This window comes from Perissodus microlepis, chromosome 12 (assembly GCF_051167445.1).
Source record: "Perissodus microlepis isolate ML-2025 ecotype Zambia chromosome 12, ASM5116744v1, whole genome shotgun sequence".
In the NCBI taxonomy this organism is placed as follows: Eukaryota; Metazoa; Chordata; class Actinopteri; order Cichliformes; family Cichlidae; genus Perissodus; species Perissodus microlepis.
In genome coordinates, this window is record NC_140472.1 from 25,497,570 (window position 1) to 25,569,188 (window position 71,619).

The following is a 71,619-nucleotide window of genomic DNA, read 5'->3' on the forward strand; positions in this document are numbered from 1 at the left end:
GAGGGGCGGCCATCTGCTGTGATCTACTTAATACATTTTTGCAGCCTTAGTATAATTATAAAGTTAGCGAGGCTTTAAATTAATGGGCTCCACACTGCTTCCCCTGGTGGATACACATGACATTATCAGTGCTGTAAGTAGACGTTGCTTCTCATGGTTGCATAGGCCACGTCACAGACAATGTTACAGTCAAGGGCCGAAGACCCCAGCTAAATGACAAGCAGCCAGTCTGAGCTCAACCTGTTCAGGTGTGCTGCATTTCTACCCAGGTTTTTTGAATCCACTAATTTCCTGGATGTTCACAGTGTTGTGAACAAGTATTTCCTCCCTTACTACTTTTTTATTTTGTGTTTGCATGCATCACTCTGACATGTCTTAGAGATAAAACACCTACAACTAAAAACTGTTATCCAACTCTTGCATTTAGGACAAATTTATGAGGGGATTTCCCTAATGTTGAGTTCCTGTTGAAGTATACAAAGAAGTACTTTAAGTTTGTTTCCTTTTATTTTGTTTAAAAACAAATGCATCACACAGCAGCCTACCTGTGCTCTGAGCCCCCATTGACTGTAGTAAAATTAAATAAACCAAAAGATTCTGCCATATTCCCAAACACAGTTCAGAGTATTCAAAAAATATGCAAATATATGTTCTGTTTGCATGTTTATTTACTTTGGAAAACATTACATTCACGCAATACAGTATTTGGATAGGTCAAACCCTGAACTTTTTTGAATGATACATGAAAATATCAGTGACAGTCCTATTTCATATCAGGCACTTCAAAGTTGTTTATTTCTGCTCTACATATATAAAATAGAATCTGAAGTGCAGCAGGGAAACAACATCATTCCACAGCCTCAGAAAAGAAATTTGAGGATGGCTGAAGATACCAGCCCCAGGATGGCACTGGGACCAGTTGAAATAGTGCTGTTACACAGGTCCCCTTCACTGCAAGATATAGAGCCAACACATGTTGCACTGTTTTGGCAGTGAAGCTACGTTAAAATGTGTAAGACATGAGGAAGAAAACGCTCAGAAAACGTCGCAAAACATGATGTGACTAAGAGCCAGCAGACATTCAGCATTTATGTTATTTTATAACATAGTTATTTTTACAATAAAATAGAATTTTATTGTATTAAAAAAAATATGTTTAATATCAGTATAAGTTCTCATATACAAAAAAGAAAACTGCCTAGAGTTGAATATGAAGGCTCTGATCTGAGTCTCATTAACTCATTAACTTATGTAAGGGAACTACTCTTTTGTGTTGCTGCTGATAGACTCACAGTAGTTTATGTTAGCTAACTAGTGACAGAAGAGATAGCTCAGTGGAGAAAAGTGGGTGGGGGACTTAAAGGCAGTATAAGGGGGGCACATTTGTATAGCTCCTAGCTGCAACAATAAGTTTTATATTAAAAAACTAAATAAAAAGAGAGCTTGAATGAGTCACTGACTGTCTGATTACACCCTAAAATTAGAAGAATTATTCAGCAAGTTGTAATTGTCAAATAGAGTGATGATTCAGCTTATAAGTTTCAAATTATTGAAAATAAAATTGTAAACAAGGAAACCAAGAATCTTCCGTTTGTAACAGCTCTATTTAACGTGTACTATTTAAAAGATATAAATTAAGGCTCCAGCTATAGATTATTTTAGTAATCAAGTGTTCTATCAATTAATCGGGGAATCAGATAACGAATACTTTTCTCTTATTGGGGAGAAATACATATTCAAAAGAGAGAGAAAAAACAACGGCCTTTCAATACTAAACTGGTCTTTTGATTTCTATTTTACAAGTTTCTGCCTTTCTGACATTTGTAGAATTGATAGTATCGTATCACGTAGATGACATAGATTTGGTATGCGTTCATGTGTATGTGTTTTTGTGCATGTCTGCGTATTCAAGTGTGCTAGAGAGTGAGTGAATTTGTGTCTGCCAACTTTAGAGCATGTGGTGGACGCAATACAGAAAAGCAAACAAGTCAGGATTCTGTCATGCTTGTCACAGTCAGCGGATGGAGACTGTGTGGAGTGGAGAATAGAGGACCCAAATGCAGATAAAACAAAGTGTGGAAACAAACTTAATATTAACTGAGAGCGAGCCGTTTATTATGGCTGATGGAGAAATACAACGCAATGCACAAGGCAAACTGAGACAAGAATAAACAATAACCTAAACTGGGAAAACTAAAAATAAACACAAAAAACCCTAAATGTGAAACTTGGACAAATGGTGGATAAATACATGCCTAGACCATAAAGACTTTTCAAAAAAGTGTTTTGCTTTTCTTTCACAAATGTGGGGATTAAATTGTGTTAAAATGTACAAAACAGTGATGTCATGTTTTGTGATGAGGACCCAGGCACAGAGAGACTTGATGAATTTAAGAATCTTATGATTTAATAAAGACATTTGCAGACTTGCACAGAGAGGGTACAATTATGATGACTGATAAAGGAGACAAAGACAAAAGACGATGAGGACAGGGAGGATGCAGGGGTTTAAATGCACCAAGAAAACAGTCAGAGAGAACTCGGGACAACATTTAAGGATGCAGGGACCGACAGAGACAGGTTTATCTTGCCTGGCTGGGCAGCTCTCTGGGTGCTCAGCAACCCCCAAGCTCTGATCCTAGAATCGCCCCTGCTTAGAGATAAAACACCTACAACTAAAAACTGTGATCCAACTCTTGCATTTAGGACAAATTTATGAGGGGATTTCCCTAATGTTGAGTTCCTGTTGAAGTATACAAAGAAGTACTTTAAGTTTGTTTCCTTTTATTTTGTTTAAAATGCATCACACAGCAGCCTACCTGTGCTCTGAGCCCCCATTGACTGTAGTAAAATTAAATAAACTAAATGATTCTGCCATATTCCCAAATACAGTTCTAAGTATTATAAAAAAAAATATGCTGACATTCAGGATTTATGTTATTTTATAACATAAAGTTATTTTCACAATAAAAATATCATTTTTCAACGTATTTTTTTCTAAATATGTTTAATATCAGTATAAGTTCTCATATACAAAAAAGAAAACTGCTTAGAGTTGAATGTGAAGGCTCTGATCTGAGTCTCATTAACTCATTAACTTATGTAAGGGAACTACTCTTTTGTGTTGCTGCTGATAGACTCACAGTAGTTTATGTTAGCTAACTAGTGACAGAAGAGATAGCTCAGTGGAGAAAAAAAAGGGAGGGGGGGGGGGTTGGGGCTTAAAAGCAGTCTAAGGGGGGCACATTTGTATAGCTCCTGGCTGCAACAATAAGTTTTATATTAAAAAACTAAATAAAAAGAGAGCTTGAATGAGTCACTAACTGTCTGATTACACCCTAAAATTAGAAGAATTATATGGCAAGTTGTAATTGTCAAATAGAGTGATGATTCAGCTTATAAGTTTCAAATTATTGAAAATAAAATTGTAAACAAGGAAACCAAGAATCTTCAATTTGTTACAGATCTATTCAATGTGTACTATTTAAAAATATATCAGAGATAACATAAATACAGCAAAAAATCTGAACCTTCAGTATAAAAAAGTAGTACTCTGTAAATTGGCATAAAGTTTTTACCTTTAAAAAAACAAACAAAAAAAACAGCTGGTTACATTACAGAGCAAACTACCTGTGCTGTGTTAGATCTCATTGGCTGTAGTAAAATTAAATAAACAAAAAGATTTTGGCATATTCCCAAACTCAGTTCAGAGCATTCAAAAAATCTGCAAATATATTTTCTGTATTTTTATTTGCTTTAGGAAAACATTACATTCACCAATACAGTATTTTGATAGGTCAAACCCACAACTTCCCTGAATGACAGATGAAAAAACAATGACAGTTTTCTTTCAGGCACTTCAAATTTGTTTAATTCTTCCCTACTGATACAAAATAGAATCAGAAAACAGTGCAGCAGGGAAACAACATCATTCCTCAGCCTCAGAAAAGAAATTTGAGGATGGCTGAAGATACCAGCAGAATGATGGCACTGGGACCAGTTGGAATAGCGCTGTTACACAGGTCCCCTTCACAGCAAGTGACAGGCCCAACACATGTTGCACTGGGCACGCAGCCCTTACTTACATTAAGAGCTGTAAGACATGAGGGGAAAATTCTCAAAAAGAACTTCACAAAACATGATGTGACCAAGAGCCAGCAGACATTCAGCATTTGTGTTTATTTTTAGATAGAGCTTCTGATATGAGATAAAAACTCACCGTTTACTCTAAAAGTGGCACAACGGTCCAAGCCAGAAGCACAAGCTGTGGTGTTTGTGCAGGATTTAGGATCTGAATTTTCGCATGTGTAGCATCTTAAACCACATGCTATAGAAACAAAAAGAACACAATTTTACACACATTAGAAATTATTGAGAGTTTTTTATGCCCTTTGAGAGAGTTGCCAGAAATTGGGTCATATATAACAAGTGAAATCTTAAGAAGTCCTCTCAGTCTGGAAGATATTTCCTCTACTGACCACAAAATAATTAAATATGTTTGTATTTTTTTAAGCCTGTTTTCTTAACCAGGAAATGACTCTTTTAAAGTCTGATGTATTCCACATATCTTTAAAACCACAAACGCTTATTTTTAAAATTAAAGTCTCAATGATTAAATAAAAAATATATAAAGTGTTCATTTCTGTTTCATCACAGGCTGTTTATGTAACTCAGTATTGAATTGCTAAACTATTTAACTTTTTACCTTTAAACATCAGTACATTTTTTCTTACCTGCAGACAGAGTCACACACAGGATCAGAGCTGCATAAAGCTGCATCATGAACTCAAATTGCTGATCAGTCTCGTGAGAGAAAAAGCTGCTGCTAATCTTTTCTTTCTCAGCTCAACTTTCGTGTTTGCTTTCAGAACCTGAGCTTTTGTATCTCTTCAAAGAGCCTCCTACCAAGTGATCCATATAACCACGCCCCCTGAAGTGACAATATGGTCAGTTATTATAGCCAAAGGACAGAAGAGTTTCTCATATAATTTAATAACAATAAATAATAACTTAAATTTATATAGCGCTTTTCAAGGGAACCCAAAATTGTTTTGCATTTAAAAACTGATTCATGGAAGCTTTAAAACTGCACAGTAGCATAAGTGTGAAGTTTATGCATTCTCCACAAGAACCAATTTTTGATTCCTATATTTCCGAGTGCTGAGCCTTTCTTTCTTAGCTCAACTTCCTAATCTTCTTTCAGAACCTGAGCATTTGCATCTCTTCAAAAAGCCTCCTAGCAAGTGCCCAAATAACCACACCCTGCTAAATGTCAGCACTGTCAGACTATCCATTTATAAAAAGGAAGACAAGAACTAAGGTTATGCATTAGATTCTTGCCAAATAATCATATTAAGTAAAAAAAAAAGATGTGTGCAAATAAATTGATAACAAAACTTTAGATGAGAAGTTACGTTGTATTCATAATAAGACATTTTTTATCATGCTTCTTTCTGAAAGTCTGTTTGATTGGAGTATAACATTGCCTCAAATATAATTATATCAGATTTTTATGGTCCTTTATATTTCATAAGGTCAATAAGTTGTATAATAAAGAAGATCTGTAATGACACATCTGTGCTTCCTGGTTGTTTGGTAGCTAATCTATGCTTTACATTACTTCCCCTTTCCCATGATGTCAAGCTCATTGCTGACATCACTGGTCTAGTTTAGTCATCTTTCTGCCTGCCTTTGGCCAATTAGCCTTCACTCTGGCTATTTTAAACTGCTAATCTGTCATTCTTCCTTGCACACACCTTTGTGCAACCTATATCTCAAAACACAAGTTGAGGTTTACTTCTTCTTGACCTCACCGATCCTTTTGATATCCCAGCTGGAGAAAAAGGGTCAAATGAGGCTGGAGTATTTTTCATCAAAGCTTTATTACCAGTTGGCATTGGGAGATCACACTACATGCAGCCACAGCAAGCACCAAGTGGATCTGAGGATCGTTCCTCATACACATACCTATAAAGAGTAAGTGGGGGGGGGGCTGCCCTGTGTCACCCCTCTTCAGTACTTTTGCGCTAATTCCATTGTTCAATCTGGGGGGGGTTGCCCTCCCCTAGACAAGTACAGTTGTGGTCAAAAGTTTACATACACTTGTAAAGAACATAATATAATGGCTCTATTGAGTATCCCGTTATTTCTGCAACTCTGATTTTTCTCTGACAGAGTGAATGGAACAGATACTTCTTTGTCACAAAAAACATTCATCACGTTTGGTTCTTTGATAACTTTATCATGGGTTAACATCTGCTGAGTCAAAAATATACATACAGCAGTGCTAATATTTGGTTACATGTCCCTTAGCCATTTTCATGTCAATTAGGCGCTTTTGGTAGCCATCCACAAGCTTCTGGCAAGTTTCTGTTTGAATCTTTGACCACTCCTCTTGACAGAATTGTTGCAGTTCAGTTAAATTTGATGGCTTTCTGACATGGACTTGTTTCTTCAGCATTGTCCACATGAACTCTGATGGACGTGTCTTTTAATCTTGTCAAAAAGACTGCGGTACCAGATCTCCTTTGAAAAATACATACTCACGAGACAAAGTAAAAGCAGAGCCCTCACAGCTGGTAGTACAAAACACAGTGACAACTTGTGTATTAGATACCCTCACTCCAAAAGCATATATCTATATATATGGAATCTCCAAGAATGTCATCCTAAAATGGCATTCAGTGGGTTGTTACAGTAAAAAAAATTTTTTTTTTAATAGCAGTAAAATTTTCATCTGAAAATGTTGAATTTTAGTAAAAACAATGCTTTGTAGCTTGATACTGTCATTACAGGCAAAGTGGATGTTTATAAGTCTTTTGTATGAAGCATTTGAAATGCAATATATCTCCTTATCAGCTGGAAATATTAAAGCCAGAACTTACTACACAATACTGTATGGACTTTATTTACAGTGTGTCAGTAAAGGCCGACATGCACTTCTGGCCCCTGTGTTGAATGAGCCCATGTTGGGTTTGTGAATTTGACACCTTAAGGTTTTGAAGGTGGGGATACATGCTCCTGGTGATGTCTGATAACAGCTTGGCATCTCAGTTATAAATGGAATTCAAAATGTTTTTGGAAGTATGACTAATGTATAATCTGACTTCTACGGTATGCACAACAAGGCCTAGGAGACAAGGGGGTAGTTTACTTCGTGCTATAAAAACACAAACCTTAATCTTTGATCTTCCAACTTTATCTTTCTGTTCTGGTTTTAGAGTCTCTGTTTATTAAGTCGTACTTTGGGAATCACCCTGTTGTGAGACAAGGGTACGCTGGGAGAGAATATGGCATTATACAGAGATCTAAGAAATACACCTGGTATTGGTTTTTAAAAAGAGTTAGCTATGGTGAAGGTTTAATTTATAATTTTTGCATGAACTGTTCAAGAATTACAGACAGCTTTATGCTGGTAGTGCAGGCATTTTTTACTTAAGTAGAAGTATAGCTGCTAGTGTCAGAAATACTCGAGTAAAAGTTTGATAATGTATGGGCTCAGAAATGTGCTCAAAGTAAAGTCAAAGTAGTAAACTAGCTGAATATTGTGCTATAACAACATAACATTAGCAGGTGAGACTACAAACTTAGTCTGGTGGTTGCGCCTGATAAAAAACAAAACAAACAAAAAGCCTATAAACTAACCCCCTTGTTTAGAGGTGATTGTCAGTTTGCTGGGTTTTTAGAGACACTGAGAGTGAGAGAGGTCATGTTCTACATTACTTTAAAAGTGATTTTCAGAGCTGTTGATGTATGAAACAGTGTCCATAGAGACATGGATCAACTCTGTTTATGGCATTGAGTGTTAAATTGTGACAGTTTCAATAAAGCCTGCAAAATTCTTGCATTTATACTGGGGAGCAAAGAAAAGTTAGACGTTAGTTGTACTATTGAAAATCAGTTTCATAAAAAAATCAATTAAACAGATATGAAGAAGAATGTGTTTGTAAAACTAGCGGTAAAGTATGGGAACTATAAGACAGACTGTTTCTGCTATTAAAACAGTTTGTGTTGTAAATCCTGAATGATTCTTGGTCACAACATTTTACTCCACACACATTTGGAAAATCGCATAGTTCGACAATAAATATCCCAGTAAAGACGCTTTATTTCTTAACAAAATAATAGAGGTTGTGTAAGTAAGGGGTGGCTTGCCCTTCTCGCCCGCGTGTGACAAACCATCTGTTGGATCATGGATTTCACACCTCAGCATTGTGAAAATGGGGAAACATACTCCTGGCTGAGCATAAGATTTCTGCTTACAACTTAGAATCTCAGTTCTAAATGAAATTAAAAATATTTTTTGTAAGTATGGCTAATGTATACTTTGACTTCTAAGGCATTCACACACACACACAAGAACAACATCAACACAGAGAAGAAGAACAGGGGGTAGTTTACTACGCAACATAAAAACAAACAAACAAAAAACGCAATCATTAATCTTCCAACCGTACATTTCTGTTCTGAATTTAGAGACCTTGTTCGTTTACTGAGCCGTACTTTGGGAGTCATACTGTTGTGATACTGGGAAGAAAAGGGTAAGGTGTGAGAGACTAAACCATTACACACAATATTTCAAAAATCTAAAGAGAATGTGAGACTGCTAGCTGTATTGTCCAGCAATAAACTTATCTACAATGTGTTAGTAAAGAGCAACTTGTACTTCTGTCCCATTAAGCAATGGTTTAACAAATTTCACTGCACACTATAAAAGGAATCTGGATTTAAATAGAACATAGTAGTGTTGGATTAAGTGTAGGAAACACTAGTGTAAGGTGTCTATGGAACAAATCTCCTTCAACATTCATAATGACCAAAGTGAGGACTACAAGCGTTTCTCTCAGTCAGCTGATTGTGTTTAGGGTAAAAGCATCTATATACACTGAGATTGCTCCACATTTTAGTGAGTTAACTCTGGATGTCTGTGGGTTTTGTCAACTTGGGGTGAACAAAAGCAGAAAAATGATAAAAGATTCAGACATTAAAAGTCTGGTTTATTTCATGAATACAATGAAACATTTTACAGTCCACACAGCAAAGTAGCATACATGACAATGGATACTACAACATAACATGGACAGTGAGAAGTAAAACTAATAGTCTTACCAGCTGTTATATTCTTTAAACTTAAAATAAACCTTTGAAATTAGAGTTTAGTGTTATAAGTCATCTATTTAAAAAATAAAAAATGAGTCAACACTTGTTTCTCTCAGCAGCATTACTGAAGTGAGACTTTAACGATGCTTCATATCACAGTCTTTATGATGAAAAAACATGTTCTCTCATTAGCAGATGTAGCAGAATACATTTATTGCAGTGTATGAGCTACACTTCTTTGGAAATGCATTATAAAAAAAAAGCTCCTGCCTTGACATTCCTTCGACGCATGCACACACACACACACATACCTGCCTATACAGAAATATGGACACAGGTCGGAGTGACCCAGGACCCTGACAGAGGTATACTTTATGCACTTATCAGCATACAGTTTAAAGGCTTGCATTAGAGTGCAGTGGTGCACAACTGGGCATCTTTTATGGTTATACCACTATGAATTTTGCTATATAATATGTTTGACATCCAGCTAAAAATTCAAAAATATATTTTTTATTTAGAGTTTAGGGGAATGTTTTTGTCTTTTCAGGTTGTAGTATTACACATTTTCAGATCCAATAGAAATAAAATAAGTGCTTCATAATTTATTCAATTTATTGTCTTTATTTATACCTGGCATTATTGTTTCATTTTATTATAGAATCTAACAAGAAAGAGGCAAAATTGTGTTCCATTGTGCTTTATTAGCTGCTTTGGTAAAAAAAAAACAAATCCACACTGCAAAAAAAAAAAAAAAAAACACTTCAAAACAACATACTGGAAAACATTTATTCATCACTTGATTGCTTCAATACAACACTTGGGCACATATTTGTGAGCACACATGAAACAGCGACTATCTTATCCGGCAAAGTCATGCTTTTACCCTCACACGTCACCACTAAACCTAGACGTGTCATTCAGTATGGTGTACTTTGACCGTAGACAGCCTATAACTCGTTCAACATGGATCCTGACGTGAGCAAGTTTTTGTGTCTCTTCCACATCTTTTGATTGTAGCTGACTACGACGGATTTTTAAAGTGGCACCCATTAAGGCAACACTTTCCTTAATATCAAAACCCCGGTCTGCAAGCACTCTGTCTCCAGGTGATAGCTTCTGTAGAAAGCCAGATGTTTCAGCTATATGTTTGTCACTGGTATGCCCTTCCCCATCCTTTAGAAATGAAAGAGATGGTCCCTTGGGGTGTGATGCCTATGAGACATTTCATTGTGTGACTACTTTTGTATGTGGAATATGTCTCTGCCTTAGCGCGTAAATTTTGAGCTCTCTCTATTAAAAGTTTGAAACAGTCAATAACTGTCACACGATCACCAAACATCTCAGCATACTGGTGTTGCATACTGACCTGTATGCAACGTCTTTAAGGCCAGTGCACCAATGGGCTGAGGTGAGCGTACAGTACATTTACAGTAATGTTAAACAAAGTGGATGTAGTTGTCTGGCCAATATCAAAGAGGTGTGCAACATGTTCAAATGGTAAGTTAAGTCTTAAATGCATGCGAGTCAACAAGGAACCTACCCGAGGGATTAATAAAGTTTTATCTAATCTCTCTAATCTAAGAGCATCTGAAAATTTTTCTGTCGGTATCTGGTAGGCTAGGGCTAATTTGTTGTAGCACCGCCATTAGTAAAGCAAAAGAGGGTATCCCTGTGTAGAACTTCACTTTAGAGTTGTTGTCTTTCAGGAAGTCCTTGTCTAATTTCTTTTTGGACCGTTCTTGTTTCAATTTTTGGTTTTCATCCTGCAAATACACCAACAGATTTTACACTCCTGCTGATCTTCATGCTTGTGCTGTGGTTGGGTCTCTGCTGCAATTTCAGTAGTGACTGGTGCTGAAAAACACACATACATACACAAAAAGACGTTTATTTCAGGTGCAAAAACAAGATGAAGTACTACAACACCACCAGACTTGGCACAACACACTCGTTAGATAACATTTGATTTACAGAATTTGACTTTTAAACAAAGTAATCAAACAGGCACATTTCTATTTTGGCATTTAAAACTTGACTTAGCCCTGTGACCCATACAATTTTAAAATAATTACTTTTAAAACAAATGATGAAAAATCTAAGTACAACATAGACAGCAAAAACAGTAAGTGACTTGTAACTTTGAAGTGAACTATCCACAGCGAAAGAGCAAAATAGCTAAGCTAAACACAGGTAAACACAGTGGGAAAAGTAGAATATTTTTATGTAAAATAACAATTTTACCTGCATAGATCTCGCCTGGATTATCCGTCTCTGGCCCAGAGGAATGTGGGACTTTTCGTGGCTGTTTTCATCTGGCTCTCCCTCTTTAACCAATCAAATCTCACCGTGGTAGCAGCTTAAAACTCGGTATGACCCAGGTTGATAGAGGGTGCCCAGCCTGGATCTCATTCCAGCATTTTGTAGGCTGGTTTGTAGGCTAGCGCAAAGAATTCAATTAAAATCAATGTAAGACTTATTTGTAACCTACAACAAGAATGAGTAAACCTCAACAATTATGTTATGATAAATTACTTATTAACTACAACAAAAAAATACCTTTGTGAGTGGACTTACAAAGGTAAGTCCACTTACAAACTGGACTACTGTAATTCATTATTATCAGGATGCCCTAAAAACTCCCTGAAAAGCCTTCAGTTAATCCATAATGCTGCAGCAAGAGTACTGACAAGGACTAGAAAGAGAGAGCATATTTCTGCTGTATTGGCTTCCCTTCATTGGCTTCCTGTTAAATCCAGAACTGAATTCAAAATCCTGCTCCTCACATACAAGGTCTTAAATAATCAGGTCCCATCTTATCTTAATGACCTGATAGTACCATATCACCCTATAAGAGCACTTCGCTCTCGCTCTGCAGGCCTACTTGTTGTTCCTAGAGTATTTAAAAGTAGAATGGGAGGCAGAGCCTTCAGTTTTCAGGCCCCTCTTCTGTGGAACCAGCTTCCAGCTTAGATTCAGGACAGACACTATCTCTACTTTTAAGATTAGGCTTAAAACTTTCCTTTTTGCTAAAGCATATAGTTAGGGCTGGACCAGGTGACCCTGAATCCTCCCTTAGTTATGCTGCAATAGATGTAGGCTGCCGGGGAACTCCCATGATGTATTGAGCTTTTCCTTTCCAGTCACCTTTCTCACTCACTATGTGTTAATAGACCTCTCTGCATTGAATCATATCTGTTATTAATATCTGTCTCTCTTACACAGCATGTCTTTGTCCTGCTTTCCTTCTCTTACCCCAACCGGTCGCAGCAGATGGCCCTGAGCCTGGTTCTGCTGGAGGTTTCTTCCTGTTAAAAGGGAGTTTTTGCTTCCCACTGTCGCCAAAGTGTTTGCTTATAGGGGGTCATATGATTATTGGGGTTTTCTTTGTATCTATTATTGTACGGATCTACTTTGCAATATAAAGCGCCCTGAGGCGACTGTTGTTGTGATTTGGTGCTATATAAATCAAATTGAATTGAATTAAATTGAACCTTTGTTGAAATGCTTGGAAAAGACTAACATTTGAGCTGGAGTGTTCTGGAACGTTACACAGTATTTGGTCTTCTAATAGCTGCAATCCAGGCCATCCACCGCCTCTTCGTGACTTTGGAAACATGACTTGAACAATTTTTCTTCCACGACGGAATCCGATAAAAACCGATCTCTTTACCCGTCGGCTTCCCGTGGCTGTCATGCGACTGGCTATAGCAGTTAATAATACAACAGCTTCTTGCCATTCTTTGTGTCTCTGTTTATCTCTGTGTGACTGTTGTCTTGTAATAGCCCGTGCGCGCTAGTACCACTTGCACCTACAATCCTTTGCGGTTTTACCCCGGAAATTACTTCACATTTTCGATCTCTATAGAGCCCAGCACAAGCCCACTTACCCATACAAGCTCCAGTATGATAGCTTGGGAGGGTTAGGGAGCACCAGTCCAATGGGGTCTGGTCATAATTGTTGTCTGGTTGTGCAGTGCCAACAGTTAGATTGAAACAAGTGTAGTTGTCTTATTTAGGGGTGAATGGGCCTACTTTAGTGGTGTTAGCGATTGGCCGGAACAAGCTAGCTAGGGTTATATAATTTGCTGGTGTTGCAGCTTGAGTAATTTGCAGCATGCGATTGAATCCCCAGGTGTCATTAGGATAGCGTAGAGCTGGTTCAGTGAAAAGATGGGGCCTGGCTGTAGCACAAGCTATGCAGTCTCCCACCTCTTGTTCTCTGGAATTCAGGATAATTCAGTCTACCCAGAAATGGCTATCTTTATAACCTGTGGCTTTCTCTATCACATCTAATAGCAGCTATTGCAAGTAATCTGCAGTCAGCACACTAATCTTTCTGGACTTAGGCAGCGGTGTTAGACTGAAGTGTTAGTAACATTTGCTGCAGCTGTTACTGGTGGGTCTTGGAAGTTCACCACTATTCCATTATAATATGCTCTACAAGTGTCAGTCCCAACATAACCACACTAATCCAGCCTAAGCAAGCTAAGCGTTTTTGCTCTCCCACAAAACCATCTTCACTGGTGTCTCTTTCTTCTCTCTGTTCTGAAACTAGAACCTCTGTTTGAGGAGCTTCTGGCCTTCTTTAAGTCACGCCAACCTGTGTTGGGTGATTCTTTGCGTTCTTCCTCCTCTTCTTACTTCAATCTCAGGGGTAGACTACCCTGAGATCTGTTGTTCCACAGACCAGGGGATTATTCTGCCCCTGCGGTTGAGTTCTGGGATTTTTCTGACTTAGCTGAGTCCGGGCCTGGGTCCTGCCTGGTCAGGTCCTTCTGGATCTCTGCAATGCTTCTTCCAGGCTCCTCAGCTGCTGTGCACTGGCTGCAATGGTACCACGTCTCCTCTTCCTTTCAGCTGGACCACATGAGACGTTCTCTCCACTACCTCGAAGGGTCCTGTCCACCTCGGCTTCGATCGCTTCTTTTTCAGCACTTTGAGATGGACCCACCGAGCCTCTGGCTGCGTGCTTCCCTCTGCGAGCCTTGTTCTTTCTCCAACTTGTTTGATAAAACTTAAGACAAGAGCTTTATATTCATTGAGTTATGCAGGAGTTGTTTTCTTTTCATCTCTATCATTCAATTCTTTGATTCCTGCACTATGACCTGGAAACTGTCGCTCTGTCATTAACCCATAGGGGACATCCACCCTTTTAACTGCTAAGGGTGAATTAGGCTTAGAAGTGAGGGATCCTAAAACAGGTGCAGTCTTTAATCCCAACTACAAGTCAGTCAAAACTTCAGTCCACATCATCAGTCCGTCACAGTCCAGTCACATGTGTTCATACCTGTTATTGCTGATAGTGGAAACGTGCGCAATGTATTGAAGTATCCACTAACAGCAATATGACGTCATCAAAAAAAGGAAAAGAAGAATTTAAATAGGATTACCATTGCTGCACGTGCTGTTGGTCTGCCAATTAATAAAAGGACAAATGTACTCAGTTTTCCTTTCAAATTCAAATAAATTCAAATTTTATTTGTCACATACACAGTCATACACAGTACGATATGCAGTGAAATGCTTACACAACTGCTCGTGACCTAAAGAAAAAAAGAAAAGGCTATGAATAAGATGAGAAATAAATATGAAAATTAAAAAGGGTAAATTTAACCAGGAAGGAATAAAATAAAATAAAAATTAAATATAAAAATTAAAGTTAAAAATGAAATAACTGTACAACACAAGTTAGAATGAAGGGGAAATTTAACTTAATTTAACCTTTTTTTGTTCTCGTGATTCATACAAGAGCCTGCAGACATTAAATTAAGGCTTTCAAGTGAAGCTCAAGACCTTCAAGACATTCTGATGCTCCTTATGAGCTAATCGCTGGAATAACTGAAACTGATGCTGTTAACTTTTCTGAAGCTAACTTGTGTCTTTACCTGTTTCGAGTTGCATAAATAACAGAATATATTTCTGTTTTCCAATAAAAATATGGTCTTTATGTGTCTATAAGAGTATTTTTCTACTAAGTTCTGGTGGATGAGTCCAAAACAAGTCCAAAACAAAGTAATTGTGTTGATCTCACAAGAAGCCAGCCTACCAATGAGAAAAGGGAAAACTTTAAAGATAAGATAAGATAAGATAAGATAACCTTTATTAGTCCCACACATGGGAAATTTGTTTTGTCACAGCAGGAAGTGGACAGTGCAAAAGTTATGAGGCAAAAATTAGGATACAATAAGAATAAATACAATACACAACTGTACAGAATAGAATAAAATAAAATACTATATACAGTAGAATAAAATAAATATACAATAAGATAAAAATAGAATACAAATGCTATATACAACTGAGTAAAAATACAACGATGACAGAAAAGATTATTGCACTTAGTGTTATTGCACATGTGTGGATGTGTGTGTGTTTGATCAGTTAAAGTCTTTATTGTGGAGTCTGACAGCAGTGGGGAGGAAAGACCTGCGAAATCTCTCCGTCCCACACCGTGGGTGCCGCAGTCTCCCACTGAAGGAGCTGCTCAGTGCTGTCACAGTCTGCTGCATGGGGTGGGAGATGTTGTCCAACAGTGATGACAGCTTAGCCACCATTCTCCTGTCACTCACCACCTCCACTGGGTCCAGAGGGCATCCTAGAACAGAGCTTGCCCTTCGGATCAGCCTGTTCAGTCTCTTCCTGTCCCCGGCAGAGATGCTGCCGCCCCAGCAGACCACACCATAAAAGATAGCAGAAGCCACCACAGAGTCATAGAAGGTCTTCAGGAGTGGGCCCTCCACTCCAAACGACCTGAGTCTCCGCAGCAGGTACAGCCTGCTCTGCCCTTTCCTGTAGAGGGCGTCTGAGTTATGAGTCCAGTCCAGTCTGTTGTTCAGATGAACACCAAGGTACCTGTAGCTGTCCACAGCCTCAATGTCCATACCTTGGATGTTCAGTGGTTGCAGTGGAGAATGCTTGTGCCTGCGGAAGTCTACCACCAGCACTTGTTTAAACTGATTACAACCACCAAAGCCTCATGTTAGTTATACACACACAAAAAACATTAAAAAACACATTACGGAACTTGATGTTTTAAACGACAGAACTGGAGGAAGAATTTTAAATATGTGTAGGCAGGTGTGTAACTGCTGTCTTTTTCTTTTAATAAAACTAGTGATATAAAATGACCAGTTATTGGGACAGACAGTCTATGATCTTTTAAAATACAGAAGGCTTGGCTGGATCCTGTTTAGCCCTGCAGTGAAATCCAGAGTGCTGAGAACCAAGCCGACATTGATTTCCTCATCCAGACTGAGCCTGAGGAGTTTCAAATAAAACAACCGTCTGCCTGCCCGGGGAAACCTAAACCTAATTCTGCAAAATGAAATACACCAAACTCACAAACAGATACAGCTTTGTAAACACATATGCTCAGCGCTTAAGTACATTTTAGTAATAAATTGGTATATATTGCCCTCTAGTGTCTTCCCAGCATATTACCTTGCATTAGTAATGCTGTGCAGGAGTCTCTCGGTTTGCTCTGAGAGGTCGGAGGGCACCAGGATTTCGACAGGGTTGATTTTAAGGACACGGCATTCCAGCTCAGAGCGAGAGGGACCGTCAGGAAAACAGTCCAGAAGCACGTCGCCTGTGCTGGGCTGAACCGCCTGCAGACACAAACACATGCTGTGAATCAGATGATGTCAAAGATGTGCAGCTACAGCTCCAAGTTGACAGTTATACACTGTATAAACTGAAAAATGGCAAAGCATGTTCAAATTTTATTAAAGTAACTTTTTGTCTTAAGTAAGCTATTAATCAACATTTCATTTCTTTATAATTTCTTCTTCACTACAAGTGAGTGTGTGCTGTTATTACACTTATTGCAAAGAAACTGAACAGTGAACATTAAATTATTTTAAAATAATACACAACAGTCCCCTAATATGTGTTGAACAAAAAGCCAAGGGGTAACCCTACTTTTAAATAAAATTTTTGATTTTCAGCTCTTATACACAGAATAACTGAAGAACAATCAGCCTAATGGCCAGGTGGGATTTATGTATTGACTTATGAAACTCACCACAAGGCCTACAGTGAGCTGCTTCTTCAGTTTGTCCCAATTCTCACTAATACAAAGCAGGAAACTTTCTGTCTTCTAGAGCACGTAAAAAGTAAATATATTTCAAAAGGTGCTATTGACAAGAAATTCCCACCAGATGTCAGTAACAACCCATCCAATCCACGCACCCAAAGAAATCAAACCCTAGATATTTACCCTAGATATTTTACTGTATTTTCCCCACAAAAACAATGTACACAGTGTTCATCCCAAGCAGGGCAAATATTGCCTAGCATGGCGAATCAGGCCATGAATAGTATCAACTGCAGTATCTCCACATGCCTCTTCCATAGCTTGGGGAAAGGGTATATGTGTGTGTGGATTTTGGTCATACACTTTCCATCTCCAGGCAGAAAAATATTTGTTATAATGGGATTGAGGAATGGAGAATAGGAAGGGAGATTGGACAGTGAACCAGTAACGGACTCTGAAACACACATGATAAGCAATACAGACTTGGAGTGGTCACTATTGTGAAGCATAATCAGACTATGATTACTGTATAGTACTGTAATTTATACAGTGTTGAGAGTATGCATCAATTGTGGGATTGTATGGGACTTACTTGCACATAGTTGTATTGCAATTCTTTGACTCTTTTTGAATTGCATTCAAATGGCACCCCGCAGAGCTGCTTCATCTTCAGATTATTTCTGTGCAAGACATGTTCTAAGCTGACCCTATCAATATTTTGAAATATGTTGTTGTCTTCTATTACTTTTCTTTGTATTTGCTGTACTGTTATGGCGTTATTTTCTAGAACCATGTTTATGATTTCAGTCTCCTGTTCAGGAGACAGAAGACATTCTCGACCACCTCGCTTTCAGCTCTGCAATACAAATAGTATACTGTAAAATACTGTTAATAGGCCTACTATGTAGGAATACAAAGTACGAATACATTTTCCAAATACGTGAAACATACGTCACAGTATTTTCACAGTCTACAGAACAGTGCACAGGCAATACTGTGCTACACTAATGTACAGTAAGATTTCTTACCTATTCTCGTTTTGGAAAGTCCAGAAAGTCAGGAGGATGGATGCTACAGTGTACCGGCTCACATTTGGCTGTATTCTTTGCCCAGCCTTCCTCATAGTTGGCCGCATGGTCAGCCAAAGTGGCTTTGATCTCATCAGAGATTTCGTTCCTTGGCCTTCGTCGTCCTCGTCCTCAGCGTCCTCCTCCTCTTACTCTCACTCCTCTGGCTCTGCCTCTTTTTCCAGTGTTTGCATCCACTGCTCCAAAACAGAAGAGCTCACCTGTTGCCCTTTTATAAAGCTCTGATTTCTTAATTGCAATTATGTGTGAAAGGTGTTTACCCATGTGATGAGTTAGTATGTAAAGTAGGGCAACTGAGTTTACAGTTTTGAATGACAGTGTGTTTCTTGTGCAAACGAGATTTTCTTCATGAAAATTGAACCAAATGCAGAAAATTGTGTGTAGTGTTTTGAAAAATGTGTGTTTTAAAACTGTAATTTGAGTGTAAAGTTGAAATTGTGCTTGGTTCAGGGGTTGGTGCATTAGTTACATGTTGTAGTCACTGTGTCTGAAGTACAAATAATTGTGTGTAAACTGTAATGTCTACAGTCTCAGATCAACACAGCCCTGCCCTCCAGCACTATGAGGATCACTACCTCCAAATCTGAGGCCATGGTTCTCAGCCGGAAAAGGGTGGAGTGCCCACTCCGGGTCAGGGACGAGATCCTGCCCCAAGTGGAGGAGTTCAAGTATCTCGGGATCTTGTTCATGAGTGATGGGAAAGGGGAGCGGGAGATCGACAGGTGGATTGGTGCTGCGGCTGCAGTGATGCGGACGCTGCACCAGTTCGTCATGGTAAAGAGGGAGCTGAGTGTAAAAGTGAATCTCTCACGTCCCTACCCTCACCTATAGTCACGAGCTGTGGGTAGTGACCGAAAGAAAGGATTGCGGATACAAGCGGCTGAAATGAGCTTCCTCCGAAGGGTGGCTGGCCTCCCAGTTCAGCCATCCGGGAGGGACTCAGAGTAGAGCCGCTGCTCCTCTACATCGAAAGGAGCCATTTGAGGTGGTTCAGGCATCTGACAAGGATGCCTCCTGGGCGAGGTTTTCCGGGCATGTCCCACCGGGAGGAGGCCCCGGGGCAGACCCGGGACACGCTGGAGAGATTATATCTCTCGGCTGGCCTGGGAACGCCTTGGTGTTCCCCCGGATAAGCTGGAGGAGGTGGCTGGGGAGAGGGAGGTCTGGGCTTCTCTGCTTAGGCTGCTGCCCCCGCGACCCGGCCCCGGATAAAGCGAAAGAGGATGGATGGATGTTTTACTTGCATCTATTTGAAAGAGTGAGTGTAAATGCAAAAAATATTTATCTTATATGCTGGAATATGCAGAAAATAGGTCAACAATTTCTTCAAGTCAAAGACTGTTGTATATAATTTATTTGCTTGATGCAATTTGCATAAAGTTAAAAGATTAAAACTAATAAAACAAAAATTGAAAAGAGACTTTTTCATTCGATTACATTTTATATGATGGATTATGCATAGAAAATAGAATTGGGCTAAAGGTCTATAGCTTTACTACCTATTCAGGTTGTGTATCATGTTTTTAAAAACTAACTAAGTAACTAATTACTTTTAAAAAATAAGTAATCAGTAAAGTAAAGGGATTACTTTTTGGGAAAAGCAATCAGTAATTAATTACTAATTATTTTTTTCAAGTAACTTGACCAACACTGGTCCTGTGCTTTTCTTTTTTTTAGTGAATGGACAATGCGCCAGTGTCCCTGGGACCGTAGGTGGTGAGTCGTTTCCACACACTTCTTTTATTTGTGCAGCGCTGGGTGTCTAGGCTGTGGTGATTTTCCCATGTGATTTTGTCAAAGACAATGCTACATTCAGTGTTTTCTATTGTTTTTTATTCCTTGTTTAGCCCCCTGACTATAAATACAATTGTATTAATATTGAGCCAACTGTGTGCATCCTTGAACTTGTGTGAGCCCTCTTTATTTGTTTCTATCTCTTTTTAATATATATTTTCTGGGGGTGAAGTTCCCCTGGGTGGCGTTTTTATTTAAACCCTCAGACCACTTTAGACTACTGTCATCAGTCATTTTGTTTAAAAACTGGGGCCTGCCTGAGCTTAATGTTGAAGTTCACACATGCTCCTAGATAAGTTTCTACTACAGATCTATTTTTAGTCGCAAATGTTGTGTTTATGTGGTGATGACAAAGTGCTACAGAAGAACTGCAGCAAAAAAAAATAAAATCATCAAGTTACCTGATGTACTTATTACATTTTTGCAGCCTTAGTATAATTATAAAGTTAGCGAGGCTTTAAATTAATGGGCTCCACACTGCTTCCCCTGGTGGATACACATGACATTATCAGTGCTGTAAATAAACTTTGCCACTCATGGTTGCATAGGCCACATCACAGACAACGTTACAGTCAAGGGCTGAAGACCCCAGCTAAATGACAAGCAGCCAGTCTGAGCTCAACCTGTTCAAGTGTGCTGCATTTCTACCCAGGTTACTTCAGTCCACTAATTTCCTGGATGAAGCATACAGTGCTGTGAACAAGTATTTCCTCCCTTACTATTTTTTATTTTGTGTTTGCATGCATCACTCTGACATGTCTTAGAGATAAAACACCTACAACTAAAAACTGTTATCCGACTCTTGCATTTAGGATATATTTATGAGGTGATTACCCTAATATTGAGCTCCTTTTGAAGTATACAAAGAAGTACTTTAAGTTTGTTTCCTTTTATTTTGTTTAAAATGCATCACACAGCAGCCTACCTGTGCTCTGAGCCCCCATTGATTGTGGTAAAATTAAATAAACCAAAAGATTCTGCCATATTCCCAAACACAGTTCAGAGTATTCAAAACATATGCAAATATATGTTCTGTTTGCATGTTTATTTGCTTTGGAAAACATTACATTCACGCAATACAGTATTTGGATAGGTCAAACCCTGAACTTTTTTGAATGATACATGAAAATATCAGTGACAGTCCTATTTCATATCAGGCACTTCAAAGTTGTTTATTTCTGCTCTACTGATATAAAATAGAATCTGAAGTGCAGCAGGGAAACAACATCATTCCACAGCCTCAGAAAAGAAATTTGAGGATGGCTGAAGATACCAGCCCCAGGATGGCACTGGGACCAGTTGAAATAGTGCTGTTACACAGGTCCCCTTCACTGCAAGATATAGAGCCAACACATGTTGCACTGTTTTGGCAGTGAAGCTACGCGTTAAAATGTGTAAGACATGAGGAGAAAACGCTCAGAAAACGTCGCAAAACATGATGTGACTAAGAGCCAGCAGACATTCAGCATTTATGTTATTTTATAACATAGTTATTTTTACAATAAAATAGAATTTTATTGTATTAAAAAATATGTTTAATATCAGTATAAGTTCTCATATACAAAAAAGAAAACTGCCTAGAGTTGAATGTGAAGGCTCTGATCTGAGTCTCATTAACTCATTAACTTATGTAAGGGAACTACTCTTTTGTGTTGCTGCTGATAGACTTACAGTAGTTTATGTTAGCTAACTAGTGACAGAAGAGATAGCTCAGTGGAGAAAAGGGGGCTGGGGACTTAAAGGCAATATAAGGGGGGCACATTTGTATAGCTCCTGGCTGCAACAATAAGTTTTATATTAAAAAAACAAAATAAAAAGAGAGCTTGAATGAGTCACTGACTGTCTGATTACACCCTAAAATTAGAGGAATTATATGGCAAGTTGTAATTGTCAAATAGAGTGATGATTCAGCTTATAAGTTTCAAATGATTGAAAATAAAATTGTAAACAAAGAAACCAAGAATCTTCAGTTTGTAACAGCTCTATTTAATGTGTATGTACAGCAAAAAATCTGAACCTTCAATGTTTAGGAAGTCAGGACTTCCTTGTGTTAAGTTCCTCTTAAAGTATAAAAAAGAAGTACTCTGTAAATTAGCATAAAGTTTTTACTTTTTTTTTTTTTTTAAACCAGCTGGTTACATTACAGAGCAAACTACCTGTGCTCGGAGCCCTCATTGGCTGTAGTAAAATTAAATAAACAAAAATATTTTGGCATAATCCCAAACACAGTTCAGAGTATTCAAAAAATATGCAAACATATTTTCTGTATTTTTATTTGCTTTAGGAAAACATTACATTCACCAATACAGTATTTTGATAAGTCAAACCCACAACTTTCCTGAATGACAGATAAAAAGAGCAATGGCAGTTTTATTTCAGTTTTCTTCCCTACTTGTCACGATCTGAGGAGACAGACTGTGCGGTGGTGTGTGTGGTGGACCCAGGTGCGAACACAAGAGAGTAGACCGGAGTAAACTTAAACTGAAAGCGAGTCTTTATTATGGCTGATGACAGGTCTCACACAAAGCAGAAACACCGTGACTAAACTGAACTTAACTAAACTGGGAAACAGATATTGATAAACTAAGAAGACTCAGAGGACCATGATGATGATTGTAAAGCCTGGCCGTGAGGACATGGAGGGTGGGAACACAAACGACGTGACACAGACTGTATGAAACACAGAGACTAAATACACATGAGGGATGATCAGGGGAAGTGGCCACACATGGGAGCACAGCTGACACACATGAACCTAAAGACAGGACAGGAAAAGTGAAACTAAATACACTGACATTGAATACAGACTTTCAAAGTAAAACAGGAAGCATGGAGATTAGACATGACATGAACTAAACATAATCCCGCAGACATGACGCATGACAGGTAGACGCACGAACCAGGGAGACTGAGTACAGGGAGATGACATAAACAACTAAGAAACAAAGGGCTAAACAGCACCCTAGAAATTAACTAGACGAACTAAGCTAAAGCATAAATGAATACAAAAGATACATAAAACTCCTCAACACTGGGTCACACGACCCAGGACTATGACACTACTGATACAAAATAGAGTCAGAAAACAGTGCAGCAAGGAAACATCATTCCACAGCCTCAGAAAAAAAAATTGAGGATGGCTGAAGATACCAGCAGCAGGATGGCACTGGGACCAACTGGAATAGTGCTGTTACACAGGTCCCCTTCACAGCAAGACATAGGCCCAACACATAATGCACTGGTTTGGCAGCCCTTTGTAACTACAGTAAGACCTGTAAGACATGAGGGGAAAATTCTCAGACAGAAACTTTACAAAGCATGATGTGACCAAGAGCCAGCAGACATTCAGCATTTAGTTTTAGACAGAGCTTGTGATATGTGATAACATCTCACCTACTACTTTGAGAGAGTAACAACGGTTGAAGGCGAAAGCACAAGCTTTGGTGTCTATGCAGGATTTAGGATCGGCAGCTATGCATGTGTAGCATCTTAATCCACATACTATAGAAATAAAAACACAATTTCACACACATTAGAAATTATTGAGAGTTTTTTATGCCCTTTGAGAGAGTTGCCAGAAATTGGGTCATATATAAGAAGTGAAATCTTAAGAAGTCTTCTCAGTCTATAAAATATTCCTCTACTGACCACAAAATAAGTAAATATGCTTGTATTTTTAAGCCTGTTTTCTATGCCCCAATATTTACCAAGAAATGACTCCTTTAAAGTCTGCTGTATTCTACATATCTTTAAAACCACAAACAGTTGGGTTTTTTAACTTAAGTTTCAATTATTAAACAAAAAATATATAAAGTGTTCATTTCAGTTTCCTTACCAGCTGGTTATAAAACTCATAATTGAACTGTTAAACAATTTCTTTAACTTTTTACCTTTAAACATCAGTACACATCTAATCCTATTGTATATTTTTAACTTTTGCCCTGTCCACTTCCTGCTGTGACAAAACAAATTTCACACGTGTGGGACTAATAAAGCTTATCTTATCTTATCTTATCTTATCTTATCTTATTTTGTCTTACCTGCAGACAGAGTCACACTCAGGATCAGAGCTCCATAAAGCTGCATCATGAATTCAAATTGCTGATCAGTCTCGTGAGAGAAAAAGCTACTGCTAATCTTTTCTTTCTCAGCTCAACTTTCGTGTTTGCTTTCAGAACCTGAGCTTTTTGATCCATATAACCACGCCCCCTCACTGTCAGTCACTGTGAGTCATAGCCAAAGGACAGGAAAGCTGTTTTTATTTAATAACAATAAATAAAAACTTATATTTAGATACCCCTTTTGAGATAACCCAATATTGTTTTACATTTAAAAACTGATTCATGGAAGCTTTAAAACAGGACAGTAGCGTAAGTGTGAAGTTTATGCATTCTCCACAAGAACAGATTCTCGATTCCTATACTTCCGAGTGCTGAGCCTTTCTTTCTTAGCTCAACTTCCTAATTTCTTTTCAGAACCTGAGCATTTGCATCTCTTCAAAAAGCCTCCTAGCAAGTGCCCAAATAACCACACCCTGTTAAATGTCAGCACTGTCAGACTATCAATTTATGGAAGGGAAGACAAGAACTAAGGTTATGCATCAGATTCTTGCCAAATACTTTAAATCATCCATCCATCCATCCATCTTCATCCGCTTTATCCGGGGCCGGGTCGCGGGGGCAGCAGCCTAAGCAGAGAAGCCCAGACCTCCCTCTCCCCAGCCACCTCCTCCAGCTTATCCGGGGGAACACCAAGGCGTTCCCAGGCCAGCCGAGAGATATAATCTCTCCAGCGTGTCCCGGGTCTGCCCCGGGGCCTCCTCCCGGTGGGACATGCCCGGAACACCTCAGCCAGGAGGCGCCCAGGGGACATCCTTGTCAGATGCCCGAACCACCTCAGCTGGCTCCTTTCAATGTGGAGGAGCAGCGGCTCTACTCTGAGCCCCTCGCAGGTGGCCGAACTTCTCACCCTATCTCTAAGGGAGAGGCCACCCAGCCACCCTTCGGAGGAAGCTCATTTCAGCCACTTGTATCCGCGATCCTTTCTTTCAGTCACTACCCACAGCTTGTGACTATAGGTGAGGGTAGGAGCGTAGATCGACTGGTAAATTGAGAGCTTCACTTTTACACTTAGCTCCCTCTTCACCACGACGGACCGGTGCAGCGTCCGCATCACTGCAGCCGCAGCACCAATCCATCTGTCGATCTCCCGCTCCCTTCTCCCATCACTTGCGAACAAGACCCCGAGATATTTGAACTCCTCCACTTGGGGCAGGAACTCATCCCCGACCCGGAGTGGGCACTCCACCCTTCTCTGGCTGAGAACCATGGCCTTAGATTTGGATGTGCTGATCCTCATTCCCGCTCCAATGAAATTTATACATCCTTTCTTTCCTGTAAAATACTTGAAGCTATTCACTAATGAACAAATACTAACACTTTTATGTTAACACTTCAATTTTGTTTCTCGTTTCCCTTAAATCTGCAGTTGTTAAACTCTTGATCAACTGCATTTGCATTTCAAGTATTATAAGGAACTGTTAAGTATTGTTAGGTACTGATACAGAGAATCAGAAAAAATTAATACTCCCTAAGGAAAATATGTCCCCTTAATTTAGAAGAATTGCATAGTGTTGGAAAATGACACCATAAATCTTATGAGAAGCTATCAACTCTAAAGTTACAATTTTTGTTACACGTTTCTATTTAAATGCATTTCTTTTACAACTGAAGTTGAGGTAGAGTTCACTTTTTAAGCTTCAAATACATAAATAAAGCTGGAAACAAGACGCTTGAAACTTCAACTTGAATCAGATCAACTTTATATAAAAATGAAAGCTAAAAACTGTTATTTGAAGCTTTGTGTTTAGGAAATATTTAAGTGGTGACTTTCTCATGTCGAGTTCCTCTTACTGACCTAAAATTCACCCTTTTCTCCACTCCTACTTTGATTCCTTCTTTGCTTAAGTAAAATGAAATAAACAAAAGAAATCCTGCCTTCTTCTCAATCCCAGTTCAAACTACTGAAATAAACATTCAAATATATTTTCTGTTTGCATTTTCATTTGCTTTAAGAAAAACATTGCATTCAAGCAACACATAATTTGAATTCCTCAAAGTCTGAACTTCTCTAAGTGACGGATGAAAATAGCAGTGACAGTTTTTGTTTCATTTTATATCATTTCACTCCAAAGCTGTTTATTTAATCCTTAGTTCTACAAAATAAAATCAGAAAAAAGTGCAGCATGGAAAGATCATTCCAAAAGCCTCAGAAAAGGAATTTGTTTTAGACAAAGCTTCCAAAACGAGTGGACTACTCACTGCCAATTCTGACAGAGTAACAACGGTTGGAGATGACAGGACAAGATGTGGTGTTTGTGCAGGGTTTAGGGTCCGCAACTGCACCTATAGCACATTAATCCGCGTGCTGTAGAATGAAGCAGAACGCAATGTCAGACAATTTCATACATTTATAATAACTGGAAATATGTTTCTTTCGTTTTCATTTTGATTTGCTTTTTTTTATTTGTTTTCCTTTTTTTCACTTTAAAATCTGGGATCAATGTAACACTCGTAAAACTATAAACAGTTGTTGTTTGCTGTTCGCTTAAGCTAGTATTATAACTCAGTATTGGCCTGCTAACTTTGTGTTTACTTAACCTTTTAGTTTCCTTCAAGCTTTTAAGATCATCTTTAAACCCCACTACATTTGTTTATCTGTCAAAGCACGCATGACCATCATGAAATATTTTTCTTATCGACAGAGTCACACACAGGATCAGAGCTCCATAAAGCTGCATCATGAACTCAGATTGATGATCAGTCTTGTGAAAGAAAAATCTGCTACTCCCTTTCTTTCTTAGCTCAGTTTCCTGTTTAGTTGTCAGTACCTGAGCATTTGCATCTATTCAAAAAGCTTCCTACCAAGTAACCTAACCATGCCCCTGTACGTGAAATCACTGCACACACCCACTGTTTTTCATAATGAAGACATGGAGTAAGATAATGCTATAGAAGGTTACTGAATAAAATATCATAGGAAACTTGGAAATCGCAAAGAAAAGGAAATGTGATGTCACAAGTTTTTTTCATAGTAAAATATAAATTTCATCGCTTTTTTCCACAAGCTGTGTTTAATTTACATACATTTATACAAATACAGTTTAATTTGATCAGATCAGATTTTTGTTCATTATGCTTTGGAATGAAAAGTTGTTTTTCAGTCTGTTGGGATTTTTTTGTATCAGCTAGGCTAAAGTATCTTTTTTTTGTCATGGTTGGGGGTGTTTCCAGGGCAAACTCTGGCAGCTAAGTTCTGAATTGCTGTCGCTTTTCCAGGGTTTTATTAGGCAGAATAAACAGTACATCACTGCAGGTCGTGATGAAGGCCTAAATGAGGGTTTCAGCTGCAGAGTCTGTGAGTAATGGCTGGAATTTGAAGTTCTTTAGGTTGTAGAAGGCAGATTTAGAGATGGATTTGATATGTGATGAGACTGACAGGGTGGAGTCCAGGTTGAAATTAGGAGTGCCCTACATCAGTGAGGCCAGCATAGTTAGCTTGGTGGTCAAAGAAGTTAAAATGGGAGAATGTTTCAAAAGCTGCTGAAAGTGCCAGAAAAACGAGGACGCTGATGTGGTCTGATTTCTAATCTTGATGAGAGAAGTTTTGGTGCCGTTCAAAAGGTTCATGAAGAGGCACGCTTTGCTGGAGTTGGGCAATGACTGCTTTTTTCCAGGATTTTAGTGATGAATGTAAGGTTTCAAATTGGGCAGAGGTTACTGTGGTCTTCAGGGTCCACACCAGGTGTTTTGAGAATGGGGAGACAGCAGCTATTTTATTTAACAGAAACTCTCTTTATATGGAGCTACTGCTGATGTCAACTATGATGGGCCACAGGGTGGTTAGGCAAGACTTGACTATGGTTTTTGGCAGATGGAAGACTTGACTTTGGCTGTATCCCAATTCAGGGTCTGCAGCCTTAAAGGCTGATTACGTCACAGCGACGCGACGAAGGCTGTCCCAATTCGAAGGCTGCTCGAAATGCGGCCCTCAAAGGCATCCTTCATTTCCCTGAATTTTAAGGATGTCGCAGTGTAGACTTCATGGCCCAACATATCCCAGACTTCATAGCGCGGCGCTGGGTGTGGATAATTTTGCCAGAAAAAAACGGTGGAAGTGGAGCGGCCGAAGAGTAAACTTTCAAAAGTAAGTACTGAATATTATGTAACTTATTTATGTGCAAATGTTTAATAATGAAGAACATTAAAACATTACTGTTGGCCACATGTCGGCAAAGTTATGTGACATTAGCGATGTTTGTACGTTTTAAAGCCTTTACTTTAAAATATACGCCGTTCAATAGCTGACCTTAATCTTACAGAGAATGTGATGATTTTATGGATAATTAAAGTCAGTCATATATCCACAAACACAGCAAGCTGAAAGTCAGTGATGCTGCTCGGTTTGCAGTCCTGAATATCACGGCACAAGCAGGATTCACTGCACTGTTAATGTTAGCTGTGTTATATTGCTGCCTCTGTTCGGTGGTGTCGAGCCAAACGGACTTTAACGTGTGTTTGAACGAGCTGACGGTTCACTCGTTAAGCTGAAAGAAAGATGCTTTAATCACAGGAGTCACACATGTGTCCACTGTAGCATCTGGGAACTCTTCTTGTTTAGCACTCGTAATAACACAAACACTAAATCCTCCTTCTCGTGTGCTATTTTGTAGCAGTATATACACCTGAGACTGTCACCTGTCTGTCTGTCCTGCACTCTCTCTCCTTTTCTTTCTCTCTGATTGTGGAATAAAAGTATGAACATGTACTTATAAGTTACACTTGTGTTTGAATCCTGCAGCTTATCACACATTTGATTTCCATGTGTGACAACTGCAAGTGTCCAGAGTGAGGACAGACTGAGGGACCCACTGCTGCACATCATCTGAGGCTTTGCAGCCCTGATGATCCACCAGGACAAACTCAGCAGTGTGTGAGGAGAAGAGGAGGAGGAAGAGCCAGCAGCAGCTGACAGATGGAGAGAATAGACAGACTGTTCCCTGTTTGTGAAGGACTGCTAGAAAAGTTTAAAATAACTAATTGTCTGTCCTGAATCAGTCTTATTAGGTAATGTTCAAATAATTTTATCATTCCAATGTTTTCAGTGTGGGAGAAAGTACTCAGGGCCTTCAAGTTACACACTATGAAAGGCAGCAACAAGTTTAATGTTCAGAAACCTAAAGTATGTATCAGTGTTACACCACTGAAAACAGGGGGAAAAGAATCACGAGAGTGATTATGACTTGCGTCTCTCATAAAGTCGTTTATTGCAGTGAAAATGAGCAGAAACGTTTCACATTCTGTACTGCTAAATGTCACATGGTGGAAGAAAAACACTAAATAATAAACCGAAATACTAAAGTGCATACTATACATATACTTGAGCACGTTTCCTAATAAAATGGCTGACAATAGCGGCGTTTTTAGCTCCTGCCGTTATCTTAATGGCCATTACACAGTACAAAACTGAAGCTCAAAACCGCCACCTACATGTGCACAAAACTGTAATATAATGCTTCTAAAGCTTACAAAACAATGAAGGGTTACCTCTTAAATATCTTAACAGTGTACAAATTGAAAATATATCAACCTTTAAACACTTTTACCTGAAAACGGGGAAAAGAATCACGACAATGATTATGACTTGCGTCTCTCATGCAGTCGTTTATTGCAGTGAGGAGAACGCGCGAAAGCCCCCTAGTGGAGAATAGACACTACTAATCGATCCCAGAAAAGGCCTACTAGCCGATCAGTGATGTATAGATTGCAGTTCTCTTAAATAACATGAAAGCCATTGATATAACATGAAAAATAATAAACTCTTAACCATTTTCTTTCCATATTTACATTATTTTTGTCCTTACATTAACTAATATGAATTTGTATTAACTGAGCAGTTTTATATGCAGTAGTCCTTCAACAGTAGTCCTTCAACCTGTCACATCAGCAGCAGAATGGACCTAAAAATAAATGTTTCAGTTCTATGAAGCTTTGAGTATTTTGGATTAGTAGTACTGCTGTGTTTGTTGCATCATATTGCTGTAATTGTTTATATTCTTTATATATTCTGAGGTAAGTTGATCTATAGTGTTACATCAGATTCTATAAGGATGTTATGTGTTTGTATACTTTCTGCCCAGTTTGATCCATTTAGCAGAAGTCAGCCTGTTTAAGGCTGTGATATCTATTCTGTATGACTTAAAGCAGTTATGACATGCTATGATTTTCTCACCCAATAAAGGAATATTTAATATATCAGTCTACTCTTCATTCTATCAGAAACTGTTATCACAGCTCGTACATTTTCTTTTTACACATATATGTAAGCATTGAGCCAAATTTAGTAATGCCAACATATTAAAAGAACAATATTTGTCTCTTATATATAATACATCTATAGATACTTGTCTTTGAGTGAAGATTTAAGGTGATAGGAACGATAAATAAATGCAACGTGAATCTTTACTGAAGCTCAGTATTTGACACGGAGTTCAAACTCCCTGCTGTAATGACTAATAATGATTAATATAATAACTATAATATTGGCCATATTATATTTACATTACCAAAGTGAGATGACTTTAGTCTCATGAACAACATTAGCTAATTGTTATTTACTAGCTAATTTTACAATGAGTGTTCAGTACAGAAATGAAGCCCAACAATCATGTTTTACAGTCCTGTGGTCTCAGCCTCAGATACTTATTAAATCACACAGAGCTCATGTAGAAACAAATGAACAAAATATGTTCTCCTTCATTTCTGTCAAACAAAGCTGTATGAAACGTTTCCAGCTGTTAGTATCATCTGGGCAGCGCAACTGAGGCTAGACCGTCCCATTTCACAAGCCTACAAGCCTCTCACTTCCGGCCTTAGCGGTCTTTGAGTACGCAGCCCTTGAGGACCGTTAAGGCTGCGTACTTTAAGGCTGCAGACCTACAGCCATACAGGGATACAGCCATAGATGACCAGCCCAGTAAGTTGAAGAGCATCCAGTGGAGAGAAGGAGGAGATCCATCAAGACCAGAACACAGTGAGTAGGAAGTCTTCCATAAAAACAGGATGATCAGTATTATGTCAGTAATCAGAGGACTTCTTGTAACCAAATTTGGTCCACAAATTTCCCCTTGTGGACCAAATTTCCCCTTGTGGGACAATTAAAGGATTATTCTATTATTCTATTCTAACAAATCCTTTGATTGGTATTTTGAGACTTTAAAAGAAGTCCAGGAACTCATAGTGATCAGTATGCCATTAAGAAATCCTGCAGATGTAGTAGTAATGAGTTACATTTATCTGAGTACATTTATGAAAACAAAAATGTACTTCTAAAAGTATTTTATTGCACCAAACTTTTTCCTTATACTTGAGTATATTTGTAAAGAAGAAACGCTACTTTTGCGTCGGTATATTTGGCAATATTCAACTTGATTCTAGTTAAAAATAATTAATTTCACACATTAAATAATAATTCTAATAATAGATCATGCCTCCACTGGATCTACCCCAACTCTTTCACGAATCAGACGTAGCCATGCAGTCACATGACCAGATAAACTGTGGCGACTAGAGCAGCCCAAGCCTTTCAAACTAGCAGACACGGAAAAAAGCATGAAAAAATGTCTGAGGCCACTGTCTCTGATGCTAAAACTGAGGCAGAAGAACACCCTTGGCCTCATATACAAAGCATGTATTGCTTAAAAGCAGTACAAAAGAACAAGAATATAATGCAGTGTCTATGTGTGAGCAAAGGCAAACTGACATTTCAGCGTACAAAAACTCAACATCTAACCTGAGGAAACATGTTGCAGCTCTAGGGGAGTAACATAAGCAAGTTTTGACAAGCTTCTGCTTATGTTTAACCAACCATTTTTTTATAGCTGAGACATCCTCCTTCAAGACTGTAATGGAAACCCTGGAACCTTAGTGTACAGTAATGACAAGAACATTATGCTCAGAAGTACAAGAAGATACAAAGAACATGAAGTGCATAATAATTTTTAAAAAAAAAAACTGAGCACTGTGAACTATGTTGCTACCTCAACAGGTTTTGTCTGCCAGACAAAATAGCTACTTTGGAGTCACTTGTCACTGGATAGATGACATCTCTTTAAAAAGGCATTCTGCTGCACTGACTTGTAGACCTCCTTAAAGGTTCACACAAATTTTATGTTCTTCCTGCAGTATTAGAAAAAAATACATTCAGAGTATCACATCAGAGAAAAACTGACCAGGACAACAACAAACAGTGGTTCAAACTTCTTGAAGGCCTTTCGATTACATGGAAAGTGGAAGTGATGAAGAAAGAGAAAAAGGAAGAAGCCACCAGTGGACAGGAGGATGGAGGATTTTACCCTTGATGATGCAGCAGAAGAGGGTCAGTTAGAGGTGGAGTATGAATATGTGTGTGCCATTATAAATGACAACACAGGTCTTGAGTATCAGCTTCCAAGGCACCAAAAGGATGCATGTCATTTACTAAATCTTATATCAACAGTTGATGCCACTGCTACAGAAGCTGCCAGTGATACATACAGTGGATATAATGGACTTTTAGTGGTTTTATCTGATCGGCTGTCGCTGTTGTAACTCTTTAATTTGATTGTTTTTATATATTTAAATTCTTGTTGTCCCTGGCAGGGTTGTTTTATTGCTTGTTCCTCCATTCATCCATCCAACTTCTTCTGCTCATCCGGGGCCAGGTCACGGTGGCAGCAGCCTTAGCAGAGAATCCCAGACCTCCCTCTCCCCAGCCACCTCCTCCAGCTTGTCCGGGAGAACACCATGGCGTTCCCAGGCCAGCTGAGAGATATAATCTCTCCAGCGTGTCCTGGGTCTGCCCCGAGGTGTCCTCCCAGTGGGACATGACTTTTCCAGGAGGCATCCTTATCAGATGCCCAAACCACCTCAACTGGTTCCTTTCGATGTGGAGGAGCAGCGGCTCTACTCTGAGCCCGTCCCGGATGGCTGAACTTCTCACCCTATCTCTAAGGGAGAGGCCAGCCACCCTTCGGAGGAAGCCCATTTCTGCCGCTTGTATCCGTGATCTCATTCTTTCGGTCACTACTTACAGCTCATGACCATAGCTGAGGATGGGGCATAGATCGACCGTGGCTGCGAACCATTCCAGTGCGAGCTGGAGGCCATCAACTGATGAAGTTTTATGGTAAAAAAAATTTATATTTTAGAAACGTAGTTTTATTTTTCTACTGCCTTGACTCCTGCACTACTCTTCCCGTTTTAGAAGGGTTTCCCTTCTGATAGAACTGCGTAACATATCGATTAAAAAAGCTTTATGTTGTGAAAAACTGAAATCTGGAAATTTAAGTTGTTCCCTATTATGTTTTTACATTTATAGATTAGAAAGATAGATAGAAGGAAGAGAAGCAAGAGGAGGAACCGTCATGGAAGGACAAGCACCTCCACGGTATGTACCTCAGCAGATGGAGGATGTGGCTGAAATCCAAAAATCCTATCAGTGGCTGGACAAAGCTGGACTGAAAGACAGCACAGAGGCACTAATCATGGCAGCACAGGAACAAGCTCTGAGCACAAGATCCATAGAGGCAGCAGCCTATCACACCAGGCAAGATCACAGGTGCAGGCTGTGTAAAGATGCCCCTCAGATAATCCAGCACATAACAGCAGAGCGCAAGGTGCTAGCAGGAAGGGAATAGATGGAACTCCATAACCAAGTGGCCAGCACTGTATAGAGAAACATCTGTGCTGAGTATAGCTGGAAGTCCCAAGGTCAAAGTAGAGGATGGTCCAGAATTACCTTGCTAAGATCCTGTGGGATCCTTCCTTCCAGATGCAGACGGAAAACATGGTGATAGCTAACCTGCCAGACATAGTAGTGGAGGACAAGCGGAGGAAGACAGCCATAGTGATAGATTTAGCAACACCGAACGACAGCAATGTCAGGAAGAAGGAACATTAGAAGCTGGGCTTAGAGAAGAGCTGGAGAAGATGCGGACAGTTGTGGTAACAGTGGTTCCAGTGGTAATCGGAGCACTAGGTGCAGTGAAGGATAGACCAACGAGACAGGAATTTTTGAATAAAAAAAATAAATGTATTCTATGCATCAAATAAACAGAAGACCGGATACATCATTCATAGATAAAATTTTGCTTTCTAATTATACCGTCTTCATTTTCACTTCTCACTCTGGCTTCATTGGTTCATATTTCTGCACTGAATCCATCTGCAACAACCGCAGCAACACAACAGCAAACGAACCAAATGAGAGCTGGTGTACATTCTGTACGAGCTTATTGTATTTTTCTGACTTTTGTATTCTAATGGTTTAAGTTTCAGTTTAGGTTATTTTTGGCTTTCCAATTTTATAGTTTATTCTCTGTGAGGTTCCTCTTGTGTGTTTGTCTCACCCCTGTTTTGCCTATGTGAGTCTGTCGTGTCATATGCTTTTTCGTCTCACTTCCCCGCGTGTAGGCGTATTGACTCTCGCGCTTCCTGTGTGTCCCTCTCTCTTACTCATTCCCTTGCCCGTTTTGTGTCTTAGTGAGAGAAATCTGAAACAGCTGCAGTTAAAACATATCAATCAAAAAATATACAAAGGTATTTTCTGGTTGCGTTTTTATTTGCTTTAGGAAAACTTAACGCTGAAGCAATACAGTATTTGAATAGGACCCTGAATTCATTTGACTAAGATCAAAATGTCAAGGACAATTTTGTTTCAAATGATGGTACACAAAATGTATTTATTCTTCAGTTGTACAAAATAAAAGCAGAAAGCAGGACTTTAAAAAAACAAAAACAGAAAAACAACATCATTCCACGGCCTCAGAAAAGAAATTTGAGGATGGCTGAAGATACCAACAGCAGCAAAGCACTGGGACCAGTTGGAGCAGTGCTGTTACACAGGTCCCCTTCACAGCAAGCCATAGCACCACCACAAAATGCACTGGTTTGGCAGCCTTTTGTAACCAAGTTATAACCTGCAAGACATGAGGAGAAAACTCTCAGAAACCACTTCAAAGCATGCTGTGCAGCATCACTGTGCATGCTTGGGCTTCTCAGTTATCAAGTCTGATATGAGAAAACGACTCACCGTCTACTCTGAGAGAGAAACAACGGTTGAAGATGACGGCACAAGATTTGCTGTCTATGCAGGATTTAGGATCAGTGGCTGTACATGTGTAGCATCGTAATCCACATACTATAGAAACAAACAACACACTTTCACATGTCCTTGTAATTATTTTGGGGTTTATATTTCCATTTTATACCTCTTGATGAGAGCTGGCAGAAAATGGGAAGTGAAATAAAGTCTTGCATAAAGTAAATACTAATTAAAACTTAAACAATTGTTTTTAAACGTATTAAATAATTTCTATAACAGCTAAACTCTTCATATATATTTTAACAAGATATATAATTTGTCTGTTTCTGTTTCCTCACAGTCTGGTCATTGAGTTTTTTAACTTTCACTTTCCTTACAGGTTTTAAGACCACCATTAACAGTCGATACATTTGTTTATCTGTCAAAGCACACAGGACCAACATGAAATATTCTCTTACCTGCAGACAGAGTCACACACAGAATCAGAGCTCGATAAAGCTGCATCATGAACTCAGTTTGATAATCAGTCTTACAGAGAAAAAAGCTGTGGCTAAGCCTTTCTTTCTTAGTGAAACTTTCACTGTTTTGTTCTGACAATCTGAGAATTTGCATTTCTTCACAAAGCTTTCTAAGAAGTGACCTGAATAACAGTGGCCCCTTAAGTGACCTCACTGCCAGACTCACCATTTTTGGAAATAAAGGCGAGAACTAGGGCGTTACAGCCAATAGGACTGCTCCTGACTAAGCATCACTTATAAAAAAAAAAATATGTGTAAAACTTGAGTTTAAATGGTTTTATTTTCATAGTTAAAAAAAGAAATTTCATAAAAAAAAGTCTGTTTACTGAAATACAGTTTTGTTTTTTGTTGTTTTTCAATAAGCAGCTGAAAGATGCTGACGAGACAAATCTAAAGGAAGTTTCAACATCAGTATTGTATCACTGATCTCATGACTGCTCAGAAGGAAGAACGAGTTTGATACCTACTGGTATTTTTAGACGTCCGTTGTCTTCACTGTTGCTGTTTGGTCAGTTTTAGAAAATGATCATGGTTTGTATTAAATTCAGAAGGCAGAATACTATATATACACATATATAAATACAGAGACATGTATAAATAAAATATACAAAAGGGATAAATAGAATAAATAGGAATAAGAATACAAGGGAATTGCACATTTCAAGTATTGAAGTCTATTGCACCATTGGCTATTAACAAAAAGTATTGCACAAAAAGTATTGCACAGTGAAGTGAAGAGGCACCACAGTTTAGTTGTTCCCCCCACCTTTGTCCTCCTGTTTCCCCTCCAGAGAGGAGTTAAACAGTCTGATGGCGTGTGGGACAAAGGAGTTTTTAAGTCTGTTGGTTCTTGTCTTTGGGAGAAGCAACCTGTCACTGAACAGACTCCTCTGGTTGTTTATGGCCGTGTGCAGAGGATGCCCAGCATTGTCCATAATGTCCAGCAATTTTTTTTAGTGTCCTGAGTGTCCAGCTTTGTGCCGACCACAGAGCCAGCCTTCCTGATCAGTTTTTCCAGCCTGGATGAGTCCTTCTGACATAGGTGCTTAAAATGACCCTTTACCTCTCATTCATAAGGCTTTTTCTGTTCTAAAAGCTGATGGAAAGTCCCGGGTGATTTAACCTCTGGTTGGGCTATTTACACCTACTGCCAAACACATTTGCAAAAACAAAAGTAATACATGTGGAATATGTGCACTGTGCTTCATCAAAGTCTTTATAGAGGAAGGCCTCTTCACTAGGCACACACTTTGCCTCGAGGTACTTATGTGGGCAGTCAATGCATCTAAATTTGTCTTTCAGATTTCTCTTAAAGACTGTCTGCAGTTTCTCTCTTATTTTGCCTTGGGCTTCATTTAATCTTCTTCACAGTTTGTCCTTTAGCGCCCTCAGGCGGTCTTTCTCTGCAACAACAAAACACATGGGCTATAGAGGAAACGATTCAAAGGAGTCTTCAACTGGCATGGCTTCATGTCAGTGTTAGTGAACCAGCTTTGCAGTTGAGTGCAAGCCTTGCGAGTCCAAGCCCATCCAAAAATGCCTCTTCAACTGAATGCTATTCTGATGCGCTTTTATGCTACAAATACAATTAAATCTTAAAGTCTGACAATGAAAGTCTTAAACACCCACACTGCCAATAAATCAGCGCAGTTACAACAAGGCTCAAGCTAATAATTCTGTTTAAAGTATATATTATTGTATCCACAGTGATAAAGAGAAAGCATGATTGTGGATATTAGCCCACCACTGAAGCTCAGCAGCTAAGACTTGCATTTACCTTGCTGGTTCTGGTCCTACTTTGGAGTGAAAAAGCAGCCATTCAATCAAAACATTAAAAGCAAATTGAACTGTGCTGATTCTGAACCTGTTTGCAGTTTGGTATTTCTGGCTATAGCTCATTAAGTGCACCACACATTTATGGGGCTAATATAAATACCAGTTCTGGACATGATTTAGAGGAGACAGCTTATTCTTAAATATCTTGTGTATTCTGTCAAATAGTTTAATTGTGTTTAGTTTATTAAAATTTTTAATAAACCACATAATTAGGCACACCTCTTCAGCTGCTCCTTAAAATCACATGGCAGCACCTCGATACATTGAGGCGTGTAAACATGGTCAAGACCACCTGCTGAAGTTCAAATCCAACATCAGAATGGAGAAAAAAAAAGATTATTTAAGTGACTTTAAACACCTTGTTGAGGTCAGAGGAGAATAGCCAGACTGACTGCTTTAGGCTGATAGGAACAACAGCAAGTCGAAAAACCAACTGTTACAACTAATGTATGCAGAAGGGCATCTTTCAATGCACAAAGCAGATGGGCTACAGCAGTAGAAGAGCACGCTGGGTCTGTCAGCTTTGCAGCATAATGTGAAGCTGACAAATCTTCCACAGCTGTGTAATGCTAACATAGACGGAAGTCTCAAAGGAATGTTTGCAGAACCTTGTTGAATTTATGTAATAGAGAATTAAGGCAATTCTGAAAGCGTGCCTAACCAAGTACTGCTCAGATATACTTACTGAAGTAGCAGGTGAATGCATCACCTCCTCAGTATCATTGTAAATGCACACTTTGCGTACTTGTAAATGTTTATATCAGTTTATCATCTTATTTGGCCATGAAACCCTTACACCATCTTCCAGGTGTGAGGTGTATGAGGAAATGAAAACTTTCCTGATAAAACCTTTTGAGATACTGAGAAACGAGCCAAGCGTCTGTGTGCAGTCATCCTCTTACATCGTGTGTTTCTCTCTTTCTTCCAAAATGAAACTGTTCAGAGCTCTGATCCTGTTTTTGACTCTGTCCTCAGGTAGGCTGTATGTTAAAATTATTATATGAATGAATTTCTTTCCATTTAGTAAAACTGTAAATGACACAAAGGTAATCGAAGGATAGCAGAGTGAAGACCACCTTGAAAAGCACAACTGAACCATGATTGTTAAGTGATAGAGAAAAATTGCCATTTATCAAATTTTCTCTTTCTCCTTTGTTTTTCTTGCTGAACGTTTTCTGGGAATTAAAAATAAAGTTTCTTTATTCTAAAAATGAAAGTGTGAAGTGAACATTAAAGATATAGTGCTCAAGTTGTGATTAGTTATCACACAAAAGAAATGCTTTCTTCCAGATAGCTCTACTAAAAAATAAAACAAATAGAAAACCTTCATGGCTTTCTTCCTGCGATAAAGAGGATAATCCAGGTTAATATTTTACCTGTCGGTGAGTCAGTGTTACCAATAGGTCACTTAGACCACGGCTGGCTAAACAATAAAAACAAAGATCACTCCAGTCTTCCGCCTTCAGATCTGATTCAAGGCCAGTTTACTTTGAGACTGCTAAGTTCCTGTGTTTACGTACCCGGTGACCTTGTGTGAATTATAGCTGCAACTTTTTATCTGTTCTCCCACTTCTCACTTGTCTTTCCAATCTTTTTAATCAAATTTTGATTTGATCTAAACTTGACAGAAATATTGCCAAACCATGTAGTGATACCATAACAGATGATAAATTCAACATTTATCATTTACCTATAAAATAGTAACATGATGTATTTATCCACTGGATGGACCCTTTTTACACAATACAAGCGCTGTCTAATTCGCCCACACACATACTCCATGTGATGTAACTTAAATGGTTCACTAGCTTGTGTGTCAGTCCTATGAGCTGCTGTGAAGGGAACTTGTGCTACAGTGCTATCCCAAGTGGTCCCAGTGTTATGTTTCTGCTAGTTTCTTCAGCCATAATCACCATCTTCCTCTGAAGCTCTGAAACAACTACAACTGTCACGGCTGGCGGGGTGAGCCGTGTGGTGTGGAGGAAAAGGAGGACCCAAAATGCAGGCAGGCGACTGATGATATGAGTGAGGGTTTATTTACAGGTGGCAGAACAGACAACGAAGCATGAGAGAATACTAACGGAAACCTAAACTGGGAGAACTAAGGAGCAAACCTGAAATCTTAACAAAACGGAGAGAGAGCAGAGAGCCGCAGACTAAGGAACAGGATACCAAGGAACACAGATGAACGCAGACGAGCCAACAACGAACACAGACCGACACCCACTATATATACACACACACACACAAGGTAATCGGGTAATCGCACACAGGAGGGAGAACAGCTGATCTGAATAAACATGATGACTGGAGGACACAAGCTGAACACAATGACAACAGACACAGACCTTCAGAACAAAACAGGAAATCTAGAACCTGAACCGGACACCGGGAGGGAGGACACAGAATAACTAGAACAGAGGGACATAATCATAAAACACAAAACGCTGGGCCAACGACCCAGCACCATGACAACATCTTAATCATGTTTTACTTTGTTCTTAACCAAAAATTACAATCCAGGAATAATAAATGATTTTCTAACAATGTAAAATATATCAGTTACTGTTCTGTCAGGTATATATTCAATAAAATCTGAATAATGCTTTGATTGCTGAATTGTTTAACTACTTGTGTTCTGCATTTTGTATCATTAAATAAAAAGAGTTTTGTGATGAGCTGTAAATAAATTAAAAAAAACAGGACAGAGCAAATATGAGCATTTTGCAGAATGATACTTTTGCAGTATCATTCCTGTGTATCTTAGCAACAGTGATTATTCGGTAGCATTAACTTCTTTTGTGAACATATTGCACAAGTGCAGTTGTGCACATAAATGAAAGTAATATTGAGTCCACTCAGAGTGACCTGAACTTCTCAAGAGGGGAGGGGCTTCAGTACCATGCTACTCACTTTCTGAGAAACTGAAACTGAAGAGCTGAACAAAGCCTATTTAACCTGTCCTCCTCGCACATCGTGTACTACTTTCTTATTCTCACCATGAAACTTCTTGGAGCTCTGATCCTGGTATTGATTTTGTCCACAGGTAAGAGCAGTTTATGATTGGTTTGTCTTGTTCTTTACCAGATAATCAGATACTCACTGGTCCTTTCAGCTCTTCTATTTTTATACTAAACTGTAAGAGACATGAAACTGAAGAGAGGTTCAGATCACCTTGAAAAGCACATCTGAACCACAATTCTTCTGTGATGTGAAAAAAAAGAAAGAATAAATTTTTAAAAATGGATGACTTTGTAACTTTTGTACTATTAACAGTTTGATTTAAAATACACTATAGTCATGTACAGATGCAAAACTAATTTTAAAAATTGCCTTTATAAATAAATATATCAAATTATGGAGCTCACAGTATTTTGCAATAGAAATGGCAGATCCTGAAGGCCCCACAGCCCGTAGTACATGCAGCACTGCGCTCTGAAATGAATTAATTTCAATTGCTTGCACCTCGCAATAAGGTTTTGCTTTGCTTTTTGTTGAACTTGAACTTGAATCTTAACAAAAAAGCTATTTACCTGCATATACTCTATAGATCTGCAAGTTATTATTTTATCTAATCTGGTTCTTGTTGATTTGTTTCTTTATTAATATAAGTCCTGGTCCATTGCCTTTTCTTTTCTTTTCTTTTTTCTTTTCCTGTTGCATTCTCTGAGCTGTGGTACCACAAACTTTATAAGAAGCCTTTTCTCTGAATGAAAAAAAAAGCTTTTCTTCATCTCATTAAGACATCTGCAGTCTAATGGATCATGCTTTGTATTTGGAGAATCTTCATCTATGAATGACAGATTTCTTTGTTTTTCTGCAGCATGTGGATTAAAATGCTACGTATGTGCACTCTCTGACCCTCACTCCTGCACTGATGTCTTAACTTGTCCTGCTGGTATGGACCGATGTTTCAGCCTTACTACAAGCGGTAAGTTGTTCTGCAGTGTATTAAGAAGTGTTTAAAGCTGTAAATCATACATTTTATGAGCTGAAACGGAGGTTTTCCCATCATGTCTTACAGGTACCGTCACTAAGGGCTGCCAGTTCACTAGCTTGTGTATCAGTCCTATGAGCTGCTGTGAAGGGAACTTGTGCAACAGTGCTATCCCAAGTGGTCCCAGTGTCGTGCTCCTGCTGGTTTCTTCAGCCATAATCACCATCTTCCTCTGAAGCTCTGGAACAACTACATCTTAATCATGTTTTACTTTGTTCTTAACCAAAATCTACAATCCATGAATAATTTCTAAAACACTAACAATGTAAAAGATGTTAGTTACTGTACTGTTGGTTATATTTTCAATATAATCAGAATAATGCTTTGATTTGTTTAATTAAATCAAAAACAGATTTGTTGTTGCTGTAAATTTTAAATAAAAAAACAGGACAGATAAAATATGAGCATTTCATATAATTCATGTGGCTGGTTGATAAGGATGGACAAAGCTCACTTTAAGATTTTCAAACTCCATAATGTTTTGGACAAAGATGCAATTGTTGTAGTTTTACCACAGTTTTCATTTAAATCAGTCAATATGTGACTGAAGTGCAGGCATCCAGCTTTCTCCGAAGGAGGCAGGACTATCATTGTCAAAGTTGAGGTACCTGATTGTCAAGAGATATTTTCATGAATACAGTACATATACTGAGAATTTACAACAAAGTGCAAACAACTAGTTACACTTAAGAAAAAGAAGGTCGAATTAGACTTTGCCAAAAAACATCTAAAGGAGTCTGCACAGTCTGAAAAATTCTTATGCAGATGAAACCAAAGTGAACTCATACAAGAACGATGAGAAGAGAGAAGTTTGGAGAAGATAAATGTTTCATAATGTAAAACACATCATCTGTCAAACATGGTGGAGGAAATATTACAGCTTTTATGGCTACCAGTGGATCCAGGTCACCATTTCTTATTCATGGTGTGATTGCTAAAAGAAGCAGCAGGATGAATTCTGAAGTGTGCAGTGCTGCACTCAGATTCAGGCAAGTTCTTGTCAGCTTTTTGAATGTTGGTTTATTTTGATGTTTTTGATTTATATTTAAGTCCTTGAGGTTAAGTTTATTTTCTATTATACCAAAGTTGCGGTTATAGTTTATAATTTTTCAGATTCCCCTTGTGTCTTCTACCCCTGTGTTTAAGTTTCCCTCACCCATCATGTGTTTCATGTTTGCGTGTCTTATGTTATCAAGTTCGTGTTGTCATCTCTGCGTTCCATGCTGTTTCCTGTTTTATTGTGAAAGTCCTTGTTCTGTGTGCAGTGTGTCCAGTTTGGCTTCCCCTTGTCTCGTTAGGTCTGATTTGTCCCAGCTTTGTTCCCACCTGTTCCCCATCCCCTCATTATCTCTCTGTGTATTTAAGTCCTCTGTCCTCTTTTGTTCAGTATCAGGTTGTCTGTTGTGTTACGGTTCCATGTTCCCGGTATCGGTATATCCATGCAGTGGTTCATGTGTTGGGTTTTTAATGTTTATGTTTAGTTTCCCCAGTTTAGGTTATTGTTTATTCTCGTCTTTGTTTGCCTTATGCATTACTTTGTATTTCTTCATCAGCCACATTAAACGGCTCACTTTTTCTTAATACTCAGGTTTTGGTTCCACGTTCCTTTGTGTCTGCATTTTGGGTCCACTCTTCACAAATGTTTACAGTCTGCTTTGGCAAACTGTGACACTTGCTTCATCCAAGTATTAAAAATCATGCCAGTTCGTCCAGTTAATTTTGAAAAGTATTACATGTGGAATATGTGCTAGTGATGGGTCGGTCGCGAACGAAATGGCTCTTAGAGCCGGATCTTTGAAGTGAACGATGCGAGCCGGCTCCTTATTGGGAGCCGTGGGTTTTTTGTTTTGTTTTTTTCCTTTCTCTTGCCCTCTCTTTCACTTTTTTCGCTTCACGCTGCAAGTCACCCTTGTGTTTGCGCTGAGCAGAGACGGCAAACAGAGCCTTGCGTTTGCACCCCTCCCCCCTCTGCTCAGCGCTGAGCTGAGGGGGCGGTAGTTACACTCGCAACAGCAGTAGCACACAACAAGAGCAGGAGGGAGAGGGAAAGAAAGACAGCCGGGAGCAACAAGAGACAACACCGTCACATTGGAAAGGTACAGTAAAGAAAGTGAGTGACACCAAGAAATGTAGCAAAGTCTGGAGCCATTTCAATCTTATTGACAAAACAAAGGCAGAGTGTAGAGTCTACAAGAAAAGGATATCATATAGAGCCGGCTCCACAAACAACATGCACAGGCACCTAAGAACTGTCCACCCATCAGTGCAATGGGAAGAGAAAACGCAGTCAGTTGAGTGTGATATTAATATTTCTAAATGCAAACCTTTCCCTTAATTAAAGATCTGGGCGTTCTTTTTTTCCCCCTTTTTTCCATATTTTAATTTATATTCAAATTCAAATTCAAATTTTATTTGTCACGTACACAGTCATACACAGTACAATATGCAGTGAAATGCTTAGACAACTGCTCGTGACCTAAAGAAAAAAAGAAAAGGCTATGAATAAGATAGGAAATAAATATGAAAATTAAAAAGGGTAAATTTAACTAGGAAGGAATAAAATAAAATATAAAAATTAAAGTTAAAAATGAAATAACTGTACAACACAAATCAGAATGAAGGGTAAATTTAACTGGGAAAGAATAAGATAAAATATATAAATTAAAGTTGAAAAATAAAATAACTGTACAACAAATACACAATACACAGTATAGAACTATATAAGAATGTATGAAGAAATATAAATATATATATATATATACAATTTTTATTTATAAAATTTTATATTTTATTGTGTTGTGGTTTGCAGTGTTTTGTGTTGTTTCACTTTAAATTTGTTTAAAAGGAAAAAGCTGAAAATTTAAGTAGTTAAAAGTTCAAATGTATGAAATGTAAATAGTTGGTTTTTGTATTTTATAAATTATTTATTACATTTTATGTGGAGTGAATAAATAAAAGTATATTTACAGTGGCCTCTAGAGACAAAGCACGTACAAACTCCAAAACACAACGGAAGTGCTCCAGGATGCTTGGGGCCGTGTTGAGCTTTTGTTACCTAGTGGCTACACAAGCCAGGAAGTACCAACACTCGGATTGGGTGTGTGGTAGTAACAGGTAAATTAAGTTGTTTTTTTTTTTTAATTATTGTGTATTAATACAAAAACAATAGACAATTTAAGTGATCTAGGTAGCTCTGTTTTGGAAGTTCAGTTAACGCTAGAAATGTGTTTTGGAGTTTGTACGTGTTTCGTCTCTAGGGGCCCCCATAAATATTTATATATAAACATACATAAAGAAATTGAAACTGAAGAGCTGGACAAAGCCTATTTGACTTTCTGTCCTCCTGACACATCCTGTACTTCTTTCTTACGTCTCACCATGAAACTTCTTGGAGCTCTGATCCTGGTTTTGAGTTTGTCTGCAGGTAAGAGCAACTTCTGATTTATTTGTCTTGTTCTTTACCAGATAATCAGATAATCACTGGTCCTTTCAGCTCTTCTCATTTTAAACCAAGATTTTTTTTCCATTAAAAGTTTGATTTAAAATACACTATAGTCATGTACAGATGCAAAACTATTTTAAAAATTGCCTTTATAAATCAAATTATGGAGCTCACTGTATTTTGTAATAGAAATGGCAGATCCTAAAGGCCTTTTCCCACAGCACCCAACATGCAGCGCTGCGCTTTGAAACACATTAATTTCAATTGCTTGCACTGCACAATAAGGTTCCATTTGCTTTTTGTTGAAGAGAGCTATTTACCTGCATATACTCTATAGATCTGCAGGGTATTATTTTATCTAATCTGGGTTCTTGTTGATTAGTTTTTTTGAGGAATTAAACTCCTGGTCCTTTGCCCTTTCTCTCTCTCTCTCTCTTTTAATTTCCTGTTGCATTCTCTGAGCTGTGGTACCACGAACTTTATAAGAAGCCTTTTCTCTGAATGAAAAAAAAGCTTTTCTGGATCTCATTAAGGCATCTGCAGTCTAATGGATCATGCTTTGTATTTGGAGAATCTTCATCTATGAATGACAGCTTTCTTTGTTTCTCTGCAGCATGTGGATTAAAATGCTACGTATGTGCACTCTCTGACCCTCACTCCTGCACTGATGCCTTAACTTGTCCTGCTGGTATGGACCGATGTTTCAGCCTTACTACAAGCGGTAAGTTGTTCTGCAGTGTATTAAGAAGTGTTTAAAGCTGTAAATCATACATTTTATGAGCTGAAACGGAGGTTTTCCCATCATGTCTTACAGGTACCGTCACTAAGGGCTGCCAGTTCACTAGCTTGTGTATCAGTCCTATGAGCTGCTGTGAAGGGAACTTGTGCAACAGTGCTATCCCAACTGGTCCCAGTGTCGTGCTCCTGCTGGTTTCTTCAGCCATAATCACCATCTTCCTCTGAAGCTCTGGAACAACTACATCTTAATCATGTTTTACTTTGTTCTTAACCAAAATCTACAATCCATGAATAATTTCTAAAAAACTAACAATGTAAAAGATGTTAGTTACTGTACTGTTGGTTATATTTTCAATATAATCAGAATAATGCTTTGATTTGTTTAATTAAATCAAAAACAGATTTGTTGTTGCTGTAAATTTTAAATAAAAAAACAGGACAGATAAAATATGAGCATTTCATATAATTCATGTGGCTGGTTGATAAGGATGGACAAAGCTCACTTTAAGATTTTCAAACTCCATAATGTTTTGGACAAAGATGCAATTTTTGTAGTTTTACCACAGTTTTCATTTAAATCAGTCAATATGTGACTGAAGTGCAGGCATCCAGCTTTCTCCGAAGGAGGCAGGACTATCATTGTCAAAGTCGAGGTACCTGATTGTCAAGAGATATTTTCATGAATACAGTACATATACTGAGAATTTACAACAAAGTGCAAACAACTAGTTACACTTAAGAAAAAGAAGGTCGAATTAGACTTTGCCAAAAAACATCTAAATGAGTCTGCACAGTCTGAAAAATTCTTATGCAGATGAAACCAAAGTGAACTCATACAAGAACGATGAGAAGAGAGAAGTTTGGAGAAGATAAATGTTTCATAATGTAAAACACATCATCTGTCAAACATGGTGGAGGAAATATTACAGCTTTTATGGCTACCAGTGGATCCAGGTCACCATTTCTTATTCATGGTGTGATTGCTAAAAGAAGCAGCAGGATGAATTCTGAAGTGTGCAGTGCTGCACTCAGATTCAGGCAAGTTCTTGTCAGCTTTTTGAATGTTGGTTTATTTTGATGTTTTTGATTTATATTTAAGTCCTTGAGGTTAAGTTTATTTTCTATTATACCAAAGTTGCGGTTATAGTTTATAATTTTTCAGATTCCCCTTGTGTCTTCTACCCCTGTGTTTAAGTTTCCCTCACCCATCATGTGTTTCATGTTTGCGTGTCTTATGTTATCAAGTTCGTGTTGTCATCTCTGCGTTCCATGCTGTTTCCTGTTTTATTGTGAAAGTCCTTGTTCTGTGTGCAGTGTGTCCAGTTTGGCTTCCCCTTGTCTCGTTAGGTCTGATTTGTCCCAGCTTTGTTCCCACCTGTTCCCCATCCCCTCATTATCTCTCTGTGTATTTAAGTCCTCTGTCCTCTTTTGTTCAGTATCAGGTTGTCTGTTGTGTTACGGTTCCATGTATCGGTGTATCCGGTTCATGTATTGGGTTTTTAATGTTTATGTTTAGTTTCCCCAGTTTAGGTTATTGTTTATTCTCGTCTTTGTTTGCCTTATGCATTACTTTGTATTTCTTCATCAGCCACATTAAACGGCTCACTTTTTCTTAATACTCAGGTTTTGGTTCCACGTTCCTTAGTGTCTGCATTTTGGGTCCACTCTTCGCAAATGTTTACAGTCTGCTTTGGCAAACTGTGACACTTGCTTCATCCAAGTATTAAAAATCATGCCAGTTCGTCCAGTTAATTTTGAAAAGTATTACATGTGGAATATGTGCTAGTGATGGGTCGGTCGCGAACGAAATGGCTCTTAGAGCCGGATCTTTGAAGTGAACGATGCGAGCCGGCTCCTTATTGGGAGCCGTGGGTTTTTTGTTTTGTTTTTTTCCTTTCTCTTGCCCTCTCTTTCACTTTTTTCGCTTCACGCTGCAAGTCACCCTTGTGTTTGCGCTGAGCAGAGACGGCAAACAGAGCCTTGTGTTTGCACCCCTCCCCCCTCTGCTCAGCGCTGAGCTGAGGGGGCGGTAGTTACACTCGCAACAGCAGTAGCACACAACAAGAGCAGGAGGGAGAGGGAAAGAAAGACAGCCGGGAGCAACAAGAGACAACACCGTCACATTGGAAAGGTACAGTAAAGAAAGTGAGTGACACCAAGAAATGTAGCAAAGTCTGGAGCCATTTCAATCTTATTGACAAAACAAAGGCAGAGTGTAGAGTCTACAAGAAAAGGATATCATATAGAGCCGGCTCCACAAACAACATGCACAGGCACCTAAGAACTGTCCACCCATCAGTGCAATGGGAAGAGAAAACGCAGTCAGTTGAGTGTGATTTTAATATTTCTAAATGCAAACCTTTCCCTTAATTAAAGATCTGGGCGTTCTTTTTTTCCCCCTTTTTTCCATATTTTAATTTATATTCAAATTCAAATTCAAATTTTATTTGTCACGTACACAGTCATACACAGTACAATATGCAGTGAAATGCTTAGACAACTGCTCGTGACCTAAAGAAAAAAAGAAAAGGCTATGAATAAGATAGGAAATAAATATGAAAATTAAAAAGGGTAAATTTAACTAGGAAGGAATAAAATAAAATATAAAAATTAAAGTTAAAAATGAAATAACTGTACAACACAAATCAGAATGAAGGGTAAATTTAACTGGGAAAGAATAAGATAAAATATATAAATTAAAGTTGAAAAATAAAATAACTGTACAACAAATACACAATACACAGTATAGAACTATATAAGAATGTATGAAGAAATATAAATATATATATATATATACAATTTTTATTTATAAAATTTTATATTTTATTGTGTTGTGGTTTGCAGTGTTTTGTGTTGTTTCACTTTAAATTTGTTTAAAAGGAAAAAGCTGAAAATTTAAGTAGTTAAAAGTTCAAATGTATGAAATGTAAATAGTTGGTTTTTGTATTTTATAAATTATTTATTACATTTTATGTGGAGTGAATAAATAAAAGTATATTTACAGTGGCCTCTAGAGACAAAGCACGTACAAACTCCAAAACACAACGGAAGTGCTCCAGGATGCTTGGGGCCGTGTTGAGCTTTTGTTACCTAGTGGCTACACAAGCCAGGAAGTACCAACACTCGGATTGGGTGTGTGGTAGTAACAGGTAAATTAAGTTGTTTTTTTTTTTTAATTATTGTGTATTAATACAAAAACAATAGACAATTTAAGTGATCTAGGTAGCTCTGTTTTGGAAGTTCAGTTAACGCTAGAAATGTGTTTTGGAGTTTGTACGTGTTTCGTCTCTAGGGGCCCCCATAAATATTTATATATAAACATACATAAAGAAATTGAAACTGAAGAGCTGGACAAAGCCTATTTGACTTTCTGTCCTCCTGACACATCCTGTACTTCTTTCTTACGTCTCACCATGAAACTTCTTGGAGCTCTGATCCTGGTTTTGAGTTTGTCTGCAGGTAAGAGCAACTTCTGATTTATTTGTCTTGTTCTTTACCAGATAATCAGATAATCACTGGTCCTTTCAGCTCTTCTCATTTTAAACCAAGATTTTTTTTCCATTAAAAGTTTGATTTAAAATACACTATAGTCATGTACAGATGCAAAACTATTTTAAAAATTGCCTTTATAAATCAAATTATGGAGCTCACTGTATTTTGTAATAGAAATGGCAGATCCTAAAGGCCTTTTCCCACAGCACCCAACATGCAGCGCTGCGCTTTGAAACACATTAATTTCAATTGCTTGCACTGCACAATAAGGTTCCATTTGCTTTTTGTTGAAGAGAGCTATTTACCTGCATATACTCTATAGATCTGCAGGGTATTATTTTATCTAATCTGGGTTCTTGTTGATTAGTTTTTTTGAGGAATTAAACTCCTGGTCCTTTGCCCTTTCTCTCTCTCTCTCTCTTTTAATTTCCTGTTGCATTCTCTGAGCTGTGGTACCACGAACTTTATAAGAAGCCTTTTCTCTGAATGAAAAAAAAGCTTTTCTGGATCTCATTAAGGCATCTGCAGTCTAATGGATCATGCTTTGTATTTGGAGAATCTTCATCTATGAATGACAGCTTTCTTTGTTTCTCTGCAGCATGTGGATTAAAATGCTACGTATGTGCACTCTCTGACCCTCACTCCTGCACTGATGCCTTAACTTGTCCTGCTGGTATGGACCGATGTTTCAGCCTTACTACAAGCGGTAAGTTGTTCTGCAGTGTATTAAGAAGTGTTTAAAGCTGTAAATCATACATTTTATGAGCTGAAACGGAGGTTTTCCCATCATGTCTTACAGGTACCGTCACTAAGGGCTGCCAGTTCACTAGCTTGTGTATCAGTCCTATGAGCTGCTGTGAAGGGAACTTGTGCAACAGTGCTATCCCAACTGGTCCCAGTGTCGTGCTCCTGCTGGTTTCTTCAGCCATAATCACCATCTTCCTCTGAAGCTCTGGAACAACTACATCTTAATCATGTTTTACTTTGTTCTTAACCAAAATCTACAATCCATGAATAATTTCTAAAAAACTAACAATGTAAAAGATGTTAGTTACTGTACTGTTGGTTATATTTTCAATATAATCAGAATAATGCTTTGATTTGTTTAATTAAATCAAAAACAGATTTGTTGTTGCTGTAAATTTTAAATAAAAAAACAGGACAGATAAAATATGAGCATTTCATATAATTCATGTGGCTGGTTGATAAGGATGGACAAAGCTCACTTTAAGATTTTCAAACTCCATAATGTTTTGGACAAAGATGCAATTTTTGTAGTTTTACCACAGTTTTCATTTAAATCAGTCAATATGTGACTGAAGTGCAGGCATCCAGCTTTCTCCGAAGGAGGCAGGACTATCATTGTCAAAGTCGAGGTACCTGATTGTCAAGAGATATTTTCATGAATACAGTACATATACTGAGAATTTACAACAAAGTGCAAACAACTAGTTACACTTAAGAAAAAGAAGGTCGAATTAGACTTTGCCAAAAAACATCTAAATGAGTCTGCACAGTCTGAAAAATTCTTATGCAGATGAAACCAAAGTGAACTCATACAAGAACGATGAGAAGAGAGAAGTTTGGAGAAGATAAATGTTTCATAATGTAAAACACATCATCTGTCAAACATGGTGGAGGAAATATTACAGCTTTTATGGCTACCAGTGGATCCAGGTCACCATTTCTTATTCATGGTGTGATTGCTAAAAGAAGCAGCAGGATGAATTCTGAAGTGTGCAGTGCTGCACTCAGATTCAGGCAAGTTCTTGTCAGCTTTTTGAATGTTGGTTTATTTTGATGTTTTTGATTTATATTTAAGTCCTTGAGGTTAAGTTTATTTTCTATTATACCAAAGTTGCGGTTATAGTTTATAATTTTTCAGATTCCCCTTGTGTCTTCTACCCCTGTGTTTAAGTTTCCCTCACCCATCATGTGTTTCATGTTTGCGTGTCTTATGTTATCAAGTTCGTGTTGTCATCTCTGCGTTCCATGCTGTTTCCTGTTTTATTGTGAAAGTCCTTGTTCTGTGTGCAGTGTGTCCAGTTTGGCTTCCCCTTGTCTCGTTAGGTCTGATTTGTCCCAGCTTTGTTCCCACCTGTTCCCCATCCCCTCATTATCTCTCTGTGTATTTAAGTCCTCTGTCCTCTTTTGTTCAGTATCAGGTTGTCTGTTGTGTTACGGTTCCATGTATCGGTGTATCCGGTTCATGTATTGGGTTTTTTATGTTTAGTTTCCCCAGTTTAGGTTATTGTTTATTCTCGTCTTTGTTTGCCTTATGCATTACTTTGTATTTCTTCATCAGCCACATTAAACGGCTCACTTTTTCTTAATACTCAGGTTTTGGTTCCACGTTCCTTAGTGTCTGCATTTTGGGTCCACTCTTCGCAAATGTTTACAGTCTGCTTTGGCAAACTGTGACACTTGCTTCATCCAAGTATTAAAAATCATGCCAGTTCGTCCAGTTAATTTTGAAAAGTATTACATGTGGAATATGTGCTAGTGATGGGTCGGTCGCGAACGAAATGGCTCTTAGAGCCGGATCTTTGAAGTGAACGATGCGAGCCGGCTCCTTATTGGGAGCCGTGGGTTTTTTGTTTTGTTTTTTTCCTTTCTCTTGCCCTCTCTTTCACTTTTTTCGCTTCACGCTGCAAGTCACCCTTGTGTTTGCGCTGAGCAGAGACGGCAAACAGAGCCTTGTGTTTGCACCCCTCCCCCCTCTGCTCAGCGCTGAGCTGAGGGGGCGGTAGTTACACTCGCAACAGCAGTAGCACACAACAAGAGCAGGAGGGAGAGGGAAAGAAAGACAGCCGGGAGCAACAAGAGACAACACCGTCACATTGGAAAGGTACAGTAAAGAAAGTGAGTGACACCAAGAAATGTAGCAAAGTCTGGAGCCATTTCAATCTTATTGACAAAACAAAGGCAGAGTGTAGAGTCTACAAGAAAAGGATATCATATAGAGCCGGCTCCACAAACAACATGCACAGGCACCTAAGAACTGTCCACCCATCAGTGCAATGGGAAGAGAAAACGCAGTCAGTTGAGTGTGATTTTAATATTTCTAAATGCAAACCTTTCCCTTAATTAAAGATCTGGGCGTTCTTTTTTTCCCCCTTTTTTCCATATTTTAATTTATATTCAAATTCAAATTCAAATTTTATTTGTCACGTACACAGTCATACACAGTACAATATGCAGTGAAATGCTTAGACAACTGCTCGTGACCTAAAGAAAAAAAGAAAAGGCTATGAATAAGATAGGAAATAAATATGAAAATTAAAAAGGGTAAATTTAACTAGGAAGGAATAAAATAAAATATAAAAATTAAAGTTAAAAATGAAATAACTGTACAACACAAATTAGAATGAAGGGTAAATTTAACTGGGAAAGAATAAGATAAAATATATAAATTAAAGTTGAAAAATAAAATAACTGTACAACAAATACACAATACACAGTATAGAACTATATAAGAATGTATGAAGAAATATAAATATATATATATATATACAATTTTTATTTATAAAATTTTATATTTTATTGTGTTGTGGTTTGCAGTGTTTTGTGTTGTTTCACTTTAAATTTGTTTAAAAGGAAAAAGCTGAAAATTTAAGTAGTTAAAAGTTCAAATGTATGAAATGTAAATAGTTGGTTTTTGTATTTTATAAATTATTTATTACATTTTATGTGGAGTGAATAAATAAAAGTATATTTACAGTGGCCTCTAGAGACAAAGCACGTACAAACTCCAAAACACAACGGAAGTGCTCCAGGATGCTTGGGGCCGTGTTGAGCTTTTGTTACCTAGTGGCTACACAAGCCAGGAAGTACCAACACTCGGATTGGGTGTGTGGTAGTAACAGGTAAATTAAGTTGTTTTTTTTTTTTAATTATTGTGTATTAATACAAAAACAATAGACAATTTAAGTGATCTAGGTAGCTCTGTTTTGGAAGTTCAGTTAACGCTAGAAATGTGTTTTGGAGTTTGTACGTGTTTCGTCTCTAGGGGCCCCCATAAATATTTATATATAAACATACATAAAGAAATTGAAACTGAAGAGCTGGACAAAGCCTATTTGACTTTCTGTCCTCCTGACACATCCTGTACTTCTTTCTTACGTCTCACCATGAAACTTCTTGGAGCTCTGATCCTGGTTTTGAGTTTGTCTGCAGGTAAGAGCAACTTATGATTTATTTGTCTTGTTCTTTACCAGATAATCAGATAATCACTGGTCCTTTCAGCTCTTCTCATTTTAAACCAAGATTTTTTTTCCATTAAAAGTTTGATTTAAAATACACTATAGTCATGTACAGATGCAAAACTATTTTAAAAATTGCCTTTATAAATCAAATTATGGAGCTCACTGTATTTTGTAATAGAAATGGCAGATCCTAAAGGCCTTTTCCCACAGCACCCAACATGCAGCGCTGCGCTTTGAAACACATTAATTTCAATTGCTTGCACTGCACAATAAGGTTCTATTTGCTTTTTGTTGAAGAGAGCTATTTACCTGCATATACTCTATAGATCTGCAGGGTATTATTTTATCTAATCTGGGTTCTTGTTGATTAGTTTTTTTGAGGAATTAAACTCCTGGTCCTTTGCCCTTTCTCTCTCTCTCTCTCTTTTAATTTCCTGTTGCATTCTCTGAGCTGTGGTACCACGAACTTTATAAGAAGCCTTTTCTCTGAATGAAAAAAAAGCTTTTCTGGATCTCATTAAGGCATCTGCAGTCTAATGGATCATGCTTTGTATTTGGAGAATCTTCATCTATGAATGACAGCTTTCTTTGTTTCTCTGCAGCATGTGGATTAAAATGCTACGTATGTGCACTCTCTGACCCTCACTCCTGCACTGATGCCTTAACTTGTCCTGCTGGTATGGACCGATGTTTCAGCCTTACTACAAGCGGTAAGTTGTTCTGCAGTGTATTAAGAAGTGTTTAAAGCTGTAAATCATACATTTTATGAGCTGAAACGGAGGTTTTCCCATCATGTCTTACAGGTACCGTCACTAAGGGCTGCCAGTTCACTAGCTTGTGTATCAGTCCTATGAGCTGCTGTGAAGGGAACTTGTGCAACAGTGCTATCCCAACTGGTCCCAGTGTCGTGCTCCTGCTGGTTTCTTCAGCCATAATCACCATCTTCCTCTGAAGCTCTGGAACAACTACATCTTAATCATGTTTTACTTTGTTCTTAACCAAAATCTACAATCCATGAATAATTTCTAAAAAACTAACAATGTAAAAGATGTTAGTTACTGTACTGTTGGTTATATTTTCAATATAATCAGAATAATGCTTTGATTTGTTTAATTAAATCAAAAACAGATTTGTTGTTGCTGTAAATTTTAAATAAAAAAACAGGACAGATAAAATATGAGCATTTCATATAATTCATGTGGCTGGTTGATAAGGATGGACAAAGCTCACTTTAAGATTTTCAAACTCCATAATGTTTTGGACAAAGATGCAATTTTTGTAGTTTTACCACAGTTTTCATTTAAATCAGTCAATATGTGACTGAAGTGCAGGCATCCAGCTTTCTCCGAAGGAGGCAGGACTATCATTGTCAAAGTCGAGGTACCTGATTGTCAAGAGATATTTTCATGAATACAGTACATATACTGAGAATTTACAACAAAGTGCAAACAACTAGTTACACTTAAGAAAAAGAAGGTCGAATTAGACTTTGCCAAAAAACATCTAAATGAGTCTGCACAGTCTGAAAAATTCTTATGCAGATGAAACCAAAGTGAACTCATACAAGAATGATGAGAAGAGAGAAGTTTGGAGAAGATAAATGTTTCATAATGTAAAACACATCATCTGTCAAACATGGTGGAGGAAATATTACAGCTTTTATGGCTACCAGTGGATCCAGGTCACCATTTCTTATTCATGGTGTGATTGCTAAAAGAAGCAGCAGGATGAATTCTGAAGTGTGCAGTGCTGCACTCAGATTCAGGCAAGTTCTTGTCAGCTTTTTGAATGTTGGTTTATTTTGATGTTTTTGATTTATATTTAAGTCCTTGAGGTTAAGTTTATTTTCTATTATACCAAAGTTGCGGTTATAGTTTATAATTTTTCAGATTCCCCTTGTGTCTTCTACCCCTGTGTTTAAGTTTCCCTCACCCATCATGTGTTTCATGTTTGCGTGTCTTATGTTATCAAGTTCGTGTTGTCATCTCTGCGTTCCATGCTGTTTCCTGTTTTATTGTGAAAGTCCTTGTTCTGTGTGCAGTGTGTCCAGTTTGGCTTCCCCTTGTCTCGTTAGGTCTGATTTGTCCCAGCTTTGTTCCCACCTGTTCCCCATCCCCTCATTATCTCTCTGTGTATTTAAGTCCTCTGTCCTCTTTTGTTCAGTATCAGGTTGTCTGTTGTGTTACGGTTCCATGTATCGGTGTATCCGGTTCATGTATTGGGTTTTTAATGTTTATGTTTAGTTTCCCCAGTTTAGGTTATTGTTTATTCTCGTCTTTGTTTGCCTTATGCATTACTTTGTATTTCTTCATCAGCCACATTAAACGGCTCACTTTTTCTTAATACTCAGGTTTTGGTTCCACGTTCCTTTGTGTCTGCATTTTGGGTCCACTCTTCGCAAATGTTTACAGTCTGCTTTGGCAAACTGTGACACTTGCTTCATCCAAGTATTAAAAATCATGCCAGTTCGTCCAGTTAATTTTGAAAAGTATTACATGTGGAATATGTGCTAGTGATGGGTCGGTCGCGAACGAAATGGCTCTTAGAGCCGGATCTTTGAAGTGAACGATGCGAGCCGGCTCCTTATTGGGAGCCGTGGGTTTTTTGTTTTGTTTTTTTCCTTTCTCTTGCCCTCTCTTTCACTTTTTTCGCTTCACGCTGCAAGTCACCCTTGTGTTTGCGCTGAGCAGAGACGGCAAACAGAGCCTTGTGTTTGCACCCCTCCCCCCTCTGCTCAGCGCTGAGCTGAGGGGGCGGTAGTTACACTCGCAACAGCAGTAGCACACAACAAGAGCAGGAGGGAGAGGGAAAGAAAGACAGCCGGGAGCAACAAGAGACAACACCGTCACATTGGAAAGGTACAGTAAAGAAAGTGAGTGACACCAAGAAATGTAGCAAAGTCTGGAGCCATTTCAATCTTATTGACAAAACAAAGGCAGAGTGTAGAGTCTACAAGAAAAGGATATCATATAGAGCCGGCTCCACAAACAACATGCACAGGCACCTAAGAACTGTCCACCCATCAGTGCAATGGGAAGAGAAAACGCAGTCAGTTGAGTGTGATTTTAATATTTCTAAATGCAAACCTTTCCCTTAATTAAAGATCTGGGCGTTCTTTTTTTCCCCCTTTTTTCCATATTTTAATTTATATTCAAATTCAAATTCAAATTTTATTTGTCACGTACACAGTCATACACAGTACAATATGCAGTGAAATGCTTAGACAACTGCTCGTGACCTAAAGAAAAAAAGAAAAGGCTATGAATAAGATAGGAAATAAATATGAAAATTAAAAAGGGTAAATTTAACTAGGAAGGAATAAAATAAAATATAAAAATTAAAGTTAAAAATGAAATAACTGTACAACACAAATTAGAATGAAGGGTAAATTTAACTGGGAAAGAATAAGATAAAATATATAAATTAAAGTTGAAAAATAAAATAACTGTACAACAAATACACAATACACAGTATAGAACTATATAAGAATGTATGAAGAAATATAAATATATATATATATATACAATTTTTATTTATAAAATTTTATATTTTATTGTGTTGTGGTTTGCAGTGTTTTGTGTTGTTTCACTTTAAATTTGTTTAAAAGGAAAAAGCTGAAAATTTAAGTAGTTAAAAGTTCAAATGTATGAAATGTAAATAGTTGGTTTTTGTATTTTATAAATTATTTATTACATTTTATGTGGAGTGAATAAATAAAAGTATATTTACAGTGGCCTCTAGAGACAAAGCACGTACAAACTCCAAAACACAACGGAAGTGCTCCAGGATGCTTGGGGCCGTGTTGAGCTTTTGTTACCTAGTGGCTACACAAGCCAGGAAGTACCAACACTCGGATTGGGTGTGTGGTAGTAACAGGTAAATTAAGTTGTTTTTTTTTTTTAATTATTGTGTATTAATACAAAAACAATAGACAATTTAAGTGATCTAGGTAGCTCTGTTTTGGAAGTTCAGTTAACGCTAGAAATGTGTTTTGGAGTTTGTACGTGTTTCGTCTCTAGGGGCCCCCATAAATATTTATATATAAACATACATAAAGAAATTGAAACTGAAGAGCTGGACAAAGCCTATTTGACTTTCTGTCCTCCTGACACATCCTGTACTTCTTTCTTACGTCTCACCATGAAACTTCTTGGAGCTCTGATCCTGGTTTTGAGTTTGTCTGCAGGTAAGAGCAACTTATGATTTATTTGTCTTGTTCTTTACCAGATAATCAGATAATCACTGGTCCTTTCAGCTCTTCTCATTTTAAACCAAGATTTTTTTTCCATTAAAAGTTTGATTTAAAATACACTATAGTCATGTACAGATGCAAAACTATTTTAAAAATTGCCTTTATAAATCAAATTATGGAGCTCACTGTATTTTGTAATAGAAATGGCAGATCCTAAAGGCCTTTTCCCACAGCACCCAACATGCAGCGCTGCGCTTTGAAACACATTAATTTCAATTGCTTGCACTGCACAATAAGGTTCTATTTGCTTTTTGTTGAAGAGAGCTATTTACCTGCATATACTCTATAGATCTGCAGGGTATTATTTTATCTAATCTGGGTTCTTGTTGATTAGTTTTTTTGAGGAATTAAACTCCTGGTCCTTTGCCCTTTCTCTCTCTCTCTCTCTTTTAATTTCCTGTTGCATTCTCTGAGCTGTGGTACCACGAACTTTATAAGAAGCCTTTTCTCTGAATGAAAAAAAAGCTTTTCTGGATCTCATTAAGGCATCTGCAGTCTAATGGATCATGCTTTGTATTTGGAGAATCTTCATCTATGAATGACAGCTTTCTTTGTTTTTCTGCAGCATGTGGATTAAAATGCTACGTATGTGCACTCTCTGACCCTCACTCCTGCACTGATGCCTTAACTTGTCCTGCTGGTATGGACCGATGTTTCAGCCTTACTACAAGCGGTAAGTTGTTCTGCAGTGTATTAAGAAGTGTTTAAAGCTGTAAATCATACATTTTATGAGCTGAAACGGAGGTTTTCCCATCATGTCTTACAGGTACCGTCACTAAGGGCTGCCAGTTCACTAGCTTGTGTATCAGTCCTATGAGCTGCTGTGAAGGGAACTTGTGCAACAGTGCTATCCCAACTGGTCCCAGTGTCGTGCTCCTGCTGGTTTCTTCAGCCATAATCACCATCTTCCTCTGAAGCTCTGGAACAACTACATCTTAATCATGTTTTACTTTGTTCTTAACCAAAATCTACAATCCATGAATAATTTCTAAAAAACTAACAATGTAAAAGATGTTAGTTACTGTACTGTTGGTTATATTTTCAATATAATCAGAATAATGCTTTGATTTGTTTAATTAAATCAAAAACAGATTTGTTGTTGCTGTAAATTTTAAATAAAAAAACAGGACAGATAAAATATGAGCATTTCATATAATTCATGTGGCTGGTTGATAAGGATGGACAAAGCTCACTTTAAGATTTTCAAACTCCATAATGTTTTGGACAAAGATGCAATTTTTGTAGTTTTACCACAGTTTTCATTTAAATCAGTCAATATGTGACTGAAGTGCAGGCATCCAGCTTTCTCCGAAGGAGGCAGGACTATCATTGTCAAAGTCGAGGTACCTGATTGTCAAGAGATATTTTCATGAATACAGTACATATACTGAGAATTTACAACAAAGTGCAAACAACTAGTTACACTTAAGAAAAAGAAGGTCGAATTAGACTTTGCCAAAAAACATCTAAATGAGTCTGCACAGTCTGAAAAATTCTTATGCAGATGAAACCAAAGTGAACTCATACAAGAATGATGAGAAGAGAGAAGTTTGGAGAAGATAAATGTTTCATAATGTAAAACACATCATCTGTCAAACATGGTGGAGGAAATATTACAGCTTTTATGGCTACCAGTGGATCCAGGTCACCATTTCTTATTCATGGTGTGATTGCTAAAAGAAGCAGCAGGATGAATTCTGAAGTGTGCAGTGCTGCACTCAGATTCAGGCAAGTTCTTGTCAGCTTTTTGAATGTTGGTTTATTTTGATGTTTTTGATTTATATTTAAGTCCTTGAGGTTAAGTTTATTTTCTATTATACCAAAGTTGCGGTTATAGTTTATAATTTTTCAGATTCCCCTTGTGTCTTCTACCCCTGTGTTTAAGTTTCCCTCACCCATCATGTGTTTCATGTTTGCGTGTCTTATGTTATCAAGTTCGTGTTGTCATCTCTGCGTTCCATGCTGTTTCCTGTTTTATTGTGAAAGTCCTTGTTCTGTGTGCAGTGTGTCCAGTTTGGCTTCCCCTTGTCTCGTTAGGTCTGATTTGTCCCAGCTTTGTTCCCACCTGTTCCCCATCCCCTCATTATCTCTCTGTGTATTTAAGTCCTCTGTCCTCTTTTGTTCAGTATCAGGTTGTCTGTTGTGTTACGGTTCCATGTATCGGTGTATCCGGTTCATGTATTGGGTTTTTAATGTTTATGTTTAGTTTCCCCAGTTTAGGTTATTGTTTATTCTCGTCTTTGTTTGCCTTATGCATTACTTTGTATTTCTTCATCAGCCACATTAAACGGCTCACTTTTTCTTAATACTCAGGTTTTGGTTCCACGTTCCTTTGTGTCTGCATTTTGGGTCCACTCTTCGCAAATGTTTACAGTCTGCTTTGGCAAACTGTGACACTTGCTTCATCCAAGTATTAAAAATCATGCCAGTTCGTCCAGTTAATTTTGAAAAGTATTACATGTGGAATATGTGCTAGTGATGGGTCGGTCGCGAACGAAATGGCTCTTAGAGCCGGATCTTTGAAGTGAACGATGCGAGCCGGCTCCTTATTGGGAGCCGTGGGTTTTTTGTTTTGTTTTTTTCCTTTCTCTTGCCCTCTCTTTCACTTTTTTCGCTTCACGCTGCAAGTCACCCTTGTGTTTGCGCTGAGCAGAGACGGCAAACAGAGCCTTGTGTTTGCACCCCTCCCCCCTCTGCTCAGCGCTGAGCTGAGGGGGCGGTAGTTACACTCGCAACAGCAGTAGCACACAACAAGAGCAGGAGGGAGAGGGAAAGAAAGACAGCCGGGAGCAACAAGAGACAACACAATCACATTGGAAAGGTACAGTAAAGAAAGTGAGTGACACCAAGAAATGTAGCAAAGTCTGGAGCCATTTCTATCTTATTGACAAAACAAAGGCAGAGTGTAGAGTCTACAAGAAAAGGATATCATATAGAGCCGGCTCCACAAACAACATGCACAGGCACCTAAGAACTGTCCACCCATCAGTGCAATGGGAAGAGAAAACGCAGTCAGTTGAGTGTGATATTAATATTTCTAAATGCAAACCTTTCCCTTAATTAAAGATCTGGGCGTTCTTTTTTTCCCCCTTTTTTCCATATTTTAATTTATATTCAAATTCAAATTCAAATTTTATTTGTCACGTACACAGTCATACACAGTACAATATGCAGTGAAATGCTTAGACAACTGCTCGTGACCTAAAGAAAAAAAGAAAAGGCTATGAATAAGATAGGAAATAAATATGAAAATTAAAAAGGGTAAATTTAACTAGGAAGGAATAAAATAAAATATAAAAATTAAAGTTAAAAATGAAATAACTGTACAACACAAATTAGAATGAAGGGTAAATTTAACTGGGAAAGAATAAGATAAAATATATAAATTAAAGTTGAAAAATAAAATAACTGTACAACAAATACACAATACACAGTATAGAACTATATAAGAATGTATGAAGAAATATAAATATATATATATATATATACAATTTTTATTTATAAAATTTTATATTTTATTGTGTTGTGGTTTGCAGTGTTTTGTGTTGTTTCACTTTAAATTTGTTTAAAAGGAAAAAGCTGAAAATTTAAGTAGTTAAAAGTTCAAATGTATGAAATGTAAATAGTTGGTTTTTGTATTTTATAAATTATTTATTACATTTTATGTGGAGTGAATAAATAAAAGTATATTTACAGTGGCCTCTAGAGACAAAGCACGTACAAACTCCAAAACACAACGGAAGTGCTCCAGGATGCTTGGGGCCGTGTTGAGCTTTTGTTACCTAGTGGCTACACAAGCCAGGAAGTACCAACACTCGGATTGGGTGTGTGGTAGTAACAGGTAAATTAAGTTGTTTTTTTTTTTTAATTATTGTGTATTAATACAAAAACAATAGACAATTTAAGTGATCTAGGTAGCTCTGTTTTGGAAGTTCAGTTAACGCTAGAAATGTGTTTTGGAGTTTGTACGTGCTTTGGAATTTCTAAGTGCTTTGGAGTTTGTACGTGTTTCGTCTCTAGGGGCCCTCATAAATATTTATATATAAACATACATAAAGAAAACCACGGTTTTTTTACATTACTAATTCCTTTTGTGCATAATTTTATATTGTTGTCTATAATTAATTCATTAAAGCAACAAAACAAACTGAAGAGCCGGTTGGGAGCCGAAAGAGCCGGCTCTTTTTTTTTTCTTTTTTTTTTTGTGTCCCGTTTGGATCTTTAGCCATCAGAATTGTTGTCTTAAGGCCAAGAAAGATGCCACGCGGATTTATTTTACCAAGTGGATCATCATGGCCTTGCCATATTGGTCCATTTGATTGACCTTTATTATAATTATGAATTTATTTTATTTTCGGTTGCTACAAACGGGACAGACATGACTGGGGAATAGGACAGGGAGAAAGAATGAAAGAAAGAGAGGGAGAGAAAGAAAACCAAAGGGGAGAAGAGACAGTGAGAAAGGGGGGAAGAAAGAAAAAAACAAACAAACAAACAAAACACCTGGATCACCTGTATGGAGAAAAAAAACAGAAGAGAAAGCAAACAACAAAGAGCAACATAATAAAAAAACAGCACCATCACAATAAACTAGGTAGCAGTAGATAACAGTAGATACTAAATAATAAACGATATTGTGCAGCACGCAAGATAGACAGCGCACAATGTGCTTTGAGGCAGCAGCCAGGAAAGGTGTAGTCCACGTCTGTGAACACCCGTGTGTACACCTGTGTGCATACCTGTGTGGATCAGCATGCTTGTATTCCAAAGGTTTCTCCATGTAACGATCTGCTAGGGAGTGTGGGGAGCCATAGCCCCGTCCACCAGGGTATGAAGCAGGTATGGAGGAGATCCAGGCCCCAGACATCCGGAGGCCCCAGAGTACAAGGACCCGAGGAGGACCACCAAAGGGGGGGGAACCGTGCCACCCTCCTGGGAAGAGCTGAGTAGAGCCCCAAAGGAGAGGTCACCCCGCAGCTATGGAGCAGAGCCCAGAGGGGGTTGCAGTGGCGTGCCCGCGGGCTCTGCCGGCAGCCAGCTGTGCCAGAGAGGACCGAGCTTCAGGCCCAGAGGCCAGAGGCCTGAGGGCATCCCACCCCCCGGAAGGAGCCCAGCCGGGCCACAGGCGCCCGGCCCCACCAATCGGCCACCAGGAGTGAGCAGGTACATGCATGAGCGCCCAGCCCCAGACGACAAGGACCACCAACACACCAACGTCTGAGGGCATCAGCCACCAGCAGGGAGTGTGGTGAGGGGAGATAGGCCTCTGTACTTTAGAGGGCCTGAGATGTACCCAGAGAGGTCAAGTCTAAAACCCAACCTGACATATAGACACAGACGAACAGGCGCACGCGGACACAAACGTGCATTCCCACCCCATATGCACAACCAAATACTCGGCACTCACCCAACGTGTAGACAGACACAAATAGACACTGCACAGACAGTCGCACTCCCCAAACATACTCTATATCCCAGGTCCAGGTACCCCCACCCCCAGAGGGGCAAGCCGCACCTAGACCCAGGAGATGTAACCCTTCTCTCTGGGGTGGAGGCAAGCGGACCACCTCCTTATCTGCAGTAGCAGGGAGGCCCCGCATCCCAGACCCCAGTCTGACGGCCAGCACCTCCTCCCAGCCCCCCAGCCCTGACGGCTAACAGAACCGGGGTGAGTGAAGACCTCAAACCTCCCTACGCCCGCTCATATGTAGTGTTGCTGTGTGCTGTTCTAAAGTGCATTTAAAACTCAGGAGAGCATGGTACTAGCTTCCTCTCAGAGAGCAGCACGGCTCCTCCCGAAAACCCTCAGTGTCTAAATGCATTTAAAATTGAGGGTAGGGCACCAGCGCCAGAGGTGGGTTGGAGTACAACGACCATCCTCTGGATGCTGTAAAACGTGCCCACCCCCAAGGCCCTATATGTATGTGTTATGTGAGAGTGTGAGTAATGTGGATGTCTAGGTTGCAGAATAAAATTGAGGCACAGGCGGCCAGAAGGGGACAGAGGGGGGAGTGCCTCCCCTGCACCCTGGTGACATACCTGCACCCCAAGCCCTGCGTGTGTGGGTGGGTGTGGTAGAGCGGGAATAGGGAGGCAGCTGAGGATGGGGAGGGAAGAAAGGGAGGGGCAAGCGGCCCCTCCCTGGGGCCAGCTCCCCTGCTGACCCCAGTAGGCACCCCCACACTCTGGAACCCACCAGGCCAAGGGGGCCCAGGCCCATCCGGACCGGGGCCCGCAGCAGCAGCACCGCCCAGCCCCACAGAGTCCGGGGCAGCCCACCCGACTCCACCCCAGAGAAAACTGCACCCACCCCATCATCCAATCATCTCCCAAACTACACAAGACAATAGACACCCAGGTTGAGTTCATTCTCCACCTCTCCTATATCTCTCCCCCCACCTGCAGAGTGAGCTCCTGTAGTGAGGAGACCACCTGCAAAGATGTAACAACCTCCCCACCAGTTAGAGAGCCCCCTAGTTGGGCTGATGCACCAGAGGTCCCCTGCACTGGGGCTGAGCCCCCCTGCACCCACCCGCCCACTGCTCCGGCGACACAACAGCCAGGACCCAAGCCCCCAAGGCCCGGCCAGCACCCCAGACCGGGGGGCGGAGCACCCCCAGACCCCCAAGCCCGGACCCTCCCAGGGGCAGCCAGGCTACCAGGCCAGTAACCAACGTCCGCCAGCACAGACCCTCCCCCATCTCCGCTGTACGCAGCCACAAGGAAAACACCATCCAAGAGCCCCAGAGCTTCTAACCAGGTCATGGCCACATCCCCCAGGTTAGGCCCTCTAGGGAAACGTCCCTAGGGACTCCCCAGACGCCCTAAGGCCGTCCCTACCCCCATATCAACCACAATAGCGAAGGATCAGGACCAAACCATGACCCCCCACCCCCACTAGGTGATGAAGCCGATCAAAGGAGCCCAAAGGGATTGATCAAATGTGATGGCAGAGGTTGTATCAAGACTAATGTGATCTATTAGATGGTTTTTATATTGGTTAGAATTAAGATTATTTTTATTTTTCCAGTTAATGAGGACCATTTTCTTGGCAATGCATAGGGCCGTAAAAACAACGTGGGCTGTGTTTATTTCTGCAGTGACCTCATCCAAGTTGCCCAGCAAGCATACTAAAGGGGAGGCTGGAATGTTACATTTCAGACACTTTGATAAGTCTTCACATATCTCACGCCAAAATTTCTGAACTGGTGGACAGAACCAAAGAGCGTGGATGTAATTGTCCGGTGTATTTGCTGTGCAGTGTGAGCAGTTGTTGGAAGGCGTATAGCCCATCTTGAACATCCTATGACCAGTATAGTGCACTCTGTGTAATATTTTGTATTGTATTAATTGCAAACTGGGATTTCTGATCCATTGAAAGGTTTTTAAGCATATCTGAGACCAAAGGTTTGGGTCTAAGTTGACTGATAAATCTGCTTCCCATTTTGCAATAGGAAGGGATATTGATTCATCTATTTTAGAAAGTGTTCTGTATATTTTAGACAATAATTTGGGAGGTTTTAGACTAAAAAATTGTACCACCCTTGGTGGTGTTTGTAATTCAGCTTCACTGGGATTAAATTTCTTTTTTACTATGGATTTAATTTGTTGATATTCCAAAAATCGTTTCTTGTTGATCCCATATTGTATAACTAGTCTGTCAAACGAAATAAAGTCTGTTCCTTCCAATATATGTTCCAAGTATTTAATTCCTTTGCAACTCCAATCTGAAAAGTTTATCATATTATTGTTTTGTAATATGTCCGGGTTGTTCCAGATAGGTGTACGTTTGCATGGGATTAATGATGACTCTGTCATTTTTAGAAACTCCCACCATGCTGTCAGAGAAGAGCTAATATTGATGCTTTTAAAGCATTCATGTCGTTTGATGTTTGAGCTGATAAATGGTAGGTCTGAAATTTCTAGGTTATTACATAGTGCCTGTTCTACATCTATCCAAGGTTCATCTAAGAGGGTGTGTTTAAACCATCTAGAGATGAACTGAAGCCTGTTGGCTAAAAAATAGTGATTAAAGTTAGGCAGATCTAATCCTCCTTTATCCTTGGTCCTTTGTAGTGTTTTTAAGCTGATACGTGGGGGTTTATCTTTCCAAAGGAATTTAGAAATATACGAGTCTAGAGATCTGAACCAATCTTGTGATGGCTTATTTGGGATCATTGAAAATAAATAGTTTATTTTTGGCAAGACCATCATTTTTATAGCGGCGACCCTTCCCATGAGTGATATGGGTAAAGATTTCCATCTAGCCAGGTCGCCTTCTACTGTCTTTAAAAGTGGGATGTGGTTTAATTTAGTTAATTCTGAAAGTTTAGGAGAGACATTAATACCTAAATATTTTATATTTCCACATTGCAGTGGGGAAGGAGAAGAATTATGGAAGGAGCAATTAATCGGAGGAACTGTTGATTTTGACCAGTTAATTGAATAATCTGAGACACTTGAGAAGGAATTTATCAATGCAATTACCCCAGAGATATTGGTTTGTGAGTTTTGGAGAAAAAGTAACACATCATCTGCATAAAGGCTGATTTTATGTTCTATATTCTTACATTTTATGCCCTTAATTGTTGTAGCCTGTCTAATTGCTGCTGCTAATGGCTCAATAAAAATTGCAAACAGTGAAGGGGAGAGTGGGCATCCCTGTCTGGTGCCCCTCAGAAGAGAGAAGCGGGAGGATGTTTGGTCATTTGTTCTGACACAAGCTGTTGGGGAGTTATATAATATTTTTAACCAGTTTATGAAACAGGGTCCAAAACCAAATTTATGTAAAGTTGCAAATAGAAATTTCCAGTTAACTCTGTCAAATGCTTTTTCTGCATCTAAAGAAAATATTATGGTTTCAGTGTTTTTACTGCATGAGTAGTCTATTAAATTAAGTAATCTACATGTATTTGTTGATGAGTGCCTACCTTTTATAAAACCAGTTTGGTCAGGATGAATTAAAAGGGGGGTTATTTTCTCTAATCTCTTTGAGAGAGCTTTGCAGATTATTTTAAGGTCTACATTAATAAGGGATATTGGACAATAGCTTGAAGGAAATACAGGGTCTTTGCCTGGTTTTTGTAAGAGACTGATATTTGCAGAGTTCATATTTGGTGGTAGTCTACCATTTTCTTTGATTTCCTGCAACATCCTGTGAAAAACTGGTGCCAGAATATTCCAGAATTCTGTTGGAAAACCGTCTGGACCTGGAGCCTTATTATTGGGCATACTTATCAGAGCTTCCTGGAGTTCACCTGGCGTCAGTGGCGAATCCAGTGCCATTGCTTGGGTGTCTAATAATTTTGGAAGAGTTATGTTGTCGAGAAATTGATCAATTTCGTTTTTAGATGGGTTTATTTGTGGTGTATATAAAGTTTCATAGAAATCCCTAAAAATTTTGTTTATTTTTTTAGGATCATATATTGTATTCCCAGATAAATCTTTAACAGCACATATAGTTGTTTTTTCTTTATTGATTTTTAACTGGTTAGCAAGAAATTGTCCGGATTTGTTACCGTGTTCATAATTTTGCAGGCGAAGTCTTTGTACTAAGAATTTAGTCTTTTTATTAATAATTTCATTTAATTCTAGTTTTGTCTTGCGTATTTTGTTTAATATTTCTTGATCTTGGTGTGACACATAGGCTTTTTCTAAGGATTTGATGTTTTTCTCTAGTTCCTGAATTTTTTTGTTTTCTTCTTTCTTCTTATGTGATGAGAAAGAGATTATTTTACCTCTCATCACGGCTTTCCCTGCTTCCCAGAGGACAGATGCTGATGTTCCAGGAATGTCATTAAAGCCTAAATATAGAGTCCATTCTTTTTTAAAGTATTTGATAAACTCTTCGTCTTTGAGCAGTGATGTATTAAATCTCCAGTTTTTTCTTGGTGTAGTATTATTCTTGTGCATTAGTGTTAAAGATACAGGAGCATGATAGCTGACAGCTATAGGATGAATCTCAGTGTCTGTAATGTTACTCAGCAGTGAGCTGCTGACCAGAAAATAATCCAGACGAGAGTAGGAGTGATGGACATGTGAGAAGAAAGAATATTCCTTACTGTTGGGGTGAAGGGAGCGCCATGCATCGCAAAGACCAAAGTCGCTCATATACTGTTTGATTATATTTGTGGACTGCCAGTTACGCTGAGTTCCTGCTGTATTGAGCCTATCCATTTCTTCATTTAGTCCCACGTTGAGGTCTCCCCCAAGAACAATTGTGCAGTCTAGGTGTTCGGAGAGTGTACTAAAAAAACCGTGGAAGAATGAGGGATCATCAACATTTGGACCATATATACTTACAATACCTAGCTTTTGGTTAAGTATAGATAGTTTGACGATTAGGAATCTGCCCTCTGGATCTATAACTGTATCGAGTACTGTGAAATTAATATTTTTATGTATTAGAATTGCTACTCCTCTTTGTCTAGAATTATAACAGGCTGAGAACACATTAGGAAACTCAGGTGTTTTAAGTTTATTCAAACCTGTGACAGGCATGTGGGTTTCTTGTAATAAAACAACGTCTGCCTGTAATTTTTTAAGTTGGTTAAGTATTTTTAACCTTTTTTCCCTAGAGCCGGCTCTTTTTAGTGAGCCGAGCCGAAAGAACTGGTTCTCTAAAAAGAGCCGGAAATCCCATCACTAATATGTGCACTGTGCTTCACCAAAGTCTTTATACAGGAAGGTCTCTCCACCAGGCAGAAACTTTAGAATGCCTCAAGGTACTTATGTGGGCAGTCAATGCATCTACATTTGTCACATTTCACCTCTAAAATAAGGGTTTTAAACTCTTCTCTGAAAGACTGTTTGCAGTCTCTCTCCTATATTGTCTTGGGTTTCATTTAATCATGTTCTTCTCAGTTCTGTCCTTTAGCACTATCAAGGGGTTTTTCTCTGCAACAACACATCAAATCAGCTATCAAGGAAACCATTCAATGGAGTCTTAAACTGGCATGGCTCCATGTCAGCATTAGTGAGTCCCAGGGCGTAGATTTGGTTTTGGCATTGGTGGGGACGGATGATTCAACCACTGAACCCTGCCCTGTTTCTTTTTTTTTTTTCCCTTTTTGTCTTTGCTTCTTGATTTAAAAAAAAAAAAGGAGAAATATACTTGCCTACATATGCTATTCTGCATGCTTTTAAACCATTTAAAATTACAGTTCATAGTTTTATATGTGAATTATATAATGTTAAATTACTATTAAACAAATGACTGACTAAGTATTTTAGGCTTTAGTTTATTTCAGCTATATTCCATATAAATCAGGTATCATACAAACATAAAAATAGCTTCAAATACAGTCATGACAATAAAAGAATATGACTTTAAGGACTTAACAACATTAGTTCAGTTATAGTACACCAACATCTCTAACACATTAGCACTAAGGGAACATTGAATAACCTGGTGGTTTTTGTCCATAAAACTACTCATCTAAGATTACCACAAAATATATCTCAGCAAAATTATGCAACATTTTAGGCACAATATTGCCCCTATCAAATCAGTGAGCTGGGATTTTTTATTCTAAACATGAACTACTGTTACAGCAACAGACATGGACTACTGGTGCCCCACACAACAACTCAATGTGGACTATGTGAAGGAGCCAAACACATGCCTTCTCCTCTTGTTAACTGAGATAAACTGCTGGCATATTTGTTTTACATCTATACTGTCCAGTCTCTCCTGGTGGACATGGCATACATCAGGATTGTTTAATCTCATTTGAGTCATTGTTGACCTTAGCCATCTTTTTAGTCTTCTGAGAGCACTGAAGCTTCTTTCAGCCTCAGTACATGCGTTTTATCCTCAGATTAAAATTATTATTGTGTGCTTGATGTGCCTCACCTTTGGCCCTGGCTCTTCCCCTCTGACTGCACTGGGACATATTGCTACCTGATAAAATAACACATGGATTCGTGCCATATAAAAAGTGAGACATGTCAATTCAGATTCTTTGTCAAATATACACTAATGAATCAATTTACATCAGCAGCCTAACAATTGTTATGATAATAAATACTAGTTAATCTATAGCACCAAATCATCAGCCAGTCACCTGTGACCTCGCCTCGTCACCTCTGTCCGAGCTACAACATGGCAGAGCTGCCTCTGTCACCTGATAAATAACAATGAGACATTCCAAATACATGCAGTCACACATGTGCTTCAAATACAGTAATGAACCAACAAGTCATCATCCAATTTCACCTGTGATCTTGTATCACCATTACTCTCTGAGCTTTGTGTTGGTTCTTCTGTCACCTGACAAATAGGACATACATGACAATAAGAATAAAATGTGTAGCTGCTTCAGTGTTTCTGTCAATTTGTGCAGATCTTGACTCATCAGTAATGTTTGTAGGGTGAGTGCATTTTTAAAACAATTTGTGCAAACTGCACTCCAAGGTGGAATATTTGCAAAATCATGACTACCTCATGATATTTTGTCTCAAAAATTAACCCTATGAATATGTCAGTGCCATTAGGAAGAAATTATTGTGTCACCAACATTTTAACGTTAGACATATAATTCTAACAGCCTCTGTAAACTAATATCCGGGCTTGCTCGAGGCTGCCATTTTCTCTGACAGTTTCAATCAAAATTAGAAATGCTACTCTGGGAGACTGAGATAACTAATAGTGCTGCCTGTTGTGCAGTTAGTTTCCGAAATACTTTTTTATATCCAGGTTCTTCCTTTTTGCTGCCATCCTCCTCTCCTCCTTGCAAGTTTATACCTTTCTGTATGTCTGTGTGTGTGTGTGTGTGTGTGTGTGTGTGTGTGTGTGTGTGTGTGTGTGTGTGTGTGTGTGTGTGTGTACAAAAATAACAACGTCACTCAGAGCAACGGGTTTTTCCCTTTTCTACATCTGCATGTTCTGGGAAAGAGCTGAGGTTTCTCTTCTCTACATCTAACTGTTCTCTGAAAACAGGAAGTGGTTTAAAGATTGCCTACCTTCACACTGTACTAAGAATTTGTTCATCATAGATACAGGAAACAGGAAACTTTCACTTTAGTGGTCACAGTTGTGTTGTGTCACACTTGAATAATTTATTTATTCACAGTTTTAAATAAAATGCTCTGTGTAAAAAGTAAAATAGAACAGTAACTTGAGTTAAAATGTTCCTTCTTTCATAATTATATATAAATGTATAATATTTTTTGCAGATTGATTTTGTCCGGGGTTTTTTTTTTGTTGTTGTTGTTGTTGTTTTCATAATGGTTATTTTATTATTATGATAAAATGCAAATAGAATTATCACATTTTATCATAATAAAACCTTTGGTTTCATCAGGTCACCTTTCCTGACAGACCGACGGGGAATTAAACATTTAGCCCTTATAAGTTAAAGCAGCCTTGCTGATTGTTGTTGTTGACCATATCCATCCCTTTATGACCACAGTGTACTCATGTTCCAATGACACACAATCTCACAAAGTTCAAATTTTCTCAAACTGGTTTCTTAAATGCAACATAAACGGTCACCAGATTGTAGTTCAATAGAGTAGCCGACCTTTGGAATGTGGTGGAATGGGCCATTTATCTCATGGGTGTACAACAGCTGTGTGAGGCTATCATGTCAACAATCTCTGAGGAATGTTTCAAGCACTTTGTTGAATTGATGCCATCATAGAATTAAGGCACTTCTGGTGATGAAATGAGGTCCAACCAAGTAGAAACAAGCTATTCTTAATGAAGTTTAGGATTGCTGCCTTTTGCAGAAAAGGAAATCCATCCATGTGCATCCTAAAACTAGTGATCATTTGGTAGCATTAACTTCTTTTCTAAACATATTGCGTAATGTTGCATCAACACAAAGTTACCCCCTCAACAGGGCGGGGTGTTCAGTACCGTCCTACTCACTTTCTGAGGAATTGAAACTGAAGAGCTGAACAAAGCCTATTTCACTTTCTGTCCTCCTCACACATCGTGTACTTCTTTCTTACTTCTCACCATGAAACCTTTTGGA

General features: G+C 38.6%; 4 protein-coding genes and 1 pseudogene across 5 annotated transcripts in view; 1 reads left to right on the forward strand and 4 right to left on the reverse strand.

Moving 5' to 3' along the window:
• The window catches only part of LOC146376387 (lymphocyte antigen 6G-like), a 10,703-nt gene extending 5,872 nt beyond the window's left edge, over positions 1-4,831 (reverse strand). Inside the window, exons 1-3 of one of the 2 annotated variants that reach the window (XM_084946975.1) lie at positions 4,734-4,831; positions 4,220-4,327; positions 3,249-4,093 (exon numbers count right to left, since the gene is read on the reverse strand). In XM_084946975.1, coding sequence (XP_084803101.1) covers positions 3,942-4,093; positions 4,220-4,327; positions 4,734-4,782 — 309 coding nt within the window. In that variant the 5' untranslated portion in view covers positions 4,783-4,831 and the 3' untranslated portion in view covers positions 3,249-3,941. Of the gene's footprint in view, positions 1-3,248; positions 4,094-4,219; positions 4,328-4,733 lie in introns of those variants that run through there. The other variant, XM_084946976.1, reaches the window with a different exon arrangement.
• Positions 4,832-9,987: 5,156 nt separating this feature from the next.
• LOC146376388 (uncharacterized) lies at positions 9,988-11,511 on the reverse strand (annotated as a pseudogene).
• Positions 11,512-22,490: 10,979 nt separating this feature from the next.
• On the reverse strand, positions 22,491-34,552 carry LOC146376389 (lymphocyte antigen 6G-like). The gene is made up of 3 exons (XM_084946890.1): positions 24,060-34,552; positions 23,413-23,520; positions 22,491-23,291 (listed from the first exon to the last, which is right to left on the reverse strand). Exons 1-3 carry the CDS (start codon positions 24,106-24,108, stop codon positions 23,137-23,139), a joined length of 312 nt encoding a protein of 103 aa, XP_084803016.1. The 5' UTR covers positions 24,109-34,552; the 3' UTR covers positions 22,491-23,136.
• A 104-nt stretch (positions 34,553-34,656) lies between these two features.
• LOC146376390 (uncharacterized) lies at positions 34,657-35,829 on the reverse strand. The gene is made up of 3 exons (XM_084946889.1): positions 35,619-35,829; positions 35,149-35,256; positions 34,657-35,035 (listed from the first exon to the last, which is right to left on the reverse strand). The coding sequence occupies exons 1-3, from the start codon at positions 35,770-35,772 to the stop codon at positions 34,881-34,883; spliced, it is 417 nt and encodes a 138-aa protein (XP_084803015.1). The 5' UTR covers positions 35,773-35,829; the 3' UTR covers positions 34,657-34,880.
• A 4,615-nt stretch (positions 35,830-40,444) lies between these two features.
• On the forward strand, positions 40,445-43,069 carry LOC146376391 (uncharacterized). Its single transcript, XM_084946646.1, has 3 exons — positions 40,445-40,560; positions 41,338-41,445; positions 41,539-43,069. The coding sequence occupies exons 1-3, from the start codon at positions 40,515-40,517 to the stop codon at positions 41,685-41,687; spliced, it is 303 nt and encodes a 100-aa protein (XP_084802772.1). The 5' UTR covers positions 40,445-40,514; the 3' UTR covers positions 41,688-43,069.
• Positions 43,070-71,619: the final 28,550 nt, after the last annotated feature.

What these genes read in the sequence shown, in the direction of transcription:
- LOC146376389 (XM_084946890.1), bottom strand. Translation starts at nt 24,108, where the DNA reads ATGATGCAGCTTTATGGAGCTCTGATCCTGAGTGTGACTCTGTCTGCA. An exon ending in GAGTGTGACTCTGTCTGCAG is followed by an intron (nt 23,521 to 24,059) that starts GTAAGACAAAAT and finishes TTATTTCTATAG; the next exon opens with TATGTGGATTAAGATGCTAC. An exon ending in TTACTCTCTCAAAGTAGTAG is followed by an intron (nt 23,292 to 23,412) that starts GTGAGATGTTAT and finishes CATGTCTTACAG; the next exon opens with GTCTTACTGTAGTTACAAAG.
- LOC146376390 (XM_084946889.1), bottom strand. Translation starts at nt 35,772, where the DNA reads ATGCAAATTCTCAGATTGTCAGAACAAAACAGTGAAAGTTTCACTAAG. An exon ending in GTGTGTGACTCTGTCTGCAG is followed by an intron (nt 35,257 to 35,618) that starts GTAAGAGAATAT and finishes TTGTTTCTATAG; the next exon opens with TATGTGGATTACGATGCTAC. An exon ending in TTTCTCTCTCAGAGTAGACG is followed by an intron (nt 35,036 to 35,148) that starts GTGAGTCGTTTT and finishes CATGTCTTGCAG; the next exon opens with GTTATAACTTGGTTACAAAA.
- LOC146376391 (XM_084946646.1), top strand. Translation starts at nt 40,515, where the DNA reads ATGAAACTTCTTGGAGCTCTGATCCTGGTATTGATTTTGTCCACAG. An exon ending in GGTATTGATTTTGTCCACAG is followed by an intron (nt 40,561 to 41,337) that starts GTAAGAGCAGTT and finishes GTTTTTCTGCAG; the next exon opens with CATGTGGATTAAAATGCTAC. An exon ending in TTTCAGCCTTACTACAAGCG is followed by an intron (nt 41,446 to 41,538) that starts GTAAGTTGTTCT and finishes CATGTCTTACAG; the next exon opens with GTACCGTCACTAAGGGCTGC.